The sequence below is a fragment of the Papio anubis genome, chromosome 10 (genome assembly GCF_008728515.1).
Source record: "Papio anubis isolate 15944 chromosome 10, Panubis1.0, whole genome shotgun sequence".
Taxonomy (NCBI): Eukaryota; Metazoa; Chordata; class Mammalia; order Primates; family Cercopithecidae; genus Papio; species Papio anubis.
The window spans coordinates 31,265,916-31,338,004 of NC_044985.1; the positions used below are offsets into that span (position 1 = coordinate 31,265,916).

Below are 72,089 nucleotides of genomic sequence, written 5' to 3' on the forward strand. Positions count from 1 at the left end.
ACTTGCAACCATTTCAATGGGCTGGATAAACAGAGGTTAGAATTCAGGGCTTCCAAGTCAACTGAGACTGAGGGACCAAAATCCATGAGAAGTGAGCCCAAAATTCTGTGTGCAATTTCTCCTTAAGACATTTGCTAATGTCTAAATTGTGGATGGCTCAGATTAAGACACCAAGAAATCAAATGGAAGGCAACAGCTGAGAGACCAAAAGGCTGAGCAAAGATTTCAGCTGTTACATGGAGATGTAGGTAGCAGTTCATGTAAACACTCCTGTATTTCTACTAAGACCCCAGAAAGGTTATGCCCTAGGGAAAAAAAAAAAAAAGTCCGACAAGTAAGGACAAACCAAAAATAGGTCAAACCCTGAAGCCCAGTATTGACTGAAAGAAGATGATCTGCTTATAATTTATCTACCTGCCAGAAAAGATGTTGTGTAAGAAGTAGATATCATCATCCAGAGCCTCTGAAATATTTTACATACAATGTTTAGCATTCAATGCAAAACTACTAAATATGTCAAAAACACATCAAAAATGATCAAAAAACAAGAAAAACTAATCAGATCAATTTATTGAACATTTCACTATTGCAATTATCAGAGTTCTTAAATAACTGTAAGTAATATAGCCAAGAAAATAATAAAAAATAGAGAATTTCACAGGAGAAATAGCATTTAAGTCAAACGGAAACTCTGGAATGGAAAAAATATAATAACTGAAATTAATTTAATTTAATTAATGATATTAATTAAAAATTCAATAAGAAGGTTTACTAGAAGAGTGGTCAAAGAAAGAGAATTAAGAACTAAAATACATTTGTTAAAAATATCCAGATTATAGCAGGGAAAGAAAATTAAAGAAGAAAATACAGAAAAGAACATACACCACATATAAAAAATATATTTGAACGCCAACAGTGAACCACCTAAAACGGAAACCAAGAGGCCTGCGCGGTGACTCACACCTGTAATCCCAGCACTTTGGGAGGCCCAGGCGGGCAGATCATGAGGTCAGGAGATCGAGACCATCCTGGCTAACACGGTGGAACCCCGTCTCTACTAAAAATACAAAAACATTAGCTGGGCATGGTGGTGGGTGCCTGTAGTCCTAGCACTTTGGGAGGCCGAAGTGGGTGGATCATGAGGTCAGGAGACTGAGACCATCCTGGCTAACACGGTGAAACACTGTCTCTACTAAAAATACAAAAAAAAATTAGTCGGGCATGGTGGCAGGCACCTGTAGTCCCAGCTACTGGGGAGACTGAGGCAGGCGAATGAAGTGAACCCGGGAGGAAGAGCTTGCAGTGGGCTGAGATTGCGCCACTGCACTCCAGACTGAGCAATAGAGCGAGACTCCATCTCAAAAAAAAAAAAAAGAAAGAAAAGAAAAGAAACCAAGAAAGTAATTCCATTTACAATAGGTACAAATAAGATTAAGTGCCTAGGACTAAACTAAATAAGTCAAAGATTTTTACAATGAAAACTATAAAACACTGATGAAAAAAAGTGAAGAGGAAATAAAAAATGAAAAAAAATCCCATGTTTATGGATTGGAAAAATAAATATGGTAGAATAATAAAATGGTACTCCCACCACTTGCCATATACAAAAGTCAAATTCAAATGCATTAAAGACCTTGAAACTTGAAACTATGAAACTACTAGAAGAAAATTTTGGGGAAATACTCTAGGACATTAGTCTGGGTGAAGATTTCTTGAATCAGACTTCAAAAACCACAGGCAACCAAAGCAAAAATGGGATCATGTCAAGCTAAAAAACTGCTGCACAGCAAAAGAAACAATCAACAAAATGAAGAGACAACCCACAGAATGGAAAAGAATATTTTCAAACTACCCATTTGGCAAGGAATTAACAACTAGAATATATAAGGAGCTCAAATGATTTAATAGGAGAAAACAAACAATTCAATTAAAAAATCGGCAAAGATCTAAATAGGCATTTCTCAAAAGAAGACATACAAATGGGCAACAGGTATATGAAAAAATGTTCAACATTACTGATCATCACAAAAATGCAATTTAAAACTACAATGAGATATCATCTAACTTTAATTAAAATGGCTTTTATCTAAATGATAAGAAATAACAAATACTGGCAAGGATCCAGTGAAAGGTGATCCCTCATACTTGTTGGTGGAACGTATATCACTACAGTCACTATGTAGGACAATATGGAGGTTTCTCAAAAACTAAAAATAGAACTATAATCCAGCAATCCCACCACTGGGTATATATCCAAAAGAAAGAAAAGCAGTGTATGAAAGAAATATCTGCACTCCCATGTTTATTGCAGCACTATTCACAATAGTCAAGGTATGGAATCAACCTAAGTGTCCATCAACAGAAGAATGGCTAAAGAAAATGTAGCACATATACACAATGGAATACCACTCAACCATAAAAAGGAATGAAATCCTATCATTTGCAACAACATGCATGGAACTGGAGGACATTATATTAAGTTAAATATGTCAGGCACAGAAAGACAAATATCACATGTCCTCATATGCAGCAGCTAAAAAAACAAAACAAAAAAAAAATCGAAATCATGGAGACAGAGCCTGGAATGATGATTAACAGAGGCTGGGAAGGGTAGGGGAGATAAAGATGGAATGATTAATGCATACAAAAACACAGTCTGATAGAAGGAATAAGACCTAGTGTTCAGTAGCACAATAGGGAGACCATAGCTAACAATAATTTATTGTATATTTCAAGATAACTAGAAGAATGGAATTGAAATGTTTCTAAGACAAAGAAATGGTAAATGCTTGAGGTGATGAACACCCCAATTGCCCTGGTTTGATTATCAGATATTGTAGGTTTGTATTGAAATATCACATGTACTCCATAAATATGTACAACTATTACAGATCCATAATAATTAAAAATTTAAAAATTTAAATTAAAAAATATGTATTTGGAATCCCAGAAAGGAAGGAAAGGAGAAAGATGATAAAACAAAAACATTAGTTAATGAGACAATGGTCAAATTTTCCAAAACTGACCAAGGCCAATAAGTCACAAATTCAAGAAGCTCAGAACCTACCAAGCACACTGACAACTGCACCTAGGTACAATATAGTCAGATTGCTATAAACCAAAGACAGAGGAAATCTTTAAAGCAGTCAGGATGAGGGGTATGTGGGGGAAGATATTACTTTCAAAGGAGCAAAAATTAGACTGATAGATTACTTTTCAATAAAAACAACCAGACACAAATATAGGAAGACAAATTTAAAGAGCTGGAAAAAATTAACTGACAACCTAGAATTCTATGTCAGAAGTAAAGGCAAATAAATGCAGAATGTAAATCATTTTAATGAATGTCAAAGCACTATAGGAAAATACAAGGAATAAAAAGTAACTAGATGCTGACTTTTTAAATCTTCATTTAGAAAAAAATGTGGTGGTAGAAGAAAGTTGTGAGTTCAGTATCTGTAAGGCAAGCTTTTTTCTTCTACAGAATAGCAGACTGAAACCTTAGTATGGACCAGACTTCTCAAAAGGAGGTATCTTGAGGAGAAAAAGGGAGCTATTTGAGAAAGAATATGTGAATGAATCATCAAAAATCCTACACTCTTGTCACGGAATTAGTTTGTTATGTATCACTTTTAGACACCTCAATCTACATTAAAGTTGATTTTTCACTCCCTGCACACACACATATACTCTACTCCCCAAAGATAAGCTATAATTAGGTCCAAAAACCAAACAATACACAAGCACAGAAACAAACTTTCAAGTTATTTCTAAAGTCCCATAGAGATGATGAATGCTTAATATGTAGATTTTAACCATTATCTGTTATTGTGAATCTCTCATTGCTTTATTTTTAACTTCTTAATTTTCTTACGAAAGATTTTGTAATATAAATATTTTTATTAACAAATTACTAAGTATTTGTATGTATTAGGGGCAAGGGAGACACTAAATTGGGAACTTTGTGGTTATTAGGTACCTAATGTCTGCCAGATAGTGTGTTGAGCACTTCACCAGAATTCTGTCATTTTATTCTTACATTAATCCTATCAAGTATTAATATCTTTATTTTAAAAGGAAGAAATTGAAACAAAAGGAGAAATTTCTCGAGATTTCCACAGCTAGAAAGGGAAAAGCTCAACAAAATTGCACAAAAAAAGTTAACATTATTTCTGATTCTTAGAAATATTTAAGAAGAAAATCATGTGTTTGCTATATTTACTAATTGATGCATGATTCTTCAGATATAGTAGGCATTTTGAATGCAAGGAGCTTGAGAGGGGACATTAAATCTTATAGAATAGAGAGGTCCAACAAAACTATCTATGATTGTGATGCCTAGTAGAGTAGCTACTAGCCTCATGTAGCTACTCAGCACTTGAAATGTGGCCTGTGTGACTGAGCAAATGAATTTTTAAATGTTCATTTAGATTTAATTAATTTTAATTTAAATAGGCACATACAGCTAACAAAAAGATACAAAAAGACCTTGAACTTTTGGAAAACAAAATAGATTAAATATTTTCTATACACGAGACAGTGTAAATTCTATTCTGAACCAACTCCTTTAAAATAAAATAATAAGCCTCAGGCTCTGAGTCAGCTACATCATAAAAGTTATTTCTACTAGTATTTAAAAAGTAAGTTTTAAAAGATGATCTCCCATAATCAAGTACTAAAAAGAAACAAAGTGAAACTATCAATGTGAAAAATATATATAGTTCACTGAAAATATTGTATGTTTCCCAAATTACTGAAACAGAAACTTAACAGGGAACTAATGTTGAAGAACTATAAAAAGATGACATCTGCCATGACCTTCAGAGGCAGAAAGCACTCTATAAAGATGTCCCACGTACAAGAACATGGATCTTTATTCTCATGCTGCTTCTAATCCTGTTGACTTTCTAATGAAAACATCTAGTGAATCTAGTGAAACATTATCAAGAGGTAGAAGATCTGTGTTAGAAGTCCAACTCTGACCAAATCCATGACCCAATCAAGTCACATAATTTCTCTGCACCTTGGTTTTTTTACCTATAAAAAGAAGGAGATTGACCAAGGGATGTCAAAAGTAGCTTCCAGCCCTGATACAGTTGGTCCCCAATGAATACTTTCCTAGTCCTTTTAAGACTTATGCCTAAATCAGATTTTACAAACCAAACTGAGGTATTGTATAATACACAAGCATAAATTTGGCCTGGGGTGGTATATAAAAGCTGAGTCACATACGTTTTTGGGTAAAACTTGAAAATCTCTTGAGATGTGTTTTGAGAACAGGTCCTCACCATGTATTGTCAAACTTCTGAGTACTTTTTCAAATCTCTGTTTGGCATAGAGTGGATGTAGAGGCAGCATACTGCATATATGTGATTAGTTTACAGTTCACGCTGCTCAAAAATGAGATGTTTCAGGGTAAGGGCAGTTTCAACCGATAAGAACCCTGAGCTTAAACATTGACCTTACAATGATTTATATACTCCCTTTCATTCCAAACCTCATTATGTTGTTAAGCATATTGTAAAAGTTCATTGAATAGTTACTCTTCCCATACAAGTTAAGATCAGTAAAAACTAAACTCCCCTCACTCCACCTCTGCACCCATATAAAAATTAAACTATTTGCAACTATTTGGGGCCAGTGTGAAGCAATTCTTGTCCTTGATGTTGCTAACCATTCTTTGGACAGGCTCACATATTAACATCTCTCATACAATGGGACAGGAAATTTGAGGTCATGGTTTCCTTATGACTATGAAATCTAAAATTCCAGACTTTGACCAAAAGTGCTAATTAGCAAGTATCAAAGAAACCATATCTGAATTGGTCCAAACACATGTATCTGGAAGAGACACTCAAGGGCCTTGCATGTGAAGCACTCAGAAAATTTACAATGGACCTGTCCTCAAGTTGCTTTGTTTGGGAACAGAATAAGCTTGGAAATAACTACAGTGACAAAGTCAGCTTCCCTGGATCTGATCCCTGGCATTGCCAGGAAACTTAATGCTGCTTAAAATGCTGCCAAGAACTGTTGGCTAGACCCTACACAGTTATATAAAAAAAAAAATGATCCTCTATAGTCATGTAAATCCCTGTTGCCTCAAACCCCACAATGGCCAACAATTATTTTACAATTGACAAGATTTTCAGCACAGTGTGTTGGAAAGGACCTATCGTTTTCAGAGATCTTGGTCTCTTTATAAGTACTTGGGAGTTCTGCCAGACAACAGATTTGAGTCATTATTGCTGGACTGTTGGATGGAAATGTAAAGATATATTTATCCACTATTCTGCATTATATAGCCATGGCTACTCAGGGATGGGCAGTACAAATGGGTTTTTCTTTTCATGCTATTAATTATAAATTGGGAAAACCAGAAAATGGATCAATTAAAACCAAGTTAGTCCAGCTAAAGAAAGTGCTTGGCAATTTGCTTAAGAAAGTTGTGGCAAATACAAAAATGTCAATAAACCCAAAGATAAAGAAGTTAAATAATGAAAGATTATTTTATTATTCAAGGTCCTTTCTAATGTTTAAATATTAATAATAAAAGATATTTAATATTTCCACTCTTGGTTCAAAGTTTTTCTTCTGTTAAAACCACAAGGTGCCAAGTATTTTCTCTTCATGGCTTTGTTAACAACTAAAGGCTAATCTCTGGCAAGATTGTTTTCCGATGGGTTTCACAACAGGGTAACTTTGCTGTGTTTCTTCTGCATTTGAATTTGTCATCATTTTAACTTACAATCTCTCTCTGGATTTCATGACTATCAATCACATGTATTAGGATATCACTCCTCTGTTTCATAAACTCAGTTCTTTATATGTTTTCTTAAAGACTACAATTAGGTTTTTTCCCTTTTTGCATAGGCAGACTATGATCAGAGATGGAATTTCTAGATAGATCAGCAAGCAGTTCAAGATGCTGCGGACTGTAGCATTATAAATAATTTACAGCACAGGAAATGTTTAATAACATTCCTAACAAAAATGCAAAATGAACTCTGCATGATAATAAACCATGCTCGATTCTAAAATAAATATAAGTATTAATGTGGGCATTTGTTAAAGATATCACTTCATAGTATGTTTACCAGCCTCAAAAATGGGAAATTACACACCTACACTAAAGGCAGAAAATTATCTGGATAATAGAATATTTGATTTTCAAAACAAAATGTATTAGCTACCCCTATACCTACTTTTCTTTGTTTTCAAAAGCATTTCTTACCTCTAAAACAATGGCTAATAACTTCATTACGCCCATATACCCCCCTTCTGTTCCCAGTCTCCTTCTTGTCCAAATAGGATTAGATGAAAAAAGGATTATACGTGTTTAATCATTACCTAAGAAGTGACTAATTGCCACCACAAGTTCAGTTTGAATGAGTGTGTAAATAAATTTAATAAAATATTAATTCGAGAGGAAGAGAATGATCAAGATGCATCCTACACTAAAGCTCAGAACTTTACTATTTGCCTCTCTCATACATTTATATTAATGTGTCCCTCTCCCACGTGAAGAAAATTTAATTTTGTCAAGCAAAATTAATTTTGAAAAACTTAAAGTTTGTCATCCTTCGGATTCATTTCCTGAGATAACCCCACTAAAGTTCCATTAGTGTCAATGGAAATCTTGTACTTGATGTCAATGGCCTTTGATCCCAAAGGCCCTCAGCAAGTATTTCAATTTGTATTAAACTTCTGTTATAGGATGAGGTAAAGTGTGTGTGTGTGTGTGTGTGTGTGTGTGTGTGTGTGTGTGTGTGTATTTCAAAATTCATTCTTCTTTTTGCTATTCACACACGGTTATTCTGCAGTTTTTTCATACTCTGTCTTCAAGTTATGAAAGACATGGTTTTGCATAGAATTTGCTTGAATTTTTCTTACGGTTGAGGAAGGAGACTTTTGCAGACGTTAGCTAGGCCACCACCACGGTCCTAAACTACATGGATGGCCAATAAATTTATCTTGAATATGGTGACTCAGTAGTTTAAAGAAGGCAACCTTTCTAATTTCTAATTTTATTGTGGTCCCAATCAAATTTTTGAGGTATTCATTTGGGGACTTATTCGTTTAGGGTGTGGACTTTCTGGTACAGAGCAGACTGTACTGGAAAATTTATTTTAAAGATCATTCACTTATGTATTTTTCAAAGAAAATAAATTAGTCAAGATGTCTATAAAAATGTATATGGATAAGGGGTAATAATGATGAACATAATATATATCATGTATTACTACAGGTATGTGATAAATATATCATTGAAAAATCAGAGAATAAAAAAGAATTTACTTACTAAAGAATGCTAGCACAATTGCCAGGTGATATACACAGAAAGAAAATTGTATCTCTATCTTACGCCATCTGTAAACATTTCAAGATAATCAAATTTCCAAATACAAAGCTTAAACAAATAAATGAATACAAGTACAATAAAAACCAGATTGCTCTTTATATAATATTAAAGTGGAGAAGGCTTTGCTATGCATATCATAAAATTTGAAAGACATAAAATATACATTGGTAAAACTGCAAATAAATTTCAAAAATCTTCATAGCAATTAATGTCATAAACAAAGTCAAAACACAAGGAAGAAATATTTGAAAACATCTGTCAATGGGCTATTTTCTTTAAGACAGAAAGGTTTCTCACAAATTGATGAGAAGATCAACAAACCAATAGAAACGTTTACACAAGATATAAATGGTTCATAAGAAAAATAAAATATTTGCAAATTAACATAGTCAAAGATGTTCAACTCAAAATTAAACCTAAAACAAAGTTTGACACCTATGGGATTGACATTCTCTAGGTTCCTCAACTCTTCAATTTTCACCTTCTCTTCACTTTCTGAGTTGACTCAACCACACCTCAGACACCAATTATCACCTGTGTGCCAACCAAATGTTCATCACAGATTGTCTTCTGAGTTCCAGATCCCTCTTTTCTTCCTCCCCATAGTTTAAAAGTCACCAAGAGCTTCCAGTTCTACCTATTTCCGATCCCATTAAACTAGGGTTTTCCAAATAGAAGACAGCAATCTTTAGTTTATCATGAAAGCAATTTAACAGGATAGGAATAGCATTTTAAAAAGAAAATATTACTAAGTGAATGACGCTAATCTGAAAAGGTTGCATACTATGTGGTTCCAACTGTACGGCCTTCTGGAAAAGGCAAAACTATGGAGACAGTAAAAAGATCAGTGGTTGTCAGAGGTTTGGAGAGAGGGGGGAATAAATAGTACATGAGGGATTTTTAGACCAGTGAAACCATCCTGCATAATGCTATAAAAGTGGGTATATATAATTATCCACTTTTTAAAAACCCATAGAACGTACACCACAAAAAGAGAACCCCAACGTACATTACAAACTTCAGTTGGTTAAAAAATATATAACAGGAGCTGGACATGGTGGCTCACACTTACAGTCCCAGTTACTCAGGAGACTGAGGTCAAAGGATCACTTGAACCCAGAAGTTCGAGGCTGCAGTGAGCTATGATCATGCCACTGCACTCCAGCCTGGGCAACAGAGCAAGACCCTGTGTCAAAAAAAAAAAAAAATTGTGTATTGTGGGTTGAATTATCATAGAATTTATATATTGAGTTCCTAACCCCCAGTACCTCAGGATGCAACTATATTTGAAGATAGGATTTTTAAAGAGTTAATTAAGAGAAAATTAGTCATATGGGTAGGTCCTAATCCTATATGATGGGTGTCCTTATAAGAAGAGGAAATTAGGAATACAGACATACACAGGAAAAAATCATTATAAGATACAATGAAAAGATGACCTTAAGACAAGCAGAACGGCCTGGAACAGATCCTTCCCTCATGGCCCACAGAAGACATCAATCCTGCCAGCATCTCGATCTTGGACTTCTATCTCCAGAACAGTGAGAAAATAAATGGCCTTTGTTTAAGCCACCAGGTCTACTGTATTTGTTACAGCAGCTCTAGCAAACTAATACAAATAGTGTAGTATGCCACAGCACAATACAGGATAGAAATTAGAGTACATCACAGGTAGTGGAAGTAAATAGTTTAGTAAAAACATTAGTTTCTGATGTGGGCTGTGTATATGGAGTCATGTATATTTACTTCTTAAGATAGGTCATGATTAGAAAAGTTTGGAAAACACTAATCTAAATGATCTTCTTTTTATCCTTCTCCATTACCAATACCTTAGTTCAGGCCTTCATCATTTCTTACTGAAATTACCTAAAAAATGTATTGCATGATCTGTGCATTTATTCCTCTATTCAACAAATACATATAGAGGAATTACCATGTGCCAAACCCTGTTCACCGTATCTCCAGGACCTTGAATACAACCTGCTCTCATTCAGTCACAGTCTAATGTCTCCACTGCAGTTTTTGGCTTATCTATCTATCCATTCTCCACAACCCTGAGAGCAGTCCTTCTAGAATACACATTTGATCACTCTATTCTGCTCAAAACCCATTAGTGATTTTCCAATGAGTTTTGTGAAAAGTGCAAACTCTCCGAGCTCATGAGAGCTTTCATGATCTGCTGCCTGCTTGTGTCTCTCATATTTAACAGCTCTCGCCTATACACTATGTTCTAGATATATTAAATGATGTACATTACACCTCCCCACATATCACGTGCTCTCTCAGACCTGTGTGCTTTTATCTAAGCTTCAGCTTCTATCCTCCTGCCTTTCACTTTGATAACTCCTAATTACACTTCAAAACACAGCTCAGCTGCAACTTACTGTCCCCCAATGTCTCCTTTTTATTAACACTTCTACCTCTTCATCTTCACAAAACCTAGCCTTACCACATTAAGCTAAATGTTTACTTTTTTGCCTATGTCTTTCATTAGTTTTGTGAGTCGATGAGAATAATCATTTTGATGCTTTTCTAGCTTTTTCCACGTTAGCACATTTCCTAGTACATAAATGAGGTGATGAATAGAGGATGGATGGATGGATGGACAAATGCACAGCTGTTTACACGAGAATCCTTTCAGTCATTAATAATTCATCAAAATGTTTTTAGAAATAAATATAATAGATAAAACATGCTGTGTTATGGCACACAGAGAAGTGATAAAAATTTAGTATAAATTGCAATAAGCCAAATAAGAGATTTTACAAGGCTATATTATTACCTACCCTGCATTTTGTAAAATAATTTACTTAAAAATTGCTATTAATGATAATTGAAATGAATGTAAATATTTCAATGATTCCTTGGAGCAAATCACCCCTTGTTTTCTAGATACCAAATAATATAGATGTGGGATCTGGGGGGAAACTTTTTGCTGAAGTGTCTAGCCTGTCATGTCTTAATTATAACAATAAATAACATGAATAATGGAGAAGAAATCAGAAAAAGTTACTTCCAAACTGGTAAAATATCACACATATATCTTATGTGGTAAACGTGAGCTTAGCACTAAAATGTAATTCACCTATTCAGGGTTTTGATTATTAGCCTTGTTTCTGTTTATCCAGCTGTAATTATCCAAAGACTATATTCTGAAGATGATTAAAATGGAAGGAAGACTCCAAGAGCTAGTGTCACATTTTCCTTAGGTGGCAGTCTCTTCTGATAAATCTATGCCTTCCAGATGCCTACCTTTTATACAGTGCTCATCTTGCATTATTCAAGCAGTGGTAAGGAGAAAAGAAAGGGTGGAAAAGGAAAGGAAAGGAAAAAGAAAGGAGTAATAATGGTGATTGTCTTAGTTCAGCTGCCCCTTTTCTGAAACCCGAACCAGTTTGTGCAGTTTTGCAAAATTTGTGCTTCTTTGAAGAAAATCAAAATGCTCTTAGCCCTATTTTCAGAATAGAAATGTGATAATACTTGTGTCTATCATTTAAGCACCTATTTGATGTAACAGACCTTGTTTGAGGTTTCGTACTAGTAGCACAATCCACACCATCTTTTATCACTTCCCACAAACCATGAATTGTTAGGAATAGTTGCTCCACAAAACATGTCACTGTCTACCTCTTTTAGAACTTCAGGAAGTATCTTAAATGTAGAACTTGACACAGAATTATGGAAAGATATCTGGCCATGAATGAGGCCTATTGATGTAGTCCATACAGACCAGTTTTCCAGGACAGAGGGCAGAGTGAAGGAGAGAAACTGGGTTTGGAGGAGCAAACAAAAATATCTTCTGACACAACATACAAGTAACAAAGCGTATTGTATAATGTGCAAGAAATAGCAATATGAATATTGCAATAGACACTGAGGATCCATGGGAGATGTGAGCACGCCAAACATCCATCCTGCTGAAAAATACTGACATCATCCAATGCATGCATGGGTACACTTGCTTTTATATTCCTCCACACAGCCCTCCCTAGGCCTTCAATAGAGAGTCCTGTTAAGCCAAAATTATCTCGAAGTCCAACCTCTCATTACTGACTATATTTAGGAGCACATCAGTCTGTGATGTCTTAGCATCCTACTGCCCATGGACAGGGCTTGAGAATCGCTACTGCAGATGGAGTCTCTTCCCTTACATCATTTCCAAACAGAAGCAAAAGTGTCATAGGAACCCACTCTGTTCCCTCTAAGGGAAGAAGTGGCTTTGCTGACAATACCATTTTATTCTTTGCTTTACCCTGCTTTCCTCTTTTTTGTAAATCAATTACTTCCCATCCCTCTGGGTCCTCCACAGCAATGTCACTATAGCAATTCCACTATTACAGTGTTATTTTTATACAATACTGCTAATCCTTAAAGCAGCCATCCAAGGTGTTATTATCCTCCATTTTGCTAATGAGATTTGGAGAAGTTAACTCCTTCAAGAGTAGACTCTTTTAGGTGTCAAGATTCTTAGGCCCCTAGCATTTGTTGAGACTCCTAGTATACTTTTTAAACTCTAAAATTGTATTAGAGTTAGCAAAATTGGGTGATAGAGACAGAAAAATTGTGTGAAAATCGTGTGATAGCCAAAACCCATAGAAAATACGACACTAGGAGTGAATCCTAATGTAAACTACAGACTTTGGGTGATAACAAACTGTCAGTGTTGGCTCATTGGTTGTAACAAATGTACCACTCTGGTGTGGGATGTTGATAATGGGGGAGGCTGTAGGTGGAGGCAGTGGGCATATGGGAACTCTCTGTACTTTCTGCTCAGTTTTGTTGTGAACATAAAACTGCTTGAAAAAAGAAGTCTATATTTTTTAAAAAGAGAAAGAGAGCAAGAGAAAGAGAGCAAGAGAAAGCATGAGAGAGCAAGATTTATAGGTTCAGACATAAAGGGGTGGCTGAGACACACCCACAAATGTGATACTGTAATGTTTACATTTAATAAATTAGTCCTTTTATGCAATAAAACAATATAGTACACTTATGATTGCTAAAAAGTTATTTTAGGAATTATAAAATTATTCATTCATAATATACTACAGATAGTGCAGTCTAGACTGCACAACAGCCTGTATTTGTTGTATTTCTACAGGTCAGCTAGGGTGCTTCTGCCAATCTTAGCAGGACTAGGCTGGTCACTTCCAAGCTGCAGCTGGATCTGGAGCTGTTCCAACTATCTCTCACCCTCCGTGAACTCATGGGCTAGCTGGGGCATATTCTTCTCATGGTGACGGCAGAGGCCCAAAGCACCTGCAGACACATACAACACTCTTCAGGCCTCAGGCGAGTCCTGGCAACCTTCTCACTTCTGTCCACGTTCCATTAACCAAAACAGATATATGGTCAGATCCAAAGTCAGGAGGCTTTTTTTTTTTTTTTTTTTTTTTGGAACTCACTCTCACTCTCTTTAATGGGAAGAACTGAAGAGTCACTACGAAAGGCAGAGATACAGGAAGGAGTGAAGTAGTGAGTCTATTTATTCAATCTGCCACAAATGTATGCTGCTTCTTTCAATCTACTGTGTTTCTGTGACCATATGTATAGGGCAATTTAGAGATAAAGGTAACAACAAAAGTCTGAATCAGAGGCAGGTGGCAGCCTCTGTTGGTGTCCTAACATAACCCCAACCCATTCCCATTTGATCAAAGACTTGAGGACTTTCTTTGGATGGAAGAGTGAGCAGGATGGGCCAGACATACCAGAAAGTTAACACCACTAGATAGAGCTTTTGACAGGTACAACACAGAGATGTGTTTCGCAAAGTTTCCCAGAAGCCCTCCCTAGGACTAAGCACCAGTTGCCCACAGTGATAACATGTTCAAAGTACATCATATGGGCATTCTTCCCTCTCCAATCTCAGTTCTCCGACTCCCACAGCTAGGCTTCCCAGGATCATGACACAAATGAACTCTTTGCCCCCAAATCCTTGAAGGAGTTTCTGGATAATAAGATTCCAACCTAGGCTCATAAACATTAGAACTTTGGGGCTTCCTCCCTCTCATTGATCATATCCATGGAAGAAGCAAATCAACCAGCCTCTTGCAAATCCTATCCTGTGGATCAACTCCAAGCACAACTCAAGAGCTGAGATGCGCTCCTTAAGTGACTGAGTGAGTCTGACCACAGTGACCAACTTTTCTTGTTTTTCTAAGACTGAAAGAGTTTCTGGAACATGGAATTTGCAATACTAAAACCAGGACAGTCCCAGGTAAAGCAGGATGATTGGTCAGACTAAGTAGACCATAAAACACAAGAGTCAATAATATGGCAGGTGTGCTCATTTTCTCATTCTGACATCTAGTTATTGATTATTGCATAGAACCATATACAGCATTCCCGATGAAAGAACATTAAATGTCACCTATTACCATCTCCCAGAAATGCAGGAAAATGAACTAGGCAGATTTTTTAAGTGCCAAATACTCTAACCTCTACTTAAACGTCTTCACTGATGGGGAGTTTAGAGCCTGTCCCATTACTTTTTTGTAATTTGAATTGCACTCTACCTACCTATAAACTAAATTAATTGGCCCTAGTTACCCAGAGTGACACTGAATAAGTATAACCTCTAGTTCATATGCATAGGCAAAATATCAAATATCAAATATTTGATAACAATGGTCCTTTCCCCATCAACATTTCCCTAGTCAGTGAAACATCTCTAGTTCTTCCATAGTTTGAGTTCTAGAAAAAAAATAAATTTATATTCTGGGCATCCTCCTCCATATTTATGCCCATTTATCAATATTTATTGATACTATTCTAAAATGGAATATAATACTCTAGATACAGTCCAATGTAGAATTCAAGGAGACTAATACCTTGCATGTTCTAGATATGTTAGTTATGTTAGTGAAACCAAAGTTTCCATTAGATGTCTTGGCAACCCTGCTTCATTATAAGTTTATTTAGACTTGCACTCCATTAAAACTTCTGGGGTTATTTTTCTATATAAACTATCATTAATCTAAGACTCATGCATTATATACTTGGGTTTTGTTTGTTTGTTTGTTTTTACCATAATTGTCAGCCTTAAATTTCAACTGGTTGTTCTTAGCACCTGTTTCCTACGTGCTGGAAACTTCTAAGTATTTACTTTTATTAGTCAAAATATTATCAACACATTGTGTCTGTGTGTTTAATAATCATATGCATGCAAGAAAGTGACTTTTTTTTTAATCTTTTTTCAAGTCATTGGTGAGAACTTGATCAAAAACACAGTCATAGGGCTGACTTCTAGTAAGGTGACTTCAAGATAATATTGATTCACTAATCACCACACTTAGACATGGCTGTTTAACAAGCTACAAATTAATTTAATGGCCTATTATTCAACTCAGATGTTTCCATCTTCTCCATTAAGATATAACAAGAGGCTGTGAAATATTTTACTGAAATCCAGTTGCAGTAAATCTCAGACAGTCCAGTGAACAAATACTGTACTCACACTAGCAAAAGTAAAGGCGAGTTAATTTATCATAATTTATTTGAGTACAGGATGATTCAGTTAGTATTTATAAATTGGTGACAGATACTAATCTTCAGGTATCTGCTAGGAAAAAAATTAGAATTCTCAGAATTTCTGAAATTGTGTCATTCTTAAAATACTTCCAACATTCTTCACACTCTTTACTCATTATTATGACGTGATGTCTAATTTTCTGTGTCAATTTGACTGGGTTAAAGAAGCCCAGATAAGAGGTAAAACATTATTTCTGAGTGTGTCTGTGAGGGTGTTTTTGGAAGAGAATAGCAACTGAATAAGTAGAAAGAAGACTGCCTTCACCAATATGGACAGGCATCCAAGAACAAAAAGGTGGAGGAATGGCAAATTCACTCTTTAAACTAGGGCATCCATCTCCTCCTACTGGGAAAAATCGATGTTCCTCATTCTTAGATCTTTGAATTTAAACTGAATCACACCACTGGCTTTCCTGGTTCTCCAACTTGCAGAGGGCAGGTCTTCAGACTTCTCAGTCTCCATAATCGCATTAGCTAATTTCCATCATATATGTACATATATGTTCAAATATACAACTCTTCATTATTCCAGGAATTTATTTCTCCTCCTGATAAGTTTCAGTATAATTTTACTGAACAGAACATCACCTCTCCTGACAACCACAGTCTCCAATTTTCATAGTACACGCATCATCTTTGCCAAATCATGGTCCAAAAAAATCCGTTCTTCAAGAAAGAAATGTTTGAGATAGCATGGAAATCAATCAAAGTCATAAAAAGCAAAAGCTGAACGGACTGAAATGTTTAAAATAACACTCCAGTTTTCTGTGACTCAGTTTCATATTTGTAGACATTTCAGAAACCGGATATGAAAATGGCATTTATCTATGGTTATGTAATTTACCACATAAATTTAAAGTTATTAGTAATGAGTGGGATGGATTTTTGCCAATTTTTTACCATTGTATCCTTGCTACTGCTTCAGAAATTACCTACCAAATAAGTATGTTAAAGCTCTGTACCACGAAAACATAATCTCCACAATGTGTCCTTCATTCTGGCTTTTGGGACAGAGTTTGATGTCTTTGCTGGCACGTAGAAGCATACCTCATTGTTTCAGGGACATTCAGATCCCATTCCCAAAGGTCTGGTTTCATACTCAAGATACAAAAAAATGATTTAGCTTCAGGAATTAAAACACTGTTCTCTTTGAATCACTCCCCCTCACCAATGTATTCGTGATAATTTTAAATCTCCAATCTTCACAGAAACATTTTTCTCTCCCCATTTCCTTCTTGCATCACCTCTCCCATCTTATTTAAAATGACTTCACCTCCGTCAATAAGCCATACCATCAACAATAGTCCCCAAATCTTTACCTTCTACCCAGTACATATTTAGAGCTCTTATAATTGTCACAGCTTCAGGAAGAAAAATCTAGCTCTATTACTCTAAGTGATCATTTCCTGCACCACTTATCTATGGCTACATAATTATCCTGAAACTTGGTGGCATGAAATAACCATTTATTATTTCTGGTGATTCTTTAGGTCAACTGAGCAGTTCCTGCTGGTCTCACCTAGTCACAGTCAGATGGGATGTGAAATGCTAAAAGTGGTACAGTAAGTAGCTAATTAAATATGAGCAGGGCAAGAGAGGGCTCCCCGACACACACACCAGGAGCACTGGGCGACCAACAGGTGATGGTCAGGGAGTTGTTAACTGTCTCTCTAAAGTAACAATTTGTCACAGCTGGTGCCAGGGAAAGGCAGTCGCTAATAGAAAACACCTGAAACTGGTGATCAGCTGCTTCCCAGTAAGATCTCAGGAGTGAGGAGAAGTAACAAAAGACTCCGGAAGCATGCCAACATATAAAACCCCAAGTCAAGAGGCCAAGCCATGAACTTGGCCTCTCACGTCATCCACTCGGCCCTCTTCCAAGTGTACTTTTCTTCTTTTCATTACTGCTCTGAAGCTTTTTAATAAACTTTCACTCCTGCTCCAAAACTTGCCCCGGTCTCTCCTTCTGCCTTATGCCCCTCAGTCAAATTCTTTTTTCTGAGGAGGCAAGAATTGAAGTTGCTGCAGACCCATGCAGATACCTTCCTCTGGTAACAAAAGCAGAGGCATGTCCAGCATGGGTCAGCAGGAGCAGTCCACATAAGTCACAGGCAAAAATAGGGTACAACATCTGTAAATTTTGAAGCAACAATTTAAATGACAAGAAATCAGCCTACCTTTGATTATCACCATGTGCCAGCAATTCCAAACAGCATCAGTGGTAAACTACTCCTCCCTGGGGGGGGGAAAAAAAAAAAACACGTGTTGGCCTCATTTCTTTTTTTTTGGTGGGATTCGTGTGACTTTTAATTTTTTATTTTACTAATGTCTTACAATAAGTGTGAGGAGTAAAGACAGGGATGGGATAAAAGTAAGGAAGAAGAGAAAAGTGTCTTTCAAGTTCCTTGAACTATTGAAGCACGTGCTAGGATAAGAAAGTTCAGTAAAAGCATCATGTCCTTATCACCAGAGCTCTTAAAGGAGACATAGAACAGAGATGGGGCAACTCTTTAGCTCTGGCAGAAGTGACTGCTGGACAGAGAACAAATCCTGCATCAGCCTTGGCACACATGAGAGACTGGGCAATGCAGATGCTACACAGTTGGGCAGATGAAGAGCTGACTGTCCAGAATCTACTTCTAGCAAGCGAGTAGGCGCATGCACACCCCTTCTCTGGTCTGGGTGTCTGTTCCTCTCCGGCAGGACCCCACCATCTGTGCAACCATGGGGTAAGTGTTGGGGAAGTCTTTTAGAAAAGAAAAAGATTTCTTTCTCATATTTGCTGGTGGTGTTGATTGACCAGAAGTGGTTGTGTTTTTTTTGTTGTTTTTTTTTTTACTTTGGGGCAGCAGCATTGTGTTCTAGTGACAAAATATCCTACACTGAGCACTCGTAAAAGGCATAGGAGAGTAAAAGCGAGGCATTTTTAGGACCTAGACTAGTGGGAAGGGGAATACATGGATTCTAACGGTAAGGGGATGAAAAAGCTAATTCTATATCACCACAAATGAACTGACACGTAAATGACACCTTGGCTTTTTCCACTCATAGAAACACTCACTTCCTCTAGCTTATACTACTAAATCTAAGGTCAGCTTCATCACAGTTTGGAATAACTATTTACTGTGCTTCTAAAGTAAAGGTGAAAAGCTACATCCTTAAGGGTTTTTTTTTTATCCTAATTAAATGGATTTGTGTAAGCTGAAAGCCTAAAGTATAGGGATTCTTTTCATTATTTTATATGTTGGGAGAAACCCTTAAAATTCATCACTGCCATTTTTTTTTAACCTACAGAATTGAAAGAATATAAAATGGGCAGGGATAAGCAATTACACGAATCATAGACATGGTCAACATGCATCTAATTTTACCCACTGAGCAAAGAGAGCAAATGGGGTAAGTTCTTTTGAGAAGAACCAAAATGTGTTTACATGGGAAGAATACTACACTAGACTATTTTTTTCCTACATAGAAGAAAAGTATATGTGGAATTGAGGGAGGTGGAAGGTGTCCATTAAACAAACACCTATTATTTGTGAAAGTTCTATCAGAGTGGAATTGGGTGTGGACCATTAGTTTATCTTTGGCAGTGATCTTACGTTTTAGGTATCTAGAGTAAGATTATTTAGCTGGGTAATGGCTGGGTAGCGTGAATAGTTTTAATTTCAGTTCACAGCAAATGACGATGATCACAGATTTAGCACCGTAGTTTGCACTTCCTCTGCACCTGAATCATCGATCACTGTGAAGCGTGAGCTGAAGGTCAAAAAGCTGTATTCTTAGATAATTCATCTGTGATTGCTTCAGGACTGCAGTTTACTTCAATCTAAGGGGTGGTTTTCTTATTACAGAAGGTAAGTATTCAATACTAAATACGAGACTGAAGCCTTGAAGATATTTTATAGTGGTGGCAGGTGTTATGGTTCAGGAATAGGCTGTTCAACAAGTCAAATGCATATCATTCCCTCTTAAGCATTAACTTTTTCAAAGCAATGGAACTATATTTTTTGGCTTGAAAGGGTGGTTTCTTCTATATTTGATTTCTCGGTTTTCTTAGTAGATATCACTGTCTCCTCTAATATTTCTTCAAAACTTTCCTCTATCTGGGAAGTTTTCTTAGAAGCTACCTTAGATGCCTCCCCCTCCTCTTTCTTAAGTGATAGCCCAGTGGATGAGACTTGGAGGTTGTAGAACTGAGGATTCTAGGTGGGAGCGGATAACTTGGATTGGGAAGTGGATTCAGCCCCGAAATGCCTAACCCACTGGTGCTAAAACGTGTCTCCTCACCTTCCAGCAGTTTCCTGTAAGCTGCTATCTCAATGTCAAGAGCCATTTTGACATTGAGCAAGTCCTGGTATTCCCGAATGTGGAGTGCCATCTCACTCTTGGTGTTCCTCAGATCATTCTCCAGCTGCCCAATGCTACCCTGGTAGCCAGCCACCCCGGCACTGTGCCGCTCCTCCAGCTCCAGGATCTGCCTCCCCAAGGACTCGTTGGCCCCGCGCAGGCCCTCGATCTCGCTGGTGCGCGCCTGCAGCTGGCGCCGGTATTCATGGATCTCCTCGCCGCTCGTCCGGATGGCCTCTGTGCTGTGCGCCGCCTGCGCGTTCAGGTTGGCGAACTTGGACTTGTACCATTCTTCCGCGGACCGCAGGTTCTTAGCGGCCAGGGACTCATACTGGGCGCGGATCTCCCTCAGCTCCGAGGTCAGATCTGGTTTAGCCACAGCAACATCCACCTCGGCCGCGGCCTGCGACGACGCCTGAAGCGTGGCCAGCAGCTCAGCTACCTCCTCGTCGTGCACCTGGCGCACGAAGGCCAGCTCGTCCAGCAGCGACTCCAGCTTCTTTTCCAGGTCCAGGCGGGCCAGCGTGGCGCCGTCCATGTCGCGCTACTGCGCCTTCAGAGCACCCTCGGCGCCTTAGCGTCCGCAGCAGCTGCACCTCTTCGGCCAGCCCGTCGCGCTCCAGCACGGCCTGCGCACGCGCCGAGCTGTCCTCCTCCAGCTGCGCGCGCAGGTCGCGCAGCTCGCGCAGCTCGCGCTGGAAGAGCTCGCCGACGCACGACGGCTGGGCGTGGCGCTGTCGCAGCGCGGCAACCTCTGCCTTCAGCGCGCGGTTTTGCGTCTCCAGGTGATGCACCTTCTTGATGAACACGGCGAAGCGGTCGTTGAGGCCTTGCAGCTGCTCCTTCTCGTTGGTGCGGATGATCTTGTAGTCATTGGTGCACGCCGCCGCCTGGCTCAGGTCCAGCCCGTCGGAAGCCAGCGGCAGGCGATAGGCCAGGCAGAGGCCGAGCGATGAGGCCGAGGAGCAGGCGGCTGAGGAAGGGTGTTGGCCTAATTTCTGAACAAATACTGGAGCTCTTGAGTTTTAATAACATTTACAGAAGCTTCAAATTAGCCCGTTTTATTCCTTATCTTTTAATAAACATTGTGTTCTACATAGAAGTTAATTTGGAGAACTCAGTTACACAGTCGCCCCCCAACCCCCAGCCCCCCCAGTGGCTTGTTTCATAGCGACTAGGACTTGTGCAAGCTTTCGTTGTGCGCAGTTTACATCCCTATTTCCATGGTACTACATATTCTTGTGTTTAATCAGTAGATTTGAAATTAGCAATGATAAAATCACAGAATAGAAGGAACTCAAGTTGTGTTTCCTTGTCTTTACAATCATTCTTACTCTTGGGAATTTCTGTGCAAAAAAAAATTTCAAACTGAGGCAAGGTGAAAACTGAAGTATTTTTTTGTTGAATATAATTTTTATTTCATCTATGAAATATTTTGCTCAATATGAATATCTTTGAAATTGACATTCGTTATCTTGCCAATTGTTTGCTTTAAAACTAAGAAATAAAATTATAATTTTTATTATAGTTGAATATAATTTTGCCATAGGGAAAAAGGTGGTGGTAAAATTATCTACTCTGAGTGTCTAACACTTTAGTACACTATTAGCCAGAGACTCTAAGATGCACTCACTCATATATCTGGAGTTGGTGCTGTTGGCAGGGATGCCTGAATCTTCTCCACAAAACTGCTCCTGCAGGAGGCTAGACCAGCTGCCTCACAAGATCTCAGGGCAATGTTTCTAGAAGGTGAAGGTGGAAGCTGCAGGTCTTGTAAGACTTACTAGCAAAAGAAGTTGCACAATTTCTCTTTCCCGATATTCTATTGGTTAAAGCAAGTTCTCAGACTCAAAGTGTGAGAAAATAAACTTCACCTCTGGGTTGGAAGGGTTACAAGTTTTAATAATATATTTATAAAAGCTTGCCCCAGGGGTCCTTTGTAATGCAATTTTAAAACTCTCTACATAAATTGCTGGGGAAACCTAATTTATTTATGGTTACCTAGAAACTGTTAGGTTCCCAACATGCTAGGAGCTCCTGGAATTGCTGCCTTTAAGTCAGTCTGGCCATCCCATCACTCCTTTGGGTAATTACTGCTAATTACCTCTAGGTGTTAGCAATTAATATCGATTGACCCCAGCTGGGTACCCCCAGGCTTTGGCATCATACAGTCTCTTACCCTTATAGACCAGATATTTCAAAATCTGTTGCTCGCCTCTTCAAGGTCTTTTGTCATTCTTTTCAAAGCTACATTCTAAACTGAGCTAGGGCAATTAGGGTCTGACTGTAAGATCTCCCATGAGGGAGGATTATTTTTTGCAGCAGTTCAGTTTGTCAGTAAGAGAATATGAACTTAGTAAGAATGTGATTTGATTGTGGACCAAATCTGACCAAAGCTAGAAAGAATGCCTTTCCTGTTCTTACAGCCTTTGATTTTGATCCATTGTATGGCACACCTACTTTTAGCTTTTATTATGCTTACGTGTACAATGGACACATTTGAAGTCCTGGTAGACTTCAAACACTCTGCGAACAGGGTTGATGTTGTCCTCTCCCTTGTATCTCCCACAATATCTTGGGCAGTTCCATAAACAGTGAGTCCTAATAAATATCTATTGAATAAATGAATGCATAGAAACTTTCCCTGTGTATTAGTAGTCATAATACAACAAAGAATTTAAAAATGGGTATAACCCTTACTCCCCTACACCAGAGAGGAAGATATCAGAATTGAAGATCAGCTAACCAGGGGAAGCAATAATTAAATTTGTGGACTTTGATTCTGTATTTGTATTCTCGGGGCTAATTTTTATCTGCTTAAATGTAAGCTTCTCCATAAAAGAAAATCATTGTTCCAAGTTTCTTGAGGTGTAAAGGGAAAAACACAAAACACACATGTTCATTTCCTGAAAGTTCCAATAGAGGCACCAGCGTAGAGAAGGCTTCCTCCACCACCACCCTCCAGACCGTGACAATGCTCATCTTTGTTCTCTTAGCCTTGTCGCCTTTTCATTTCCTTCAGCTGTGTATGTCTTCAAGTCTTTTGTCTGCTGCCTGGAGAATGAGTATTATCTGAAAGAATAAATGACCGCTTGAGGAAATGAAAGTGTACAATCAATCTTTTTACAAGTCTGTCTAATGATTATTTGCAAAAGAAGTGAAAATGCTGAAACACTTTTGGTTTTTAAGAATACAGTAAGTAGAAAATCTGCCTAAGGATCCAAACAAGTATTGGTCCGACCAAAGTGAGTTAATGACATAACTGTACTACTTCATTTAAAATTTTCTTTGATTGTTGCTAACTTTGTTAGTATTACTTTAATCAGTGATTCTCATATTTAGCTAACATCAGAATTGCATGCAGAGCTTGTCAAAATGCAAATTACTGGGCCCCACTTGCAGAATTTCTGATTCAGGCCTGGGGTGGGGCTCAAAAATGTGCATTTGAAACAAATTCCTGGGTAATACTGATGTTTCTGGTCCAGAGACCACACTTTCTCAAAGTGTGATTCTCACATCTGACTGAAACTATCTTTATTCATATATGGCTCCCCACCCACACATTCCTAACTCTAACACCTCCTTAAAATATCTCATGAAATTCTATAGTCATTTATAGTTGAACTCCGTTTATCATTAATAAACGTACAACTAAAAATAAATAAATGTAAATCAGAAGAGATTCAGTGGATAATGTCGCATGATCAAAATGTAAAATTGTTTCAAACCATAGGCCTTTTTACCAAATCAATAACTCAAAATGATTTACTATGTACACTTTATACGAATCAGTCCACTTCAATAAATAGAATTAAATTATGCTTTTCAGATAAGCAAAAATATCATATAGAATTATTGTATCTAAAGTGATTTCACTTTGGGGGTAGGGGCACAGAAGGCACCAGGATCTCCAAAGGGAGAATATCTAAGTCAGTGAGATCCACCTGGTCCTGGATAACGGCCAGAGACAAAAGATGAAAGAAAATTAGAAGAAAAGAGTAAGTTGCCAGGCTAAGGCTTTTGCTCATATTGAAGAGAAATAGTCAAAACAGATGGAGTCTCCATGATGACCTAGAAAGTCTAGCCCCCCATCTGTGGTCCTCAAACCCACATCTTTACTCCTTCTTCTTCTGCAGCTTCCAAATTAGACACACACATGTGTTCCCTCCAGTAGGCCTTCCTAGGTTGAATTCCCTCTTTCTTTCACAATGCACACAGGCTTTTAACAAATGTTTATTGAATGAATAAATGAATGAATGAGAAGGCAGTAGAAATAAAGAAAAAGTTATAAACTTAGAAGAGGAGGGGAAACTGATGTTTGCTCTGGAGTGGAGCAGGGATGTTTTGGCTGAGGATGTTCTTCATGTGTATAGAGTCAGAGAGAGGTGACCCGCAGGCAGGGCTGCCACGCAGAGCTGTGTATAGGGTATCACTAGAAAGCTCAATCTAGATTACAATGTCGATGCTAAGCCCAAAAGTTGTGGGGAGCACCACCTGCCTCATTGAATGCAGAGGTCTACAGAGGAACCCTATAGTGTGGGGGTTAGAAATTAGGACTTTGGGTAAAATAAATTATAATTGGTTCTAACTTGTGTGATATACAGATTTAACCTCTCCCAACCACCATTTATTCATCTGTTATGAGTGCTAAATAGGACTGCTCCTGCTTTCTGCAAAATGCCTACAATACATCTTTCTCAACTAGTTTGACCTCTTCTCTCCATACCTTGACCTGCTTCTCATTTCAGTCAACTTTGGGAATAGAAACTCCAGTTTGTCATTTCTATTCGTGGAACTGGCCCCTGCCCAACTAATCCAGTGTCTCCCAAACTCTCTCCTGCTATGACACATTTGATAATTTAGGCTTCTTGTATCACAAAGAAATATCTAAGGTCATAGTATGCTGGTAAATATTGAACAACTAGCTCCCTGGAGGGAGAAAAAAAAAAAAAAAAAAAAAAAAGCCCTGATTTGTAGTATTCACCAATATCTATGGTGTAAATGCTTCCACTGTGCCAATTTGAAGTTACCAAAACAAAATCACAGAACAGAGTTCAAAAGAAAACTATAATCAGCTTCGGTGAGCCTTTCAAAACTGGCTCCAGCACAGCAGTACGAGATGATTTAGGGACATCCACCACTCCCACCATTCACTTCTTTCTCGTTCCCTGTTCTTTCTGTCTTTTCTTCATTTCTATGATTGTCTGCCACAACTTCTGTTCCTTTCCCCATGTGTCTGTCAATTCTTGGGACTATTGACTACTCACTCAGAAACCCCATCAACTTTTCTAAGCCCTGATCAAGTCCCAAGTCATAAAATTGTGATCTCTACAAATAATATACACCACCAAGATAGTACTGAACTATTACTACTGAATGAATTAAGAGTTGATTCTGTGGCCTCATGTAAAACTTGCTAGATATAAAAACCAAAGAATCTCTGGCCATTAAGTTGGTATGTAGAATGAGCCAATAATTGCCACTCAGTATCTCTTAATTGCACAAAGCTCAGTATCTCTTAATTGCACAAAGGTATTACAAAATTTTCCTGATAAAGTGGGAGAAAGCAGTAATGGTACAGCAAAGAGACCTGGGATGAAATTAGCTCCTCAAGCCCCAGGCTGGGATTAAATTTTCAATGTAAAATTTTTTATGAATATTCCATCCTTTAAATTCTAAATGAAGTAGAACTGTCTCCTATAGATAGGATTATTTCCAGGACCGATATTGGGCCATACCATATTCTAAAGGATTATTCCTCCCACCAAATATAACCTCTTCTCAGCACTCCTCCAAAAGTCTTTGTAATTGGATCCATTACATGGAATCATCTTCTACCTCTACCCTGCTCCAGCCACTCCTGTTGAAACGAAGAGTAGAATACATAAGCCTATCAAGTTAAATGAGTCTTTGCCAAAGTGTGGGCAGTAGGGGCCTCTGAGAGTCACACTACATAAAGGGCATTGTGGGATAGGTTCAGATTCAAGACCTCCTTTCAACTGCTTAAGAATTGATAATAAAGTACATTCAAGAGAGAACAGAGTGCTCCATAGCTTCAGACCAGTAAGAATGCTCTTTGGAGAAGATTGTTGAGATGCATTTGTAAGTTTTCTGCCTGCTTTCAGAGATGGGGAAATATGCTTAATATGGCGCTCATCTTTCACTTAGATATGAATTGTATAATTCAATCTCTGGAGTCTAATACAGAACAATTGTTTCATATTAGTGCAGCTACATTATATGCTCTATGCTTTAAATGTTCACCACTCTCTTTGGGTTCTCTCAGCTCCTAATAAGAATGCTTTGAAGAGGCAATGTTCCAAGAACAACCTTGGATTTAGACTTTGGGATGAGTAGTAAATCAAGGTGTGGAGCCATCTTTTCAAAAAGCCACTAAAATCTAAGGAAGGCCACATAAGATGCTGTGTTTCAAAATAGTTTTGCTTTGTGTAATATATGTTCCCCCTTGTCCTTACTCTATTTCCATTATTGAATTTTTTTTTATTTAGTTGGAATTGTCCCATAGACTTGCTACTTAATTTTAAAAATGGTAAATAAGATGATTACTTTGCAGGCGCTGCCTGCTTTAAAAATATATGCAGTAAAGTATAATCTTACAGAACAATTAGAAAGTAATTATTTGCATTAGAGAAAGAACCATTCCTTAACAAAGAGCTTCATTCATTTAAAAAAAAAATACTGTATTTTGACAGTGTAGTTCAACTGTTACTGATTTACGACAATTGAAGAGAAGAAAAGAATCCAGGGAAGTAAAACTAAAAAAAAAACCACATAAAAGCTAAATGAAGGATTTGGGGCTGGGGATAATAAATGCCACTAACAACTGACTCAAATACCAATAATGACATTACTGCCAAAAGTTTATCTATTGCTTACCTAGAGCTTTTAGCCAGAGTCACTGATGCTTATTCCTGAGACTGGATTAAAGTATATCAAGAAGATCAGTTGACCTGCCAGTGAGGAATGGAAAAAGTTTTCTAGTCCTAGGCAAATGCACAGATTTTTTGAGTAATACCTGACCCTCTTGGCTGGGATTTTGATATTCTGTCCAGATCCAATTCCACTAACTTCAGACAGTGGTCAAGACACGATCTTGAAAACACTAACTGGGTCCAACTGTAGCCTCTCCATTCTCCTAAATTCTAGACTCCTGTTGCCATGCCCTACCTGGCACACAGGACCTACCTTTCTAAGAATGAAAGAAAAAACAAAAATGAAAACAGACAAAAGTAACAATGACACCCTGAGAGGAGGGCCCCCCGCCCCCCCCCCCCCCCCAGAGTGAAGACTGCATCTTTAGTCCCAGCTCTCCTCTGAAATTTATTACCTCTCTGTTAATTCGGGGGAGGAAAGTGATGTATACAAGAAAATGTCCAAACTTGAGAAGTGATCTTATACCTAGAGAGGCACTGGGGTATGGAAGAAAGAGCATTGGCCTAAGAGGCAAAAGAACTAGGCTCTGTCATTGGCCCTGTGACTTCTATAAACTATGTAAATGGCCAAGTGTTTGTTTCCTCATCTGTACACTAGGAATAATAATAAATGCTCCTACTTCCAGGGGGTTCCCATGAGGGCCAAGTGAGAAAATGAGTGGGAACAGTTTGTCTGACAGCCCTAATGAGAGAAGCCACCACTGCATAAACCGTGCTTAATTTTATCCCTTATGTCGTATTCTTTGATCTCACTAGAAACTTTCCATTTCAGTCCAACTTTGTTATTTGTTTAAACTACTAGCCAAAACATCACCTTTACCCCTTCCAGAGGTTGCCCAAAGCATAAGGAGAAAAATCAGACCTATCAGCTAAGCTGCAATGTCTCCAAAGACATGATGAAATGCTGGGGCATGAGGTAAGGCTAACACCATCCTAAAAATGGACCAGAGATGAGATAATACATGCAAAAGAGCTCTGAAACCATAAAGCACTAAACTGCTGTGTGTTGTTACTGTTAATGAGGGGGGAGTTGGGTTTGGGTGACGGTATTTCGTGGCTGGGCCCAAGGTCGCACAGTCAGACCTCAGACATTGCATAGACAGTTGCTGTTCTGACTGAAGAACCAATGCCCTCATCATCCTTGTCTCAGTATAGACCCTGAACATTACTCATGCTGCTTCATTATTCTTGTTTTAAGGCTTTTGTTGATTTCTCAATAGAGTTTAAATGAGGTTTTCCTTCACACCTACTTAGAAACACTGGAAAACAACATACCCACACCCCTGATGTGTGTCATTTTGTGTATGAGATGTCTTTAAAATCCTTGAGCTTAACTGAACTAAATTTCGAAGACTTACTTGCAAATTGGAGATCAACTCCCTCTTGAGAGAAAATAAAAGGAAGATACATAGCTTGGTTATCGTGGCTGTTGGACAAGATGCTAATGCAACCACAGCCACCAAGCTAGTGGGTGCTGGTGTACTCTCTGTACTTTTTAAATGAGATGGTTTTAAAATGCACCACAGCATTGACCTTCTAAACAAAAGTCATTGCCTCGAACTTCAGTTTCTTTTTCCTGGCATCTTCTTATTTTTTACCCCAGAAATAACAGAACCTTAACATACTTCTCCAATCTTCTCCCCAATCCCCCTTACACTTGCCAAACCAATACCCCTGAACCAGAGTTCTTAACCGTAGACTAAAGATTTAAGAATATACAAATTCAAGGGAGGCTGAAGCGGGTGGATCATGAGGTCAGGAGATCGAGACCATCCTGCCTAACACGGTGAAACCCCGTCTCTACTAAAAATGCAAAAAATTAGCCGGGTGTGGTGGTGGGCGCCTGTAGTCCCAGCTACTAGGGAGGCTGAGGCAGGAGAATGGTATGAACCCGGGAGGAGGAGCTTGCAGTGAGCTGAGATCGCGCCACTGCACTCCAGCCTGGGCGACAGAGACTCCATCTCAAAAAAAAAAAAATACAAACACACAGACATATATATATATATATATACAAATTCAAAACAAACTACTTTAGGTGAATAAAGCACTAAGATCTTAACAACTCATCCCATTATTTGTCTTCATTTATACTGAAAGCACAAAAAGAGTCAGAATGTTTGTTTATTTATAAAGATGACAACCACCAGTTCCAATGGGTCTCTGTAACAAATGTGTTGTTCAGCATTGAGTGTCAGACCAGAGTAATAAAGGCCTAAGTTCAAAGCATCATGGAATTTGAAGAGACCTGAAAGGTCATACCATCCAATCTCAACAGTTTACAGATAAAGAAGCTGAGATCCAGGGGACGGAATCCCTTGCCTGGGCCCACACTGTTGGTTAATAGTCTCATCTTTCTGGTCCACCACTCCGCATTACACCATGCTGAAGGTTCCCCCTGACCCTCTAAAAACAAGCCTTATTCCCAGATCCAGGACAATAACATCTTTGCTCCACATATTGAAATCATTAGCATAAATTTTAAAATAGGTTATCCTATTCATATATCCTTATATATAGGTCTTTGGAACATGCTGCCATCAAAACTTCAAGGATTTGTGGATAGAAGATAGCACAAGGTCATGTGAAATTAAAATATATATATTTATTTTAATTATGAAAATTATTTGTAATTAATATTAGGCAAATAGCAAAATGCAGTAAAGTACCAAGGATTTGGAGAGGGGATCATTACTCCCCCACTGTTAAGTCACAGCATGGTAAATAGGCTATTCGGAAACGAAAATGCTCATAAATATATATATGCCATCCTGAGTACCCCTTCATTTCAATAACACTAATTGCCCTTTTTTTCCTTGCTGCTCCTAGCCATATTTCTTGGAAAACAACAGCTGTGTTTATTCAAATAGCAGCATACTGATGACTTGATGATAGGGTAATCTGCTGGAATTCCAAGTGTGACAGTCCCAGAGATAACTTCTCGGCACACCAGAAAAGTATCCTTTGCATAGTACAAAGATTTGGAAAGGAATCCCCACTTTGTTAGCACGTGGGATTGGGTGTTCTTTATTTCAACTGGTTGCGACATTGAATTTCTTCCAACAAGTATCATATTTTCTGGTTCTTGCAGAATAATCTTCCCATACATCATTGTCACAAAGTAAATCGGCAATATGAACATTTTCACTCCAATGGCTTCTAAGCAAAGGGATTAAACAGTGCCTTGAATTACAATAAAAACAGCCACAAGATTCAGTTCAAAATCAGAGCAATAAATTGTAATTGTTGGTATTTCTCTGAATCAACGGACACTGGAGGGGATAATACAGCTTAAGAAGCCATTTACTGGAAAAACAAAACAATACAAACAAACAAATGAGACCCAAATATCCCTGGAAATGTAACTAATTAAAGCTTAATTTCCAAGGGTACCAAGGGTTAAATTTCTACAAGAAGTTGTCATCTTTCTTGATGATGACCACTCAAGACATATTTCTACTGAATATAAGATTTATAAAGAGTATTTAGACATAAAATAAGTTCAAAAAAGCTAATCAATATTTTAAAGTAATAAAGTAGTTGGTCTCTTTTAATAATAATCTTTATAACTTAGGAATTTTTAAATTTTATTATTGAGTCTTGATGTTTATCAAGAACTTAATTCTTTTCTTCAGGAGGCATTGTCAAGTCAACTTAAAAGGACAGATTTGTATTGCCAATTACCTTAAAAATAACAATAACTAAAGTACATATATAAAGCAGTATGTTTCAGGTACTCTTTCATGTTCTTGAATACATTAGCTCTTTAAATGAAGAGATTCTTTTTTTTCAGATGGAAAACCTGAAGCACAGAAACCCTGTCACTTGTCCAAGCTCACCCAGCTAGTAAGCAATGATCCCAGCCCACGCTTCTAATCTCTACAGTTCATGTTCTCCACATGGACACTATATTCTTCTTTTGAACGGGAGCTCGCTTCCAGCCTGCCCAGCTGGCTGATATTCAGCTTCATCAGTAAGCTCCCGCCTCCGGGTTCACGCCATTCTCTTGCCTCAGCCTCCCGAGTAGCTGGGACTGAGCAGGCACCCGCCAACACACCAAGCACTTTTTTTTTTTTTTTATTTTATTGAGATGGAAGAGATTGTGGCAACAGTTGTGGGATGGTCTCGGGACCTCCTGACCTCGATCCGCCTGCCTCGGCCTCCCAAAGTGCTGGGATTTCAGGCTTGGAGCGACCGTGCGCCTGGCCTTTTTCCTTGCATGTTATACTTAGTTTGGCAGCGGCCAAGGCTGTGGCTCAAGCCTGTAATCCCGCACTTTGGGAGGCCGAGATTGGGCGGACCGAGGTCAGGAGATCGAGACCATCCTGGCTGACACGGTGCAACCCCCGTCTCTGGCTTCAAAAATACACAAAACTAGCCGGGCGAGGTGGCGGCCTCCGTAGTCCCAGCTACTCGGGAGGCTGAGGCAGGAGAAATCGGCGTGAACTCCGGGAGGCGGAGCCGTGCTGCTGGAGATCCGGCCACTGCACTCCAGCCTGGGCGACGGAGCGAGACTCCGTCTCAAAAAAAAAAAAAAACATGCAAGAAAAAAATCATACATGACTTAAAAGCAAAATTTTATAGATATTAATAATTCCTTCATATTAAAGGGCATTTATATGATATTTCACCAAAAAAAGGAGCCTATGGAAGGAGACTAGACTTAGAAGTCCTGCTAAGGCAGAAAATTTTTAATGCGGATATACACCTGGTGCACGAGACTGAAAATCAATTAAGGAAGCTTATGTCCTCAATATATCAAGAAATTTGGACATTTTCCGAAAAGACTATTCTCTCTGTTTCCTGGAGAGAAGAAAGGGAAATAGGTTTCTAAAAAAGTCTGTTCAGGTTGGGCGAGACTTTAGAAGAGCTTTCTGTCTGCCAAAATGAGTTCCCAAAAAGATTTATAAAAATTGTTCTTCTAGAAGTTATGTTTGTATTTTGTTTCGTCTGATGTTGGTTTTTAATACAGTAGAATGCTACAGAACTAGAATGGTTGGTGAATTCCTAAAGAGAGACTAATTAATGGTCTCTATCATTTCATGAAGGCAATTCTGTCTTTTGAATAGGATAAGACCTTAATTCAGCAGATAACAAAGTCACACTCTGTTTCTTTACTCACCTAGGATAGTTTTTGGAATATTCCCAATGCCACTAAAAAAGTTCCAAACCTCTCTATGTACCATCTTCCCCTTTCCTGCATGGATTATATCTTCACTGTAGATTTCAGGTGTAAGTTTCCAAAATGAGAATGGCAATTTCAGACTAAAATGGCTAACATACGTGACAGAACCTCTCCTAAATTTTCATGAAAATTGCTAAGTGTCTACATGTGTGTTTCTATATCAATATGTATATAAATGTATGTGCATGTCCATGAGTATCTGTGTGTTTGTCAGAGATTTTGTACGTGTCAAATGAAAATGAAGGTAGGCATAGGGAAAAAAGTAGAAATTTAGTCTCAAAATTTACAGAGGATCCCAAGGGGAAAAAACAGAAAAAAAAAGAATTGGAGCAATAAGTAAAGATATAACTAAAGAAAACATTCCAAGCTTTTAAAAATGTCCTAAATACATGCATATAAATAATTCAATATGTTCCAGAAAAAAAATAAGTAAAAAAAATCTATATCTAGAAGAATCCTTGGACAGTGTTTTTCAAGAATAAATAAATTTCTTATAAACATTTAGAAAAAATGTATTCTACACTTAAAGGAACAAAATTAAAGTTAGCCTCAGACTTCTACTTTGTACATTAAATTGCAGAAGACAAGGAAGATGTATACAGAATTTTGAAAGTAAATTTAATATCTAGAGTAATCTATTTGAAATGCATAATTAATCATATCTCCATATTAAAACTTCTCAAGGATTTTCATTGCCCTTATAACAATGTACCAAATCCCAACAGTGATTCACATGGCCATCCACCATCCACAATTGAGTTTTTACCCACTCTTTATAGGATTTATATGTCCCACTCCTCTTCACTTTCAGTGTTTTAAGTATACTGGTCCTCTTTCAGCCTCTCAAATTTGCCATCTGCTCCTACCTCAATGCGTCATTCATGGAGTTTCTGTTACTCAGAATATTCTTCCTCCTACTCTGCATTTCTGCTAAAATTTCAGGTCTCAGTCTAATGCAATTTTTTAAAGTGAAAACGTTCTCTGATCCTCAAACTAGGTTGTTATGTTGTTCCTTCTGAATTACATACCCATATAATCACCCTTTTCTCTCCTTTTTGTCTTCATATCCTTTATGTTTTAAATATCTGCTACCTAGTAAATTATAAGCTCCAAGAGGGCATGGGCCATATCTGTCCTATTAACCCTTATAAGTCTAATATTTTACATTGTGCCAGGTACATAGAGGATGTTCAATAAATAATTGTTATAGGAATGAACATATTAATGAATGAAACACAAATATTCTTAAACGTTCAAGAGCTTGGAAAATATATTACCTATATGCCATTCTTTAAGAGTATGTGTGTATATGGGTGTGTATTTCAGCCACTCAAAATATTAATCAAATTAAGAGCTCAAAAATGAAAACAATGTACTGTAAAATGACCAGTGGTGAGGACTGAGATCAGTGAAATATGCATTTGCCTACAAAAGTATTGAAAACATATCACATTAAAGGCAAATAAATAAAATCCAATTTGAAGTTAGCTAAAAATTATCTGTAATATCTGTTAGTTATGGCATTATAGCTGATTTTTATTTTTTCACATGTTCTTTTATATTTACCAACTAGTCTATAAAAATATAATATTTTTATAATTAAAGAATTACATATTTTTCTATAGAAGAACATACAGTGAAAATTGGGGACTAAGCACAGTTACTCATACCTGTAATCCCAGCACTTTGGGAGGCGGAGATTGGAGGATTGCTCGAGCCCAGGAGTTACGGACCAGCCTGATCAACACAGTGAGACCCTTTCTCTATGCAATTTAAAATAAATTTTTTAAATAAAAAGAAATCAGAAAAAAAGAAAACTGGAGGGAAGGGAAGACCATAAATAAAATGTTCACTGCATTGTCTTTGTCAGGGATAGGTTTAAGGACATGGCCCTTTGACCCTATTTTGACCAATAGAATACAAATAAAACTCTGCTGAGAGGGAGCATTTCTGGAAAATATTTTCCTTCCTGATGAAAATGGGGGGGAAATGGGAAAAAATTATCTTTGCTTCTTTCTTTTTCAATTTTAGATATGGCTATGTTAGAAAATTATTCCACTACAAAACATCTGAAGATTGCTCATCTACTATACTGCCAGAAAACAAACAAACAAACAAACAACAACAAAAAAAACCTTCTATTCTCTCTCATTATAAAGATTTAATTTGTTTATTTTTATAACATTATTTGGGTTTTTTAAAGATGATTTAAGTTTTTGTTTTAGATTGCAGATTTGTTACATGGGTATATTCTATAACACTGAGGCTTGGATACGACTGGTCCTGTCACCAGGTAGTAAGCATAGTACTCACTAGGTAGTTTTTCAGCCCTTGTTCCTCTCCCTCCCTCTCCATTCTGGTAGTCCCCAGTATTTATTGTTCTTATCTTTATATCAATGTGTACCCAATGTTTGGCTCCTGCTTATAAGTGAGAATAGGCAGTATTCGGGTTTCTATTTCTGTGTTAATTTGCTTAGTATAATGACCTCCAGGTGCATCCACATTACTGCAAAGGACATAATTTCATGTTTTGTGGTGGCATAGTATTCCATGACATACACACACACACACACACACACACACACATATATATATATATAAACACACACAAACACACACACACACACACACACACACACACTCTCTCTATATTTGCTTTATCCAATCCTTTACTTATGGGCATCTAGATTGATTCCATATATTTGCTATTGTGAATAGTGCTGTGATGAACATACAATTTTATGTGTCTTTTTGGTAGAACAATTTTTTTCCTTTGGGTAATTTACTAAGTAATGAGGTTGCTAGATTGAATGGTAGTTCTGTTTTAAGTTATTTGAGAAATCTCCAACTTGCTTTCCACATTGGCTAAACTAATTTCTATTCCCACCAACGGTGTATAAGCATTTAAGATTTGGGAATTTAAAATCTTATTTTCAATCTACTCTTGTCTTGCCTTAACTTTTAGAAGATGCTCTTTAGTATGATGACTCCTACTGTTCTTTACACCTGAAAGGATTTAACCTGTTTTTATCCTGTGAGTTTTAGTTTTTCAAGCCCAATTCAGATACAATCTTCACTATAAATTATCTTTAACATTTTGAGAAGTAAATTCTTTTGGATTTATTTTTTGTTAATCAGCCAACTAATTTCATTAGAAAACTCTTGCAAAGTATTAGGGAACAGGTAATCCTATGTGCAATAAATATTCAAGAGATACAACTAGAAAACATATATAGATTCTGAGAATGTGGAATAAAAATACATTTTTTTATTCCTCTCACTAAGTACAATTAAAAGTTCTGGACATTATATGTAAGACAAACATTAGTGAACTCAAAAATGGAAAAAAGAAGGCACACTGAATAGGACCTTCAGGACTCAAGAAACAACATGGTAATAAGTTCCCTGGGTTTTCTTTATGCCTCTATATTCCAGTTTCCTAAGAAACTGACAACCTCAAAGAAATAATAGTTGAAATTTTCCCAAATTTTTCAAGAGAGATAGCCTAAAGATTAAGAAGCTAAGCAAACCCTAAGCAGAAGAAATACTATGAAATCATACTACAAAACATCATAGTCAAAATTCTATAAACAAAGAAACCCTAAAAGTAATGAGATAGAGACAAAAGCTTACCTATACTAAAAAATAGTAAATCAGAGACGGTGGGTTTCTTACCAAAAACTATGAAGGCCAGAAGGAAGTGGCACAGTTTTTCGAATACTGAAAGAAAACAACTATCTACCGAGAATAATATACACGGAGAAAATATGCTTCAGCAATAAAGGGGAACTCAAGACATTCTCAGATGAAGCAAAACTAAGAGAATTGTCTTCAGCAGACCTACCCTAAAAGAATGGCTAAAAAAAAATTCTCTTAACAGAAAACAAATGATAAAAGTAGGATCCTTGAAGCAACAAGAAGGAAGAACTTTGTAAATAAAAATATGGATAAATGCAGTAGTTTCCTTTTCTAAATTTTCCCAAATCATGTTTGACAATCGAAGCAAAATTATAACACTGTCTGATGTGTTTCTAAATGTATGTCAATGAAATATTTAAAACAATGCTGATGGAAGAAATCAATGATCTAAAGAACTGGAGATATATAGTTTAAGGATCAAAAGACTTTACATAGTAAAAATATTAGTTTTCCACAAATTTATATGCAAGTGTAATGCAATTCCTATTAAAAGCCTCGCTACTCATTTTTCATAGATATAGATATAGACAAGATTATTCAAAAAATAATATGAAAAGGCAAAAGAAGTGGAATAGTTAAAAACAAAATGCAAAAGAAAAATAATATAAGAGTAATGAGTCTACCTGATTTTAAGACTTTTTGTCTGGCTGCAGTAGTCAAGACTGTGTGATACTAATGGAGCAATCCACACACAGATCAAAAGAACAGAAGAGAGAAACCATAAAGAGATCAACACAAATATGTCCAACTGAATTTTGACAAAGAAGCAAAAGCCAATGGAGTTTTTTCAACAAAAAGTGCCAGAACAATTGGACATTCATAGGCAAAAATAATAGTAATCTTGTCACAAACTTTACACTTTACACTTACACAAATTTGTGTAACCTGACACCTTACACAGATTAACTCAAAATGCATCATAGACTTAAAGGTAAATTGTACAAGTATAAAATTTTGGGGAAAAAAATTACATGAGAAAATGTTTGGGTTCCAGGTCTCGGCAAAGTGTTTTTAGACTTGACAATGAAACATATTTATAAAGGGAAATATTAATAAATTAGGCCATCAAAGTTAAAAACTTTTGCTCTGAGAAAAAATTATATTAAGAGAGTGAAAAGACAAGTTACATACTGGAAGAAGGTATTTGTAAACCACATATCTGACAAAGAACTAGTATCTCTAATATATAAAGAACTATCAAAGCTCAATAGTAAAAAAAGCTAAATCAAACAATACAACTAGAAAATAGGCAAAAATGAGTGAACAAATAGTTCATCAAAGAAAGTAAATAGATAGCAAATAAGTATAGGAAATTAGGTCCAATATAATTAGCCATGGGGACATCCAAATTAAAACAACAATAAGACATTATTACATGCCTATCCGAGTGGCTGACATGGAAACAGAAAGTGATAGCAGTAAATACTGTCAAGGATAATGAGATACTCGATCACTCATATGCTGCTGGTGGAGTTATGAAACAGTGTAGTCACTCTACAAAACAATTTGGCAGTTTCTTCAAAAAACTAAACATGCAACTGTTATACAACCCAGCAATTTCAGCCACATGCATTTATAACAGAGAAATGAAAACTTATGTTCATCCAAAACCTTTATACAAGTGTTCATAGTAGCTTGTTTGTAATAGCCAAAACTTGAAAACAACTCAGATGTCCTTTCACTGGGTGCATAATAATTAAACGAACTGATGCACACCTATCATAGACTGCTATTAAGCAATAAAAAGGAACAAATTATTGATAAACACAACAACCTGTAGGAATCTCCAGAGAATTATCCTGAGTAAAAAAGCCAATCCTGGACATAGAAAATGTGGTACATTTACACCACAGACATATGCAGACATTAAAAAGAATGAAACCATGTCCCTTGCTGCAACACAGATGGAGCTGGAGGCCATAATCGTAAGTGAACTAATTCAGAAACATAAAATCAAATATCACATGTTCTTACTTATAAGTGGGAGCTAAACAATGGGTATGCATGAACATAAAGATAAAAATAATAGACACTGGGGCCTCCAAAATGGGAGATGGTGGAAAGGGGATAAAAGTTGAAAAATTATCTATTGGGTACAATGTTCAGTATTGGGGTGATGGGTATACTAGAAACCCAGTCTCCACCAGTATGCAATACACCCATTGATAGGATTTGGCTGTGTCCCCACCAAATCTCATCTTCAATTGTAATGCCCATAATCCCCACCTGCCTAAGGTGAGACCTGGTGGGAGGTGATTGGATCATGAGGGTGGTTTTCCACCATGCTGTTCTTGTGATAGTGAGTTCTTATGAGATCTGGTGGGGGCTCTTCCCCCTTCACTCCTTACTCTTCTCTCTCCTGCAGCCATGTGAAGAAGGTCCTTACTCTCCTTTCGCCTTCTACCATCATCGTAAGTTTCCTGAGGCCTCCCCAGCCATGTGGAAATGTGAGTCAATTAAACCTCTTTCCTTTATAAATTACCCAGTCTTGGGCAGTTCTTTATAGCAGTGTGCAAACAAACTAATACACCCATGTAACAACACAAAAAACAGAAATAAAATGGGTATTTTAAAATAATTTTAAAAAGAAAAAGTCAATATCCAAAGTTTATATACTCTATGATACCAGTTATAAAATATTCTTAAAATGACAAAGTTATAGAAATGGAGAACAGATTCGTTGTTATGAGGGATTAAGAAGGGAGTGGGGGCAAGAGGGAAGTGGGGACAAGTGGGAAGTGGGTACAGCCATAAAAGTGCAACACAAGGAATCTTTGTGGTACTGGAGATGTTCTTTATCTTGACTGTAACAATGCCAATATACTGGTTTTTATATTGCAGTATAGTTTTGCAAAATGTTAACATTAGAGAAACCAAAAAATGAGTGCATGGATTCATTGCACGTAAACGTACAAGTATTTCAAAATAAAAAGTTTACTTAAAAATACATATATGTAAAACTTTCCATAATAAACCCTGATAACAATCTCTAACAAAAAGCAATGGATAAGAAAATTGTAAACCCATCTTGTTCATGAATATAGATACAAAATCCTAGGTTTAAATACCATCAAATCTAATTCAAAAGAACACTAAGGTAATGCTTTCTCATCTTAGCAAAGGATTTATTTTATGACTATGAAGAGTTTGATATTAGGATATTTAGTAAGCAGGATCATAATATTAATAAGCTTTAAAATATTATTATCCCAGCAGTTTCCAAATAGGCATTCAACAAAATCCAATGTCTATTACTTTTTCTTTTTTTAAAAGGTAGGAGCAAAGACTGTTACTGTTCATCAAACGTTTATGTGCTCCATAATCTTTCAGTCCCTTGAATCTAAGTGGTCTAGGCATATGACTAATTCTTACCAATTAAACATTGGAGAAAGAAGAACAGGTGTGCTCTCTCCACATGCAATCTCATGCAGATGGTTGAAAAAAAAAAAAGAGCTGGTGGAGTTAGAATTTGGAAGCAGGCTGGGCCCCTGGGACACTATTTGGGAATAGAAACACATAAGAGTTTCTATTATATACTATGACATGAGCAAGGGATAAACTTTTGTTGTATTAAACTATAGAGATTTCAGTGCTTTTGCTATTGCAGCATAGCCTTGTGTTACCCCCAACTAAAATAACTGATACAACTCTTCTGAATCAAAAGACAGAATCACATTTAATATTTTCCGAACCAAAATTCCATTGAACAATCACTCTGTGATCTTTGGAAAAGTGGTGCCTTGCATACCTGAGCTCTCTTTTAATAATTTTGAGCACATATTTGCATACTAAAGGCTCTGAGGAGTCCTGTAGAAAAAAATTTGTATCTTTGTTGAATTCAACATTTCACAAACTTATTTCACAATTTAATCTTTTAAATAGTGAAACATCTATTGACCAGTGAATTTGTATTCTATAGAGCAAATTGAAGAAAATAAGGCACTTGTGCTCATTTTGACAGCATATATACTAAAATTGGAATGACACAGAGAAGATTCACATGTCCCCTGTGCAAGGTTGATATACAAATTTGTGAAGCATTCCATACTTTTTAAATAAGAAAAAAAAGAAAAAGTATTTTTTTAAAAAGAGAAAATACAGCACTGGAAGCATTTTTATGAGATTCAAAAAACAGACCAAAATAGCCACAGTTTTTGCTGACTAAAGTTTATATTCAAAGACTTTTATCATAGCTTTATTTATAGTATAAAACAAACAATAGATAAATGCATATCTCTAGGTAGAGATATATTTAAGCAATAAATATAAAATGAATTAATAGTGTTTTAAAATAGCATTGAATTCCTGAAAAATTCATATATTGGTGGATTAAGAAAGTGGGATATAAAATTATACGTATAGTATAGAGCAGGTCAATATACACATATACTCACACCTGGACAAAGAAATACACCAAAATATTAATAGTAGTTATCTCTGGAGGCTGGAATCAGAGGTAATATTTCATTTTATTCTTCATACTTTTTAATATTTTAATCAGAAATATTAAACATTATTTTTAAACGAAATATAGAAAAAGAACAGCTTCTTACAAAACGTCTGCTTTGTCTTTCAGCTAGCACCTTATAATTAAAATGCTTATTGAGGAGTAATAATCTCTTTCAGCATGAAACATCTCATATTCATGCAAAAATAATCTTAATACTTACTATTTTTAATAAGAAAAATGTGCTCAAGTTGAACAGTTGTTATCAAATACTTGATGTGAGTATGTAAAGGAGAACTTGACTTCGTAAAAACTGTACTATACAACAACATGTTACAATCACTGATAAGATTTGGAGAGGAAAAGAGAGTCTGGGGGCTGGCCGCCAGAAGAGTGGCCTGAAGCTCCAGTGAGTTCATCCCTAGAGTGTGGTCTAAAGGCAGGTGGCAATGTGGTCCAATAGCGTCCCACCAACACCACCACCATTGATAACACGCACACGGACACATGCACACGCACCTTCACACTTCACAATGCAAGTTTCTTAAAAGGCCCTTTTCTTTTTTTGTTCTGTGCCTTCCTTAAATTTTGCAGCTGCCCATTTCCTCCTTCCAGGATTTTCTCTATCTAAAATTCCTCTGTTAAAATAAATATCTGAGAGAGCTTTTACTGCATCATTTCCAAGACAAATTTATGGCCAGTGGTAGAATCACTAGGAGTTAACTCACTGACTATTTTATCATCTTCATTGTATAAAAGTGGTTGCCTCATGGGCTACAGTGATGAATAAATGACATTAATTAAATGTGCTATATAATTGTTCGTCATTGTTAAAGTTTTCGCAACTATTTTGATTCTGTGTGATCTATTATCACTAAAAAAAACCACTATTCTGTTGAGTCTAAAAGAGTCCAGTGGAAGTTTACATAGTAGAGTAAAAAATAGATTGTCTCTATAGACAAGTTGTAAAAATATACTAGTTTTTTAAATTTTAAATTGCCCATTGACCTTTCTAAATCCTAGACTGGAGGCGACCATTTCCAGTTTTTAAAGGTCACTTATGACATTGCCAGTATGTGGTTGATAAAGCATGTTTTTTAACTGTAAGTTTCGAGATACAAGTACAGAATGTGTATGTTTATTACATAGGTATACATGTGCCATGGTGGTGTGCTGCACCTATCAACCCATCATCTAGGTTTTAAGCCCTGCATGCATTAGCTATTTGTCCTAATACTCTCACTTGCTTCTTCCCCCAACCCCCGACTGGCCCCAGTGTGTGTTGTTTCCCTCCCTGTGTCTATGTATTCTCATCATTCAAGTTGCACTTATAAGTGAGAACATACAGTGTTTAGTTTTCTGTTCCTGTGTTAGTTTGCTGAGAATGATGGCTTCCAGCTTCATCCATGTCCCTGCAAAGACATGATCTCATTCCTTTTTATGGCTGCATAGTATTCCATCATGTACTTCTACCACATTTTCTTTATCCAGTCTACCATTGATGGGCATTTGGGTTCATTCCACGTCTTTGATATTGTAAGTAGTGCTGCAGTAAATATACTTGTGCATGTGTCTTTACAGTTGAATGATTTGTATTCCTTTGGGTATATACCCAGCAATGGGATTGCTGGGTCAAATGGTATTTCTGGTTTTAGATCCTTGAGCAATTACCACACTGTCTTCCATAATGTTTGAACTAACTTACATTCCCACCAACAGTATAAAAACATTCCTATTTCTGTACAGCCTTGCCAGCATCTGTTGTTTCCTCACCTTTTAATAATCGCCATTCTGACTGGTGTGAGATGGTATCTCAATGTGGTTTTGATTTGCATTTCTCTAATGATCAGTGATGTTGAACTTTTCTTCATATGTTTGTTGACTGCATAAATGTCTTCTTTTGAGAAGTGTCTGTTCATATCCTTTGCCTACTTTTTGATGAGGTTGTTTGTTTCTTTCTTATAAATGTGTTTAAGTTTTTTGTGGATTCTAAATAGTAGATCTTTGTCAGACGGGTAGATTGCAAAAATTTTCTCCCATTCTATAGGATCCCTGTTCACTCTGATGATACTTTATTTTGCTGTGTAAAAGTTCTTTAGTTTAATTAAATCCTATTTGTCAAATTTGGCCTTTGCTGCCATTGCTTTTGGTGTTTTTGTCATGAAGTCTTTGCCCATGCCTATGTCCTGAATGGTATTGCCTTGGTTTTCTTCTAGGGTTTTTATGCTTTTTGGTTTTACATTTAAGTCTTTAATCCATCTTGAGTTAATTTTTGTATAAGGTGTAAGGAAGAGGTCCAGTTTCAGTTTTCTGCATGTGTCTAGCCAGTTTTCCCAGCACAGTTTATTAAATAGGAAATCCTTTCTTCATTGCTTATTTTTGTGAGGTTTGTCTAAGACTAGATGGCAGTAGATGCGTGGTGTTATTTCTGTTCTGTTTCATTGGTCTATATGTCTGTTTTGGTATCAGTACCATGCTGCTTTGGTTACTGTAGCCTTGTAATATAGTTTGAAGTCGGGTAGCGTGATGCCTCCAGCTTTGTTCTTTTTGCTTAGGATTGTCTTGGCTATACAGGCTCTTTTTCGTTTCATGTGAAATTTAAAGTAATTTTTTCTAATTCTGTGAAAAATGTCAATGGTAGTTTGATGAGAATAGCATTAAAACTATAAATTACTTTAGTCAGTATGGCCATTTTCACAATATTGATTCTTTCTATCCATGAGGATGGAATGTTTTTCCATTTGTTTGTTTCTTCTCTTATTTCCTTGAGCAGTGATTTGTAGTTTTCCTTGAAGAGGTCCTTCACTTCCTTTGTTAGCTGTTGCTATTGCTATTCTCTTTGTAGCAATTTTGAATGGGAGTTCATTCATTGTTTGGCTCTCTGCTTGTCTATTGTCGGTGTATAGGAATGCCTGTGATTTTTGCACATTGATTTTGTATCATGAGACTTTGCTGAAGTTGCTTATCAGCTTAAGGAGTTTTGGGGGCTGAGATGATGGGGTTTTCTAAGTATTGAATCGTGTTGTCTGCAAACAGAGACAATTTGACTTTCTCTCTTCCTATTTGAATATCGTTTATTTCATTCTCTTGCCTGATTGCCTTGGGCAGAAATTCCAATACTATGTTGAATAGGAGTAATAAAAGAAGGCATTCTTGTCTTGTGCCAGTTTTCAAGGGAACGCTTCTAGCTTTTGCCTATTCAGTATGATATTGGCTGTGGGTTTGTCATAAACAGCTCTTATTATTTTGAGATATGTTCCATCAATACCTAGTTTATTGAGAGTTTTTAACGTTAAGGGATGTTGAATTTTTATCAAAGTTCTTTTCTCCATCTATTGAGATAATCATATTGTTTTTGTCACCGGTTCTGTTTATGTGATGGATTACATTTATTGATTTGCATATGTTGAACTAGCCTTGCATCCCAGGGATGAAGCTGACTTGATCATGGTGGATAAGCTTTTTGATGTGCCGCTAGATTCAGTTTGCCAGTATTTTATTGAGGATTTTTGCATTGATGTTCATCAGGGATATTGGCCTAAAGTTTTCTTTTTTTGTGTGTGTGTCTCTGCCAGGTTTTGGTATCAGGATGGTGCTGGCCTCATAAAATAAGTTAGGGAGGAGTCCCTTCTTTTCAACTGTTTGAATAGTTTCAGAAGGAACAGTACCTGCTCCTCTTTGTACCTCTAATAGAATTTGGCTGTGAATCCATCTGGTCCTGGGCTTTCTTTGGTTGGTAGGTTATTACTACCTAAATTTTAGAATTTGTTATTGGTCTATTCAGAGATATAAATTCTTCTGGTTTAATCATGAGAGGGCGTATGTGTCCAGACATTTGTCCATTTCTTCTAAATTTTCTAGTTTATTTGCATAGAGGTGTTTATAGTATTCTCTGATGGTAGTCTGTATTTCTGTGAGGTCGGTGGTGGCATCTTTTTATCATTTTTTATTGTGTCTATTTGATTCTTCTCTCTTTTCTTCTTTATTTGTCTAGCTAGCAGTCTATCTATGTTGTTATTTTTTTCAAAAAACCAGCTTCTAGATTCATAGATTTTTTGTAGGGTTTTCACATCTCTATCTCCTTCATTTCTGCTCTGATCTTAGTTATTTCTTGTCTTCTACTAGCTTTTGGATTTGTTTGCTCTTGCTTCTCCAGCTCTTTTAATTGTGATGTTAGGGTGTCAATTTGAGATCTTTCTACCTTTCTGATGTGGGCATTTACTGCTATAAATTTCCCTCTTAGCACTGCTTTAGCTGTGTCCCAGAGATTCTATTATGTTTCTCTTTATTCTCATTGGGTTCAAATAACTTTTTGATTTATGCATTAATTTTATTATTTATCCATGAGTCACTGAGGAGCAGGTTGTTCAATTTCCATGTAGTTGTGTGGTTTTGTGTGAGTTTCTTAATCCTGGGTCCTAATTTGATTGCACTGTGGTCTGAGAAATTGCTGGTTATTATTTCAGTTCTTTTGCATTTGAGGAGGAGTGTTTTAGTTCCAATTATGTGTCAATTTTAGAATAAGTGCCATGTGGCACTGAGAAGAATGTATATTCTGTTGATTTGGTATGGAGAGTTCTGTAGATGTCTATTTGGTCCACTTGATTCAGAGCTGAGTTCAACTGCTGAATATCCTTGTTACTTTTCTGTCTCGTTGATCTGTCTAATATTGACAGTGGGGTGTTAAAGTCTCCCACTATTATTGTGTGGTAGTCTAAGTCTCTTTGTATGTCTCTAAGAACTTGTTTTTTGAATTTTGGTGCTTCTGTATTTGGTGCATATATATTTAGGATAGTTAGCTCTTCTTGTTGAATTGATTCCTTTACCATTATGTAAAGCCCATCTTTGTTTTTAATCTTTGTTGGTTTAAAGTCTGTTCTGCCAGATACTAAGATTGCAACTCTTGCTTTTTTTTTTTTTTTTTTTTTTTTTTTTTTTTTTTTTTTTTTTTTTTGCTTGCTAAATTTTCCTCCATCCCTTTATTTTGAGCCTCTGTGTGTCTTTGCACCTGAGATGAGTCTCCTGAATACAGCACACAGATGGGTCTTGACTCTTTATTCAATTTGCCAGCCCGTCTCTTTTCCTTGGGGCATTTAGCCCATTTACATTTAAGGTTAATATTGTTATGTGTGAATTTGATCCTGTCATAATAATGCTAGCTGGTTATTTTTGCACACTAATTGATGCAGTTTCTTCATAGTGTCATTGGCCTTTATATTTTGGTGTATTTTGCAGTGGCTGGTACCGATTTTTCCTTTCCATATTTAGTGCTTCTTTCAGGAGCTCTTGCAAGGCAGGCCTGGTGGTGACAAAATCCCTCAGCATTTGCTTGTCTGAAAAGGATTTTATTTCTCTTTTGCTTATAAAGCTTAGTTTGTTTGGATATGAAATTCTCAGTTGAAAATTCTTTTCTTTAAAAATGTTGAATATTAGCCCCCACTCTCTTCTGGCTTATAGGGTTTCTGCTGAGATGTCCACTTTGAGTATGATGTGTTTCCCTTTATGTAAATATGTGAACATATTAAAAATGTACTTACTAGGTCGGGGGAATTCTCCTGGATAATACCCTGAAGCATGTTTTCCAACTTGGTTGCAATCTTCCCGTCTTTTTCAGGTACTCCAATCAATCGTAGGTTTGATCTTTTTACATAGTCTCATATTTCTCAGAACTTTTGTTCATTCCTTTTTATTTTTTTTTCTCCAATCTTGTCTGCATGCCTTATTTCAGCAAGATGATCTTCAAACTCTGCTATCCTTTCTTTCATTTGGTCAATTCGGCTATTGATACTTGTGTATGCTTCATGATGTTCTCACGCTGTGTTTTTCAGCTCCATCAGGTCATTTATATTCCTCTCTAAACTGGTTATTCTAGTTAGCAGCTCCTGTAATCTTTCATCTGGGTTCTTAGATTCTATGCATTGGGTTAGAATATACTCCTTTAGCTCAGCACAGTTTGTTATTACTCACCTCCTGAAGCCTACTTCTGTCAATTCGTCCATCTAATCCTCTGTCTAGTTCTGTGCCCTTGCTGGAGAGGTGTTGTGATCATTCAGAGGAGAAGAGGCATTCTGGTCTTTTGGGCTTTCAGAGTTTTTTCACTGATTCTTTCTCATTTCCGTGAGTTTGTCTAGTTTTGATCTTTGAGGCTGGTGACCCTTGGATGGAGTTTTTTGTGGGAACTCTTTTTGTTGATGCTGTTATTGTGCTTTCTGTTTGTTTGTTTGTTTTTCTTTCAATGGTCAGATTCCTCTTTTGTAGGGCTGCTGTGATTTGCTGGGGATTCATTTCAGGCCCTCTTCAACTGGTTTGCTCCTGTGCCCGAAGATGGCACTTGAGGAGGCTGGAGAACAGCAAAGATGGGTGCCTGCCCTTTCCTCTGGGATCTCTTACCTCGAGGGGCACTGACCTGATTGCCAGTAGGAATGCTTCTGTATAGGGTATCTGACAACCCCTGTTGGAGGGTCTCACCCAGTTGGGTGGCACAGGGAGCAGGACCCATTCAATGAAGCACTTTGACTGTCCCTAGGTGGAGAGGGTGTGCTTCACTATGGGAAAGCCCACTCATTTGGGCTGCCTGGATTCCTCCAGTAAATTTTTTTAACCTATTTCTAAGGAATTCCATAATAGGAATTAGCTGAAAATACCTACTGTAGGCTGGATATACATATATATGGCATATATATGCATCTATTATGCTTAATCTATCCACACATATATCTCTAGCCTACATGTATATGTATATACATGTATATATGTATGGATGGGTAGATAGATTAAGCATCATAGGGGCTTCTGCCTTTTTATTATTAACTACTAAAAGTACATTCTGCACAATTATACACACTCATGTGTTGAGTGCTTTATAAATTATTGATAACAAATTTCTTAACATAACCTATTTTCACCCCCCACCTAACTTTAGCTAGGTGCTAAAAATAGGTAAACAAAGTTTGTTATTGTAAGAGGTAATACATACCCAAGAGAAAACTATATTATAGAAAATCATAAAATATGCTCCAAAGGCACCAAAATTTACATGGATTTTATCCTTTTTATGTATATTTTTTCTCTGTCAATCTCCAATAAAGCAGTAAGTTGATAGTTTATGGGAAATAAAATTCGATTTTTCTTTATCAGGCTTTCATGTCGCCAGTCTTAATTGATCACTATTTTAGCAAGATGGCAGCCCCCACTTTAAAGCTAAGAAACGCTGCTGGGCATAGAGTGAGATGTTGCTTTGAACATGCTCACAATCACATTGTTGTTTTCATAGTTTGTCATGGGGTAAGGTAAGGAATGGAGAAAGTTAAGTACCTATTACAGTGTCAGCAGACATACTACTGAGATGAATTTATTTTGACCTTTGTTCACATTCCGTCTGCTCTAGTGACTAGGGTGAGTTCACAGGTTTACAATGAGTCAAGCTTCATTTACATTCTCAAAAATATTTGACAGTAACACACCCCGAGTGTAGAAACTAAGTGACTGAAGGATTTACTAAAGATGTTGCTGTGACCTAGGTGAAGTGATGAAGGTGATCAAGTAGGTCTTCTGCACTAAAAATACCTCAATGTCATGAGGTAGCCCCTGAACCAGCCATGTCATCATACAGTTGCCCCCGGCCAAATCATGACATGTTCCCAGTAGAGATGAAATCAATTAAAATAAATAGCAAGAGCAATCTTGAGAAGATGATAAACCACAAAATTATACCTTCTAAGTAGAGGTATACACAAAGGAGAAGAGGATTACTCCCTTGCCTTGAGGATGAAGTGGAAATCCAGGGAGAGCACAGATGGCAAGGATAGAACTACACTTCCAGGCTGAAAACTGCAGGTAAAACTCTGTCTTTAGGGTCAAATGGTAGAAGCACTCCCTTCCCCTTTAGTGCTTCCTAGTCCCAAGAACCATCAGAAGCAAATGAAAGGAATTGCCCCTACACTAGAAATAGCAAATCACTCAGGGAATCCTTACTGAGTGACTACCCCTCCCAAGTACCTCTGAAGGTGCTTCATCTTAGTCTCTTTAGCTGGTTCCCCTCATTTGTTTGATCTCTAAACGGGGGAGGTTTCAGTTCTTAAAAATCTCTTTATAATCTATAATTAATTTGGTTTGATACTTATTCAGTCCCAGAGTTTTCAGTATTGTCTATTCATAGGATAAAAATGTTTCAAATTTTCTTTAGCCCTAAGCTCTTGATTTAAATACAAATGTATCTACTTAACATCTCCACGAAATTATCAAATAAGCATCTCAAACTCATCATATCTCAAACTTATTTCCCCTTCCCAGCCTATCCATTCTGTAGTCCAACTTATTTTAGTAATCGGCACATCCATTCTGCTGTTAACTAAGCCCAACGTCCTCAAAGTCATCTTTGGTTTCCCTCTTTTCTTAACAAATCCTTCAGCAAATGTGTCAGTGCTTTGCATATGTCCAAAATCCAACCACTTCTCAATGTTTCCACAAACTTCATCCAAGCACCACCATCTCTTGCTTAAACAGTTACATCAGCATCCTAACTGATCTCATTAATTCCATACCTGCCCCACTACAGATAATTCCACAGACACAGTAACCAGCGTGATGCCTCTAAGACATAAGTCTGCTCATGTCACTCCTCTACCAAAAACCCATCAAAGATTCCCATGTCTTTGGAGTAAAATCCCAAATGTGTGCCAGGGCATATCAAGCCTTACTGATCTGGACTCCTGGAGCTCTGCCTTTCACTCTACTTTCCACCAACTCACTCTGTTGCACACATCCCAGCCTCCTTGCTCTTCCTTAATCACTGCAAGCTCACTCCTGCTTTGGGGTCCTTGGATTTGCTAGTACCTCTGCATAAAATGCTCTTCTACAAAGATGCTCCTTCCTTCAGATCACTACACAGAGGTCATCTCCTCAAAGAGGCTTTTGGTGATCAGCATGTATCCCTCTTTTCTGGCTTTATGCCTCACTAGAGTACTTATTACCATCAGACATATTTTGCATTGTTTCTATTTTTATTATCTTTCTCTCCTGAATAGAATGTGAGATTTTTGAGTACAATAATTTTGTTTATTATCATTACCACATTGTGCTCAGAACATACGACAATACCTGGAACATAGAAAGTGTCCAATACATATTTTGAATGAATTAACATATCAACACAGTTCCTGTCTTCAGTGAACTCACCAGCAAGGAAGGGAAATCATGATATGCACAGCTAGCTATAATGCAAGCCAACTGGGATTAAACAGATTACAGAGTAGCACACACAGGAGACAAAACGAATTCTAGCTGGGGTTATAGAAGGGTCAAAATTTTCTCACATACACACACATTCAGACATAGACATGAGTATTTAAATTAGGCTGAAAGGAGTAAATAAGATCTTAACAAGAAGAGACATGGAGACCAGCATGGGCACAGGGCAAAAACTTGAGTATTTCAATGATCCTGAGTGACTGCCATTTGGAAGCTAAGAACAAGGGAAAGGAGAAGAGGCTGGGAAAAGAGTGAGCCAGATTTTTGAGGGGTCTTGAATGCGATGAAAGATGATGCTGTTTTACGCAGCCATGAAATACTCGTTAAGGAACTCCCCTCAGCCAAACTCTGTGTTCACTACTGGGAATGTAGAAATGACATCCCCAGTCCCTGTGCTCAGGAAATATACAGCAGAGCACAGGATATGCAAATGTGCATACCAATGAGTGCCATAATGTGTTGTGAGTGTCATAGCAGCCACCTGAGGGCAACAAGATGGAGTAAGAATCCTATAGTGTAGAGAGGAACTTCCAGAAAGATCTTACAGAGGAGGACAGGTGTCAAGGACTTTTGAGCTGGAGATTAAAATAGTGGGCTCTAAGTTTTAGAAAGATTGTACAAATTAAGGTAGGCAATTAATCAGAAGGGCGAAAGTCTGGGGAAAAAAAGAGGTAACTTTCTTCTGGATAAGTACTAAAAGCCTAATCAAATTACCTTAGACCTGGAAAGATATCTTAATCCTATCCCTTGTATTAGTGTGTACTTACCTTCCCATAAATTTCCTAAAGATAAACCAGTCTCATTTGAGTAGAAGGAAAGATGATTAAAAACCTCCTACTTGGTGATCTATTACATTTATCTTTAAATTAAAACATGTAAGAAATCTAGAAAAAGCTGTGAAAAAAATTATCAAGACAAATGCAGAAGATGAACAATGTGGACCAGTATTTCATGTGTAATGAAATACAACATGGTATTATGTTGAATGGTCTTTAAGAAGGATGTAATTACATCACAGCACCATCTTTTATGTACATTACTTGTGTGCATTACTTGTATATTCTCAATAGTTTAATAATAACCAAATAAAAAAAGAACTTGCAATATGCTCTGTTCCCATCCTTCTGCAAATCCTCCTCAAGATTTCAAGATGTTAGTTCTGACAAGTTCAAATCATAATCACGGTAATTAGTGTTTGACACTTACAGCCTCTTCACCAACAGTACATGTTGTTCATTTGTCAACATATAGTTTCAGTATGGAAAATATTTATCATATATAAGAACCATATTTTGAGCCATTTAGGAACATTTTGATAATCTAAACATACTGAAGGGTGCTTCCACCACTGATTTTTCCCTATGAACTATTTCTAGCTTGTTAAGATGTAATTTTATAAGCTAAATTAATTTTAAAATTTCTGTGTTTGTTGCAATGAGTCTATCAGAATTATTCTCTGACTCACTGAAATGGAGTCACAAAATTGACCTGCTGACTTTAAAAAAAATTAAAGTGAGTTAATATAATTCTCATAGATATGAACACATTATGTGTCAATTCGCAGGACACTACAAATACACAAAAAAGGATATATCATTGTTTGATGTAACATTCTGTATCTTTCTCCTTTTCTATAAACGCTAAGTACAGCCCAATGATATTGTTATACAAATACACATTTTCTCATGGTAGTTCAAAGCCATTGCATCTCTCTGCTTTCTTACAATAATTGCTTTAGTTGGGATGGCATAATAAGACTTCTTCTCTAAACCAGCATGGATATTTCCTTAGACCATTGGAGTCAGGTTCAAAGTCAATGGCACCTACATTCATTATCTGTATTAGTCAGTCTTCACACTGCCAATAAAGACATACCCCTAACTTGGTAACTGATAAAGAAAAAGAGGTTTAATGGACTCATAGATCCACGTGGCTGGAGAGGTCTCACAATCATGGCAGAAGATGAAAGGCACATCTTACATAGCTGCAGACAAGAAAGAATGAGAATCAAGTGAAAGGAATTTCCCCTTATAAAACCATCAAATCTCGTGAGACTTATTCACTACTATGAGAACAGTATGGGGGAAACCACCCCCATGATTTAATTATCTCCCACCAGGGCCCTCCCACAACACGTGGAAATTATGGGTGCTACAATTCAAGATGAGATTTGGGTGCAGACACAGCCAAACCATATCATTCTCTAATTGAGAAGAAACACAAGTGTGAGGTATAGCAACCTTAACAGTAGTTGTAAGTTGAAGAGTTGTCATTATGAATTTAATTTTAGAATACTGACAATCTGCCCTGCTCTGTTAAGTTGGCTCAACAGGTATAACCACTTTGATGCCTGTTTATTAGGATCTGTGTATCTCACTCAGTTTCCCTCCCAAAGTCACCAGGGCTAAAAACCAGCCAGTGCATGCCACCATCTCTTCTGGGTAGGCAGCCAGATTCCCAGCAGTTGGTGGCTCCTGGGTAAGCTTTTCTGACCGCAGTTTGGCCAGGCACTCTCATAAGGGAGCCTGGGAACACATGCTCGTGGCCGCTTGGCGGCTTCCCCACAAACATCAGCTGGAGACTGCACGGTGTGTACCGTCACAGTCCTAGAGTTCTGGGATTTTACAAAGCAATTTGATAGAGAGCTGATCAAAACAAACTATGAAAGTAAACAATAAGATAAATATACTTGGAGAAATGGCATTAGAACCTATTTGTGGAAAACGGTTCTCCCTGAAGCAGATTCCCAGGGCTTTTTTGTCCCAGAATTATCTGATATATTATTACAGTCTGTAGGAATGACTATGAAGTGTATGATGGTAAAAATGAGTGAAAACAGCACAAGCCTGCAAGAAACTTCAATTGAATTGAAATACACAGAGGGATTAGGTCAGAGAAAGATAAATGTATCTTTAAGCAGTGTGTGCCTGAGAAATTATGCATGATCAAAAGTCTTCCCACAGCCCCACTTACGACTAAACATCTTCAGCACAAAGAAAAGTACCAACAGGTACATTTCTGTATTGCAAATGGAAGTGAATAGTTCTCTATGTTTCTTTACCTTCTTACATTTGTATAGTCCTTTACAGTTTCTTTTCTTTAAACTTTCACAAGCATTATATCCTTTGATCCTTACAACAACCTGGCGGGTAGGTAAAAGTTAAAAAAAAATAAAAGATTTGAGGAAGCCAAGTTGTAGACTTGCTTGAAAGACAGTGTCCTTGACTCCACTCACCAGCTCACTAAGTTCCAGGCTGCTGGCAGTGGGAAGGAGCTGGGCAAGATACATTGTCAGAACAGAAGGCACAAGATGTGTGCGTGTGTGTATGTGTGTGTGTGTATCTGTATGTGTTTGTGTGATGTGTGTGATTGCCAACTTTTTGCCTTCCAAAACAAACTAAAAAAATGTCTGAATTTTTTGTGATTTCAAAAGACCTGTTATCTATTTCTTCTCCCTTTAATTAACAAAAATAAAATATAGGCATGCAAAGAACATGGTACCATGAATGCAGCCTGGTGTGAAATCTTATAATAGTGCTCAACTTTTAGCCAATTTGTGACATGAAAATTATTCATGCAGTGCATATTGGTAGAATCCATCCAGAGGCACGTGTAAAACAAATTTGGAGAAAGCCCTCTATGTTAGGCCAGTTTTTATTAAACAACTGTTTTTGAAGGCCATGCTCCTCTTTAGAATATTTAGGTATTAAAACCTTGATTTCTCTAATTTTAATTTCCAAGAGTCATTGCCCTTGAGTGTAGATCTGTGTAGATGCAACATTTCGTGGCAGACAACCACCTATTTTAATTTTAATTTTAATGTTAAATACAGCTATATTTTCAACTAGACACTTCCATCTGGGTGTCCTTATAAGCATCTATAACGCAAACTTTTAAAACTATTCTCGGCCGGGCGCGGTGGCTCACGCCCGTAATCCCAGCACTTTGGGAGACCGAGGCAGGCGGATCACGAGGTCAGGAGATCGAGACCATCCTGGCTAACACGGTGAAACCCCGTCTCTGCTAAAAATACAAAAAATTAGCCGGGCGTGGTGGCGGGCGCCTGTAGTCCCAGCTACTCGGGAGGCTGAGGCAGGAGAATGGCGTGAACCCGGGAGGCGGAGCTTGCAGTGAGCCGAGATCGTGCCACTGCACTCCAGCCTGGGCGATGAGCAAGACTCCATCTCAAAAAAAATAAAACAAAACTATTCTCACAATCTTTTTCCTCAAACTAAGATCTACTATAGCATCTCTCTCAACAAATGGCATAACCGCATGCAATCTTACAAGCTGTAAACCTTGTTCCCTGGTCAGTTTTCTTTCCTTCTCATCTGCACATCATTTAGTCCCATTGATTTCACCTCCATAACATGCCACACATAATTGTCCTTTGCTCTAGCCCCATTGCTGTTATTTCAGTCCAAGTGAAAAGGTAACAAGGGTCTAGATTCTTTCAGAGGCTGTCTCAGGAACCCATGGGATAAAGTCCCAGGTCCCAGCCATGGCCTGCAAGGCTCTTGCTTTATGGTCTAGTTTCTACCTAGTTTTCCGGAGTAGGCTACTGAAACCTAATTCCAGCCACACTGAACTTCTTGCAGCTCCCCAGATCCCATAAAGTTTTACTGCTTTCTATACTTTCACTCTTTTTTCGTATATTCTGCATAAAATGCACTTTCCCCAGCCGTATCTTCGTTTGTTTCAAAATTCAGCTTAAACAACACCTCCTCTGTGAAAGCTCCTCAATTCTCATAGAATTAGCCCCATCCTCGTATGCCTGAGTTACTCTTGCCTGTATTATTATTGTTACTATTATCTGTGGCTTTTTTGTTTATAATTTAATGTTTTTCCCATTCCTAGTTTATTTTTATTTATTTATTTATTTTATTTTATTTTTATTTTTATTGAGATGGAGTCTCCCTCTTCTTTCACAGGCTGGAATGCAGTGGTGTGATCTTGGCTCACTGCAACCTCTGCCCCCCCGGGTTCAAGCAATTCTCCTGCCTCAGTCGCTGGAGTAGCTGGGATTACAGGTGCCTGTCACCACACCCAGCTAATTTTTGTATTTGTACTAGAGACAGGGTTTTGCTATGTTGGCCAGGCTGGTCTCAAACTCCTGACCTCAGGTGATCTGCCCGCCTCGGCCTCCCAAAGTGCTGGGATCACAAATATGAGCCCCCGTGCCTGGCTCCCATTACTAGTTTAAGAATTATGTACTCTGTTCTTATTTTATTTTTCACCTTTGAACTTTTATTATATATACTTAATAAACTCTAATATAAATTAATATCTTAATCCTTTTCCTGAACAATACAAGGACTTTAAACCCATTTTAAAGACTCCTGATCCACATATTATTGTTGTCCAGTATTTTAAAAGTAAAATGTTTTTTTCTTTCATTCTACAAATCAGTTACTATTACTATCATTTTATGAGACTTTGTTGGTACATGTTTACCCATTACCGCCCACCAGTTCTTTCTTTTTATTGGCTCACTCATTTAATTACATTGCTGAAACCCTGCTATTTTTTAAATACAAAAATGTTTCTATTTCCCTTTATTGTTGAGAAACAGTTTTAAGATAGTTTTACTAAGTATTCAATTTTAGGTTAGCAACTAGGTTAGTTAGTAGCCCACATAGACAAGAAAAAAACAAAAGATAGTTTAGCATGATGATGAAAAGAATTTTCACTCTATCTCATTCATCTTGCAATTTACCTTATCACTGTTGAGTGAAGGGATGCCCGGTTTGAAGACTATAGTGAACAATAGTTATTGCTGCCTCTGTACCATTCTGGAGTGCTGCCTTTAGTAAGCTCCCTAAGACTCAGCCCTGGTACTCTTCCTAGTAGGTTGTCTAACCCACATCTGAACAAAGGCAGCAATGCTCTGTTCACAAAATGTATGCTAATACAGTGACAGGGAAATCAGATTCAAAATTTTCTTTACTAGATGAAAACTATTCCTACAAAAATGGAAATTAAGTGTTAATGTATAAATGATAGGCAACTTCTTAAAAAAAAAAAAGGTGAAAAGGAATTTTTAAAGGAAAGAATGAGAAGTATAGTTAACCAAAGTTGTATATGAGTTTTTTTTGTTTTGTTTTGTTTTTTTCTTTTCTTTTTTAACAAGTCAGACACCTTTAGATTATTATATCCCATTTAAGTCATCAAGCTCACTTACAGAGTATGGATATCAGGGAGAAAGTTCGGAAAAGAATTACAAAGAGTGCTTAAGGAAAGGGGAAGTTAGAGAATTTTAGGCTAGGAAAGAGATGTCAAAATCACAGCAAGGAGATGACTAGTGATTTGAGATATATTAAGAAGTTAATATAAAGGATATTCAAGTTCTCCCCATCAGTGATGGACCAAAACCAGAGAATATTGTCAAAATCAACGAGGAAGAGATTTGGGTTTAGGAAAAAGAATCGTTTGACTTCTTGAGTGTTAAAATTCTGAATGACTACTTAGCAAGGTTATACAACCTTCCAAGAGGGATTGAAAACTGTCTATTTTGAAAGCCTTAAGCACTCAACTTCCTACAGGAAGGCGCATGCATCATATACTTTCTCAAGAATACTTCAGTTCTGTGAATTAATGGCATTATCTTATATTCATCATATATTTACACAGTGTCCTGAAAAGCACAATATACTCGATGCTTATTTAATACTCTCAAGTTTCTTCTCCAGAGCAAAAATATCACAACAGGTTTAAATTTTCCTCATAGCAGATATATTTGATGTCTTTAACCATTTTTGTATCCACCAGCCAGACCCTCCTCAATTTCTTAGTAACTTCTAATAAATATGGAGCACCAAAAAATACACAGCTCTTCAACAAGATCTCAGGCAATGCCAAGTCAAAATAGGCAGATTACCCCATGGCTTCTGCATGTCTTGCATCTATTAATACAACCTAGAATCATGTTTGCACTTTTAATAACAGCACTAGGGTGCTGACTCACATTCAGTCATGTCTACTTCCTTTGTATGTACATAATTATTCCCTGTCTTGTGTCAGCTTGGTTTGTTTTTATCCGTAATCTCAACCTGTTTAGCTTGGCCACTCTAAATTTTCGAGTTCATTGAATTGTTTTTCAGACTTCCATGTATCAATAACACTGCCAAAATGAGGACTTTCTTTTCTAACTTTCAAATAATCAAGCCTAAGGGGAGTTGGGGAAAGTTCGATACTTTTTTTTTCAATTATTTGGGAGGCTCTCTGCTAGTGGTTTAGGGTAAAATAGACCTAGTTCCTGCTTCCTGATAGATTACAGTCTTTCAGAGACTGATATCAATAAATAGTAAACTAGAACCCTATACGAGAAGTTCTATGATAGGAGTGGCAGACAGCAACCAGACAAAGGGGGACTGGGCACAGAGAGACTTATGGAGCTAGAAGTTGTGGCTCCATGTTGCAGTACCATCTGACCTCCAAAGAGAAGGGTACATAAGAGGGAGAGGCTAAAAGGCTGAGAAATTGTACCAATATGTAAATTAGATCCTTTAATTCTCATGCCAACCCTGTAGGGCAAGTGTTATTATTCCAACTTTGTAGATGAGGAAACAGCAATTTAATAGGGTAGGCGACTTATCTGAGGTCACATCCCCCCAGCTAGTAAGTAACAGAACTGGATTCCCAGTGCAGGTCTATATGACTCCAAAGTCCGTGCATCAGAACACATTGCCTTTCAAACATTCCCCCATGTTTCTGATTTACTAACACAAATGAAAAGAAATCTAAACATTTCCGAAGTCCAGATAGTGTCTACTGCTTCCTCTTTATGTGGCGTTCAGCCAAATTCGGACATCAAACTGACTTGATATAAGCTCATCCCAAACTATTCTGGCAACTTCCTGATACTCTGAATTCAGGAAGCCAACTATCTGATGATTTGCTGGTTATGCTTCCAGGTTTCAAAAATATAATAATCCATCCATAATTTCAATGGCCAATATTTGTTCCAGTTTTTTTAAGTGCATCATATTTTCTCATCTCAGGGACTTTTTTTACTTTTGCAGAGAATATTCTACAGTTAATAACAGTGCAAAGCACTCAAGAATTTCAGCAGTGGCTTGAGTATCTATTTAGATGGTTCAGTGATCATAGTTTCCTGTCAAAAGCAGGTAGCTAATATTTAATATGTATTTAAATAGGAAAAGGAAACAATCCAGGAAATCAATGTAGTACATATAATTAATAAATGATGTCTGAAATTTTATGTTCAATTCCTGTTACTGTCATTCATCCAACAAATACAATGTTTAAGCTAGCTCCTGCAATACTAATAGGTCACTCTGAAGGGTCCTCAGAGTGAAAGTGCACCAACAGCAATAGCTTATCCCAATTCTATACTTGACAGGGCATTGGTTCTCCATCTGCTTGTTTCTCTGATTTCCCTTGGCTCCAAGGCTGATCCCATTACTTGTAGCATAAGCGTATGTGGCCCCTAGAATTGCCTTGATAGATAATATTCTATTCTAATAGACTTCCAAAAACACACTTTACCCTCCTCAAAATATACCAATATGAAATTTAAATTGGTGTAACCACATTAGAAAAAACAATATTTACTAAAGCTTAACTTATGCATGCCCTATAACCCAGCAACAGAAATGCCTACATATGTTCACCCAAAGAGATGCACCAGAATGTTTATAGTAGTGTCATTTGTAATGTCCAAAAGTGGATACTATCCAAATGTCCAGCTACAGTAGAATGACTAAATTGTGCTGTAATCACACAGTGGAATACTTTACTGCAATAGCAATTAATAACTATATGTAACAATAGGGATGGAGCTCACAAACCTACTGATGAGTGAAAGAAGCTAGATACAAAAGAGTACATATCATGTGAATCTATTTATGTAAAGAACAAAAAGAGGCAAAATTATTTTTTTCTTTCAGAAGTCTGGAAAATTGTTACCCTTAAAGAGGAGTAGAAACAGGAAGGAGTTACAAAGAGAGCTTCTAAGATGCTAGTTAATCTAAGATGCATTATTAATTGGGATGTTGGTTAATCAAATGCATGTACTTTTGTGAAAATTAATTGACTTACTTTTCTATACATGTATTATTCTTCAATAAAAGTTTTTAAAGCCCCTAAAGGCTTGAAATGTTAGCTAATTTTGAGAGAATAAAATGTCACATGTGGGAGAGAAAAAGTTTAAGCAAGGCTCAACATTCCAAACAGTATGAACATAAATGTCTATTTCAAGATTGACAGGGATTTCAGAACTCAAGACATTTTCATGCCTCCCTACATGTTACCCTTAGTCTTTTTTTCTGGCTATAGCTCCTTATTTACTTTCTCTGAGCATAAGTAATGTTCCACTTCTACTCAGAAACTACCCCACACTTGAAGGACATTCCCTGGCCTGTAAACCTCAAGAAAGCAAGGCACCAGTCCCCAAATATTATTCTTCTGGCTCTAAATGTCTTTCCTTGGTCATGCAATCACCCTTTCTTTCCAGGGCATTCTGAGGAATCATCCCCACAATGGCCTTTCTCTCAACGTCTTTAGTTTGCCAAACTCACATCTTACTGTGGCAATTAAGAGTGGGGAAGCTAAGCTGTTTCACATATTGTACTAAATTCACCCAAATGCTCACTTGACTTATATGGCAGATAACACATTGTTTTTGTTTTCACCATTTCCCAGTAGGGTCACCTCCCCTTCACAGCTCATTTACAGAGCTGACCTTCCTGGGCCTCAAAAGTAGCCAAATTACAGCTGCTTCATGTCACCAGCCCCTTCCACATTTCCAGTCCTCTTTGGTAAATCATTCAGAAGCCCTTCAGCAGGCTGCTTATCTAGAGTGATATGTGGACGCTTTTACAATATTAAAAATAGTTTAAATGTATGTTAAGAGAAGCCAACATAACATCACAAGGGAAAGAAGAGAAGGAATCTGACATTTAGCAAGCACCTACTATGGGCAGAACATTATGTTCAGTACTTTGCCGTATGAGATCTTGTTTAAGCCTTGTACAACCTTATAGCATGGATATTATAATCTCCCTTTTGCAGATGAGAAAATAGAGCCTTGGAATTTACAGATATTGCCCCAAACCACACGTGTAAGCCAAGTATCAGCAAATTTTCTGTAAAGATTCAGTAAATAGTTTAGGCTTTGTGAGTCACACAAGGTCTCTGTCACATATTTGTCTTTATTTCTTTGGTGGTTTGTAGGCTGGTTTTTACAACCCTTTAGAAATGTAAAAACTGTTCTTAACTCCTTGACTGGATTTGGCCCAAAGATGGTAGTTTGTAGACCATTTAAAGATCCCTGTCTTAAGAGGCTGGGGAGAAATATGTAATAAAACACAGGCTCTAGAATTAGTCTGAGTTTAAATCCTAATTCCAACCCTTACTCATGAGCATTTAAGAAGAGTTTACAAAGTGCCAGGCAACATTCCAGGTGTTTCACATGTATTCATTTATTTAATCCTCACAACGACTCTATGAGGTAGGTCCTTTTTTCTCCCCTTGTACAGAGAAGGAAACTGAGGCCCAGAGTGATTACATAACACCCAGATTTACACACAGCAAGTAAGCAGTGGAGCCCAGGCCATCTAGCTACAAAGCTCATGCTTTTAATGACCACGTTAATATTATCAGTCAATCATAAACTATCTGATCAGGGCATGCAAGTAGATTAAACTTATACCCTTATACCCCCCTCCGCAGGAAAAAAAAAGGGCTTTTAAGTTATTTTCACTGATCTTATTAGTCTTGCAAGAAAAAGACTTAGCAACTTGGAGTAAAGCATCTAGACTATAGAAGATGCCACAATTCTACATGTTTGTCAGGATGCAACGCAGAACCCAGGCAGGGTAATTGTTCCAAGGCAAAAGGATAGACTAGATTTGCGTCCAATTAATCAAGGTCAAAGAAGTCCAAGGTGTGAGTAGGGACTCAAGGTGTGAACAGGTGGAGAATCAGGCAGGGAACAATTGGTAGGCAACCAAATGGGCAAGCAATTTGTATTAGGACCTGTGGCTAAAACATCAGGGTGTCTGGTGGAGGGACTAAGCTCTAGAAATTTGAGATCCCCCATGTCTTCCCTGAGTGAACAGCAGGACGAACTCAGTGCTGAGCAGGGTGAGTAAGGGTAGCTCTTCTGCCTTCTGTCTGCATCACACCCAGGGGTAAAAGTGTAGGTCAGTTAGGTTCACCTATTGGAATTAAAGACCTATAGAGACAGGGACCCAGAAGACCCTTCAAATACATAAATCTTAAGTTCTCCAAAACCTAAAATAACACATATTGCTGTTTATTATTCTTGTAATTAGTCATCTGTGGTTCTTTATCAACCATGGTTAAGAAATATAAAGATTTTTAAAAAGAAAGGAAACTTTGTGGTCTTGTGTGGTGATGAGTTGTATGGCCTGCCAGAGCCTGTGTGATCCACCCCTTGACTTCCCCACATCCTGAGATCCTTTGTGCTGGCTGTCTCCTTTCCTTGAAATGCTCGCTGCTGTCCCCATCTTTATAATCTTTACGATAAGCTTAAACCTTCCACATTTTATTTATTTTTTCCCTTGGGTACACATCGCAATGTTTAGTTGTTTCTTTGTTTTAGATTGCTTGATTCTTGCCTGTATCCCTCACTAGACTGTAAGCTCCATGAGAGCAGAGATCCATTTGCTTGGTTCATTGCAGTACCTCCACCCAGCATTTAGCACAGTACCTGGCTCAATACATTTGCCCTTGATAATTATCCTTTATGAATAAATTTATATTGGCAGAGCATTGAAATGGTCTAAATATTATTTCTCCCACCAGACTGAACAAAATTTCCCTGAAGTCAAGAAATATGTACTACAAATTATCTGTCAGTCTTATGTAACAATACCAGGAAAATCATAAGACCCGGGATACATAGAGTGTCATCACGTTATTTATACCAAAATATGCCCACAAGGTCCCTGGGACAGAGAAGGGACTATATAAATAACAAAAAGATTTCACTGGTAAACAAATAGCAAGAATACTTCTGCCTTTCACACAGTAAGCATTATGCTTCTTTCTTTTGCTTGCTGATGAAAAAATTTACCAAAGCAATCAGTCCTGTTTTTCCCCTTCTATTTTTCGATTTGAGATGGCTGCAACTTACTAAGTAAACTACCTGGCATCACTGTAGTACTCAAAGTCCATGGTGTCTCTCACCACTCAAAAAGCAAGGGCATCTTTGGCATTCCAAATGCACATAAAGTAATCAATATAGAAAAAGAACAAATTAATCGAAAGTTATGTAATCTTATACTCTGAAAAGAACTTGATTAAATCCCCATCCTTTGTAGCAATTTCTAATCTAGGATTGTGCAGGTGTTTACAATCTTTTGTGAGTTGACCTCAGGTGACCCAAGGATAGTTTTAATTGCTTAGCAAATGTACTTTTACAAACAAGATAAAGATACTGTGAATGCATATAAACTACCTTTGAAATACAGCGAGCCTTTCAAGATGGGATTTTTTAGTTAGCTTGCTACTCTTTCTTTAGAGTCTAATTGATTTTCTTGACATCTCTTTAGCCTGGCAAACTGCCTGCCTAAGTACTTTATCTGACCTTCAGGCTGCTTGCCAGGTATTGATCCAATACCTACAATGGCTGTGTTGTACCAGCTCTTCTAACTTTGATAAGGGCTAATGTACTAGCGCCAGGCAGACAGGAAGTCAATGGTCTCAAAATTTCTCTCATCCTCTTCTATCTTCTAGCTTCCTCTCTTCTTATGCAAGAATTTCAAGTTCTATCAGGATCAGATCAGATGGACATTTGGACCCAACTTATCCTCTAGGAATTTTAAAAAATGCATCTTAGAAGAGTTCTCTCCAGGCAACAATAAATGTAAATGTTGAGAAATATTTGACTTCTTATTGAAGTTAAAATAATATTGTTACTTGATGGCTTTCTTTTTTGAGGAAAAGTAAAACTAAATATGACTTATGGGGATGCTTGGAGAGGATATAGACAACATACACTGTGTCATAGTGAAGAGAAACCAGGTTAGCAATGGGTCTTGAAAATCATGTCATAAGTAAAAAAATGAAAAGAAATGCGATTTTTTTGTTCATGGGAAGAGTAGCATACTTGGGAAGACAAATGTGAAAGCACGTTGATATTAATATCTGTGAGTTTAATATAAGTATTAATTTGTAGACAGAGCTCATGTGTTTCATAGCTTGCCTTGACAATAAATTTTAGAAAAGCATTTTCATTGGACCAATGGCCCTGGGCAAACTAGGGAGAACCTCTCCAATAAGATACCCTGATTACTCGGCCCCCAGATGAAATCCTTAACTATGGAAAAAACGAAGGACCTGTGAGCAGAGTCATTGAGATAAGTCCTTTGGTAAACAGAGAACCTTACTGAGAATATAATTTGTGTTTCAAGGATAACTCAAAATAGATAAGAGTGATTTCCATGGAACAGAGATGTTACTGATGTGCTTTGTCCTCTGTCATCTAACTTCAAAAAAAGAAAAGTGGAAGGATTTAGAGACTTCATAATACCTCTACAAGGAGCAAAATGGTGATGACTTGTACCTACTTTATCTGATCTAGGTTCTTTTGTAGTTTGGAACAGAGAGAGAGAGAGAGAGAAATTCATACTTAAAAGCAATTCATAAATGAAAATAAACAAAAATGCACATTGCTCCACATAGGCACTTCAAGCCATCTACATATCCAGGCAGCTGAGTGGAGCCAGGGATGAGAAAGGGGCAGAGGATCCCACAGAGCTGGCACAGGTGGGAGAACTGCAAAGAGTTCTGCAGGTTTGGCTGTGGATGGGTAGAAGAGGTACAGAGGATTTCACAGGACTAGTGTGCCTAAACCCAAAGAAGCTGTGCTGAGAAAGGAGCTGCCTGGGTTATTTTAATCTCCACCTATACTCATCAAAAGCCATTGACATTTAGAGTAATTCCTCCTGGCATCAGTTAGGTTCCCCCACCCAAACAATATCAGGTAGATCTGTAGAACCACTTTTCTGTTGCTCTTAAAACCAGGTTAGCTTTTTGCATCTTAAATACTAGCGAACTGGGGCACACATCATCAACCCAGCAGGAGAGGCAAGGGGAATGTCTAAGAAGAGAAGCAATATTTAAGTGAAAGCAGAAGAGTGGAAAACAATGTGAAGGCCCAGAAATGCCTTTAGATAATTATACACACAGTGCGGGCTTGGGAGCCAGATATTGACAGACTTTGGGACAAGAAAACTTTAGCCAAATCTATGGCCTCTGAGGAGAAAATGTGGAACAGAGAAGTCATGAGTGAAAGGTGATGATTGCTCCAGATTGTTTTGCGAATTATCAGTTAAATCAGTCCTGCTATGAGATCACAATAGTGTTTGTCTCCAACAGCTGGAGGCCAAAGGGCCTTGAAAACAAGGGGAGGAAATCCACTGAAGTTTGGCGTGAAAAAATAGTTCAGGCAAGTACACCTAGGGGAATAAAAATTGCAAAGTGATAGAAGGTCTGAAAATACACTTTTGCTAGGAAGGCTGGAAAGGGTGGCCAATGGGACAGGAATGTGTGCATGGCAGAGCACCAAAATGCTCTTGCTGCAAGCCATGCAGGTCCAACAGACAGGCGAGGACTTCATTTGCTTTCTCTACGAAGGATCATGGGATCTGGATTAAGGTACATTAACTGGGTTTGCATCTTTTAAAAAGGGACAAGAAAAACAGAAAAAGAAGTAGAAGAAATTCAGTAAATGACAAATAAGCAAAGGTGATAGGAGTCTGCTTCCAACATAAATAAATAAGTAAATAAATGAAAGGATTGGCAAGTCTCAGTCAATATAGGGAAAAGGAAACTGGTTCAAAAGCCAAATCATAACAATTGGGAAATAATTTAAAATATTGTATATATGAAACTACCTCTCCAGGGAGTACAAAAATCACCTTACCTGTTTGATCCTTAGTTTCCCCAACTGTAAAAGGAAGGTTGGTAAGGCCTCTTTTAGTGCCGATTATATGTATCCCAAAGCAGTTTTTAAAATTCAACTTCTTCTAAACCCAGCTCCAACTTCACTTTGGGGAACTCTTCTCTAACATACATCCTCCTTCACTCAGCCTACCTCTTTCCTGACATATCCAAAAGACCATCTACTTATTCTACACACTCACAAATAGCATGTTTGCTATTTTTTTTATCGAAAGGATAAAGATGGTGGGGTAAAAGTGACCTGGAGTTCGGAAGCTGTGGCTTCTGTTTCTGGCTCTCTCGAGCAGACACACGGTGTTGCCCTCATCCATGAAGAGATGGTCCAAGTTAGGTTATCCTTGACAGTTCTTTCCAGCTCTAATAATATCTCTCTAGTTCTCAGGCCTTTGAATGAGTTCTCATTAGACGAGAATTTGCTTAGCAAACAGAGGTCAACTAGAGTTAAAAAAGGGCCAGGTTCCTTGCATTCCTATTCTCCACCTAATCCACTTGTATAAACTACAACTAAGATGTCACAGATAAAAGTCAGAAAGTACATGATACCAAAGAAAATATTAACAAGTTACTAAAAGATGAAGAATTCCCCAGATAGGTGGCTCAGTCCATTGTACACCAATCTCCAGGGAAACCAGAAGGAAGAGGAATTCTTCTTGAAGACACTTAAAATGAGATTTGAAAGAAGCCAGAGCTAAGAGTCAACAATTTACCATACTTCCCCAGTGCTCAGAGAAGTTGTCCTGACACATTTCCTCATCTCTGATGTCATTAGTGGTCATCTCTGGCTAGTACTGACTTGGAGTCCACTAGAGACATCCCTCGCATCTTCTACCAACAGTTCTCCAGCTCTCCATTGCCTCCATGTCATCCCTGCAGCCTGCGGGCCACTCTGCAGCCTGCATTCCTGCCAGGTGTCCTGTCAGGCAAAGCTGGTTTATTTGAGGTCACACTGGCAGCTGAGCCCAAGAGCCTGCTGCCTATTCCGTTAACCTTGCCAAGTTGAGCTGCATCTATTTTTTTTTTTCTTTAATCATTCCTAGAAATATCAATTCTGGAAAACTCTGTTTTCCCACAGAAGGTTTTGGCAGCCAATCCTCAGCAGTTACCTCATTCTTTGCTCTGCTGCCATCTGAGAAAGCATACCAGGAAAAACAGTGCACCTGTAGGCAGAACAAATGCACAGAGGGTGAAGGATTGGATCGGCTCTTCATCCTGACAGGCTTATGGAGGGAAGATCTCCATGGAGTTAAAGAATGTTAGTGCTGCCAGGAACCTGAGACTCCACCTCGACCAAATCCATCATTTTCCACGTAAGGAAACTGAGAGTGGGCAGAGGGAAGTCTCTTCTGCAGGTTATGGCTGAAAATATTTGCAAATGGATGAGTGAATAAATAAGAAATGGAGAGAAAGAAATTCAGAATGGAAGAGGGGGGACAATAAGTGCATTTGTGGAGCAATTTGCAGAGGCAGAATGAGAGATGAGAGAGCACTGTCACTAAGTTTCTTAGTCCATTCAGGCTGCTGTAACAGAATGCCACAGCCTCAGTTGGCTTATAAATAACCAACATTTATTTCTCACAGTTCTGGAGGCTGGGAAGCCCACGATCAAGGCAGTGGCAGAATTGGTGTCTGGTAAGGGTGTACTTCCTGGTTTGCAGACAGCCATTTCTTGTTGTGTCCTCATATTGTGGAAGGGATGAGAGAGCTCTCTGGGGTCTCATTTATAAGAGCACTAATCCCATTCATGAGGGTGGAGGCCTCCTGACCCAGTCATCTCACTCAAGGGCACTACATTCTAATAAAAACACATTAAGAATTAGATATTAACACATGAATTTTGGGGACACAAACACTCAGTCCATAACAATAAGTTGGCATCCACTCCTCTGCTACTCCATCAGGTCAAAATTTAGCCACTGGTCATCATTCCTTATTTTTGGTCCAGGCAACACCTTCTGAAAATAAGCTTTTCATAATTTTTCTATATTACTGATAATTAATTATAAAGAGAGAGCTAGAAAGAGCCTTAGGAAACACATAGTCACATCCTCATATTTTCGATATGAGAGACTAAGACTTGAAAAAAAAAGTGAAACAGCTTTCCCAGAATATCCAATTGCCATGGGATGGTCACAAAAAGAAAAAGTGATATATACAGACCCTGATCTATTGTCCCTGGACATTTTGTCCCTACAGAAATAAGTCCAAAACATGTGTGTGTACACACACATGCCCATGCATTCATACCTACTGCAGGTATAAAGAGCTAAATTTGCCACTTTAACAGCTGGGATTTTACAAGTTGACTTTTCACAAGGTGTTTGTGGTTTCTTAAAATGTGTTAGGCTCTCTTCTTTTTTCTTCTCCTGAGATTTTAAAAATTTAACATCAAATTTAAACATAAAAAGGCTGATGTGGTAAAGACCGTTACTGTAGAATTACTTTACACTGGCAAACTCAAATCATGGGCAGTGAATTCAAGCTTGCATTAGTGTGATGCCAAATCACCTCCTTTGTGAAATAGTGTTTAAATAATGTAATCAGAAGCCAAATCGACCACCTGGAGGCCCTGCTGAAATTGCACCAGTGGGTGTTTCTCTCCATACCTGATTAGAGGGAATTCACTTTGAAGTCAGTGGAAACTGAGAACTGGGGCCAGTCCCACAGTGACCTGGGGATTTAAGCAGCCCCTACCACTACTCATGGTATGGGATGAGTTAGTGAACAGGTAATTTAGTTCAAGGAATCCATGATACACACCCCCAACCCATGAGGGAATGAGCTCCTACTTAGATGCCCATTGAGAACACAGGGGTGGCCTAGACGGGTTCAATGGGCCTCACACAGGGGTTCTATTTCCCACTGAGCTTCAACTCACCTTCCTTCTCTGGTATCCCCTCACCTCATTATCAGCACAACCATTCACCATACAGAATGTGCTGGGAACTGAGTTGGACGATCTGTTGGAGACCTCCCTCCAGGGGTTGACAATCTGATAAGAGAGCCAAGACACGTACACAAAAGGCTAAATAATTACAACCCTAGCATAACCAAAGCACCAGTGAAGCTAGTGAAGCCATAAATAATTATGGAGTTCAGAGAAGGGTATTGTGGTAAATTACAATGAATTATGACCCCCTTTTTTCCTTTGACGGAATCTGAATCCTTTTCCACATTTGATTATATTTTCATTATTTAGGGCAGGTTTATGGTCCACCTTCATTTGAATAAGAAAGGAGGAAGAAAGCAGAAGAATCTGAATTATAAAACATGAGTCGAACACCTACTACAACTGCATGGTAGGCACTGGAATAAAAAGACAATTGGAACATGATGCCCAGTGGTATAACTGAACCTCACCTTAAGAGTTATATCCCAGTTGAAAGGTAAGTATGCATGAGACCCTTAGATGGATCCCAGGAATGTCATAGGCAAACTTGAGTAGAATCAAATAGAGGCCTACGAGCAGAACAGTGAGGAAGAACATAGCTACTTACCCCGAAGAAGTAGAACAGGGCTTTGTAATAAGATGTCATAGATGTGAGGGCTGGAAATGTGGACAAAATAGACAACTAAGAAAAGAAGACAAGGAAGGGCATACATGGAGGTGGCAATGGGATGTTATCTAATAGATGTTATCTAAGGAACTCAGAGAGATTAAACGAGGGTGAGAAAGATGTAAATTGTGTGGCACCGAGAATGAAGAGATATACTCTTTCCCAGACTAGGCACACAGTGTCAGACAAGGGCTCTATAAAAGCTTCCTTTCATCTGAATTTGTTCCCCATATGATAGAGACATCTCCTACTTTCCAAGGGGAAAAATGGGTGCAGGAATTGGACACAAAGCTAGGAATGAGATTCGGGAATAAATCACGTAGCAGCCTGTGCCCCCAGAATCCCCCTCGGTGGCCTGGGAGTTAGACACAATAACACTGTCAGCTCTCAGTGATCCTGCTCTGGAGGGAAAACAGTACCAGATAATCATGTGTATAATCTTCACTGGTTGCTTCTCAGGAAGAAATGCTCAAACTGAAATAAGAGCAAAACTTGAATCCTATACTAAAATAGTATTTATTGACAAAAAAAGGAAATATCTACTTTCATAGTCAGATCTTGAAGAAAGATTTAGCAATAACAGGGCAATGAATTGTAGAGCTAAAATACCATGCCTAGGAATTGTGATAGCTCCGTCCTCATGAGTCTCAATAAGCTCAAAGATTAGTCCTTCCTCAACATATATGAGTGATTCATTTTTATTTAATAATAACTAATTGTCTCTGGGTTGTGTAATTTCTCACAATATTATAAGTGGAGGGATGAAAAGCAACAAAAATAATGAAAGAATTTCTCAGTGTGGAATGTTTCCATGTTACTTCTTACTGTTAAACCAAAATGTTTCTTGGAAAAGTGTGCCTTTCTGTTATTCAATGACACAAAGCTTAATGTAGCAATTTAGCTTAGTGTTTGCATTGCTAGGCCCTGTATTTAGCATGTCATAGGGAAAGGATGCAAGATCTGCAGCTGGCAAGCCCTGCATTCAAATCCTGGCTCTGTCACTTAGTTGTAATCATTAATAGTTAATAATTATTGAGTTAAGTCATTTTATAGAGGAGAAAACTGAGACAGAGAGTTTAGTAACTTGGCCAAGGTCACAGTAAGTGGGAGCCAGGATTTGCTTCTATATCTGTGTAATATCTCTTAACCCTTATGCCATATTACCTTTTTGATATGGTTTGGATTTGTGTCCCCATCCAAATCTCATGGAGATTGGAGGAGGGGTCTGGTGAGAGGTGATTGGATCATGCAGGTGGATTTTCCCCTTGCTGTTCTCATGATAGTGAGTAAGTTCTCATGATATCTGATTGTTTAAATAGGTGTAACACCTCCCACTTTGTGTTCTCTCTCCTGCCACCATGTAAGACATGCCTTGCTTCCCCTTTGCTGTCTACCATATTGTACATTTCTTGAGGCCTCCTCAGCCATGCAGAACTGTAAGTCAATTAAACCTCTTCCCTTTATAAATTACCTAGTCTCTGGTAGTTCTGTATACCAATGTGAAAAAGGATTAATAGACTCTTCTTTCTTGGATTTACGCTCTGGGCAACTTAGCTTCTTTGGACTTCAGTTACTTCATCAATAATATGAAAAACATGCTATCTATCTTGCAAAATTCAGGAGAAAACTAACTGAGATAATACATGTAAAATGTTTCATGTAGTTCCTGGCCCATAGAAGGTAATCATTAAATAGTAGCTATTACTATATTTGATAGATTATTGTTTTTATAATCTCTAAGATTTTACAAATAAAGTGACAATTTTTAAGTCATATAGCTACATTTTCATCATTAAGAATAAAGATATTAGTACTAGCTTTTCATTAATTAGGAGAATTGCAATTACCATTTAACTTCTTTTACCTATGTATTTTGAGACTATCAAGTGCTTAAAAGATAACTAATCAGGGCTTGTTTTAGTCAGCAACTATAAACACACACACATACACACACAAATGCATAAAAGATTAAATGAATGCTAAGTGAAACTTGGTCTCAACCTTCTAATCTAAATAACCCAGAATAGTGGCTTACATTGACTCTGAAACATCATATCATTCACCAAAAACATAAGCCTAATCACACACATGAACTGGCTGGTTATTGGACCAAATTTTCTCCAAAAGACATTATTGTTGCCCACTCAACAGAATTTACCAAACCCCTACACTCTGTGCCTCCTCCTTTTATATTTCCTTACTTACAGATCCCAAATTTTATTCCAGGTATCCACAGCCACAGGTCCCAAAGAGATGAGGAACCCCCCACTAACCCTAGGTAGCAAATCATGATTGATCTAAGCTAATGCTGGTATTTCCTTTCTCCTGGTCAGTGACTGATTTAACAATGGACTGGTGAAAAGAAGCTAGATAGGAAGTCAATGGGGGACTTTGGAAAAGTGTATTTCCCTCTCAAAAATAAACGTTCAAGGAGAAATGTGGAACTTGGAATTATCTCCAGTGGCTAGCTTGAGACCATAAAGATAACCACTGTAAGAAGATAAATCAGCAGGGCGCAGTGGCTCACACCTGTAATCCCAACACTTTGAGAGGCTGAGGCAGGTAAATGGTTTGAGTCCAGGAGTTCAAGACCAGCCTGGGCAATGTGGCAAAACCTTGTCTCTATGGAAACTACAAAAAATTAATCAGGCGTGGTGGTGTGCACCTGTAGTCCCAGCTACCCTGGAGGCTGAGGTGGGAGGATCACCTGAACCCAGAAGGTCAAAGCTGCATGATCAGGTCAGACCACTATATTCCAGCCTGGGAAACAGCAAAGTCTGGTCTCAAAAAAAAAAAAAAAAAAAAAAAAAAAAAAAGAAAGAAAGAAAAAAGAAAAAGAATAAATCAATATGCTGAGCAAAAGGATGGTGAGAGCATAACTTCTTCATGAGCCACTGAAGGTAATAATAACTCTGAATGTATCCTAACAAGAAGCCCTCTAGACTTCTTGGTAGGAAACTAATTAATTTACTCATTGCTTAAGCCATTTTGGGTTGGGTCTTCTGTTATCTGAGGCTGATTATCTGTGTCTTGGTTAAGTCTAGGGAATCCAAGATAACACAGATAGTCCAACATTCTTGATTCTATGATTCCTACCAAAGGCATATGACTGAAGGGAGGAGGAGAAACAGCAAAGCAGTATAGTGAAAGTGAAGGAACTGGGAGAAATTCTCTGATCCTGTCTTCCAGATATGTGCTGTTCCTTCCCACACTCACTCCACTGACCTTGTCTAGCAAGTAGCCCCCACCAATTTGCTCTTTCTAAATCTGCCTAGAGATGTCCCCAAAATGGTGCAGTAGAACCTCAAACATTGTTGTTATCCTAGAAAAATTGCTCCGGAATTGATGCATCCTCTGAAAAGCAATGTCTTCGCTGAAATGCGCCTTCTCTCACTCTATACAAAAACATGAAGTGTCATCCCCATCTGGCTTCCGTCAAGCTTTCACAGGACTGGCCACATTTGGAAAGATTGGAGTAGAGATAGATGAGCTGGCCATGAGCCACTAGGTGTGTCTCTTTGATTGTGTTGAGCATCAGAAAGAGAAACTTGCCTGAGTGGATATAGCTGTAGAGAGCGAAGAACAGGAGCTTCATAGAGCTGCTCAATAAAAATCAGAGAAAAGGAGAGACTGACAGTAACAGCCTCCATTCATCAGGGTGGCTGGATGATTGTCATGAGCAGCTGTTCTCTTCCACTACTGATAGGCTACAGGATTATATCTGGGAACAAAATTCCCTACAGTACAGTTCATGGGAATAAAAGAATAAAAACATGCCATGGAAAGACATTATAAAAATCTTCCCTAGAGACTTCTTGTG

General features: G+C 37.7%; 1 non-coding gene and 1 pseudogene across 1 annotated transcript; one reads left to right on the plus strand and one right to left on the minus strand.

Annotated features, from left to right (window-relative positions):
• Window positions 1–18,461: 18,461 nt before the first annotated feature.
• Window positions 18,462–40,933, minus strand: LOC101010769 (annotated as a pseudogene).
• On the plus strand, window positions 40,013–40,119 carry LOC116269374. Its single transcript, XR_004176835.1, has one exon. It is a non-coding gene; the product is annotated as a U6 spliceosomal RNA (small nuclear RNA).
• Window positions 40,934–72,089: the final 31,156 nt, after the last annotated feature.